Genomic DNA, 67,693 nt, shown 5'->3' on the forward strand with positions numbered 1-67,693 from the left:
TAAAACAGTGCTCTGGCTGTGTCGGTGAAGCGGAAGAAGAACAAGGCGGCGGCACAAGCCTAGAAGCGTAGGGGGAAGGCACGGACAAGGAAGGGGAAACGGAATGTATGTCAGTTGTAGAGTTGTTTGGTGGAAGGTGAAGGTAAAGTCTTTGAGCTATGTCAAAGAGGAACGGAGCGAGTTGGAGGAAGAGTTTTGAATCTTTGAGCTTGAAATGTCAAAGTATTCGTAGCAATGAAGGATGAGCGTATGGTTAGGAGAATTTTTTTTTAGTGAAAGCAGGAGACAGATTTGAGCTTTTTTGTCAATTTAAGAACGGAGATGAGGAGAAGTTTTTTTTCATGAGCGTACAGTGTGTTAGGTTTTGTTTGGGGGTTTGTTGTGTATAGAGGTTGGTTGGTTTTAAATTGGCTGGGCTTTTGGGGTCGCAAAGTTGACTTGTGGAGTGATAAGTTTTGTTTAGGGAGGAGTTATTGAGTTGGGCTATTTTTAACAGAAGTTGGGTGAGTTAGGTTAGGCTAGGTTAGGTAAGGGAGGAGTGGTTGGTTGTGTTTGGAGGGGTGTTTGGTTTGATTTCGGCTGAGGTTGTTGGGTATGGTTACGGGGAGTAAAGGTTTTGATATGGGGGTGGTTGTTTGTTGGGTTTTTGTTAATGGGTGGTTGTGTTGTGTATAGGGAAGGGCATTAGGTAGCTGTATCTGGCTGTTACTAATATAGGGGAGGTGGGTAGGGTGGGTTTGGTCTGTTTAGTATGGAGGGATTCCTGTTTCTGAATCTGCGTGGGAGTATGATGTTGTCGAAGTATTCCTGCCATTGAGGGTAAGAAGTGAGGAGTGATTCTATTTGTTTGTCTCCTAGTTGTCTCCAGTAGATGTTGAGTGGAGGGATGGAGCTGAGTTCATGTAGGTGTTCATTTGGGGTGAAGGATGACCAGTGTGTGTTATGGATGAATCTTAGTGCTTTGGTTTGTATGACTTGAAGTTTCTTGGCGTTTGTTGGTGTTGCTAGCTGGAGTGTGTTAGGTGCGTATGTCAGTAGTGGGCGTATGAGGGCTTTGAATAGATGTGTTTTAGTTTTGATTGATGCGGTTGTGAATCTGTGTATATTTTCGAGTGATTTGTTTGCGATTGCCGACTTCATCTTGATGTGGTGTGTCATGGTGACGGTGTTGATGGCAGTGTGTGGGCCTTCACAGTTGCTGCATTTTGTCTCCGTGGCCGTGCATTTTCGGTAGGAGTGGCCTTTGTTGGCACACTTTGAGCATGTTTGTGTGTTTTTGCACTGGTTGGTGTTGTGTTTGAATTGGTAACAGTTGTAGCATTGGTGAACCTTGATGAAGTGTTGGAATTCTAAGTCACGTGAGGGGATGATGTTGCTAATTTTTATGCCAAGTGATTTTAGTGCAATGGCATCTGTTTGTGTTGCTGTGGTGATTTTGAGCATGGGTAGGGTTCCCATCCGAGTTGCCGATGTTATTTGGTTATTGTTGTGTGAGATTAGTTCAGCGAGGAGATTAGGGTTTTCCATGATAGGAGGGATGATTTTCCGGCATATCAGGGTGCATTTTGCAGGGTACTCATTCGAGCTGAGGACCGTGAAGCCATTATCTTGAGTTTTTTACTTACTTCTGGGGAGTGGAATCTATCTGCATCTTCATCAGTCTGAAGTAAAATTTTATTATGCTGTCATCGATGAAGGATCTAATCTGAAAAATTAGGGTCAGCTAGAAGATCAGTGAGGCCAGGTCTGAGGGTTGCTGCCGGGTGCGGTCCACTTAAATTTTTACGGAGGGCATGTTCACTAAGTCCTAAGTGGAGATTTATGGAGATCTCCCCTAACAGATGTCCCTGAATTCCTGCACCCCTCACTTAGGGGAGACTTTGCAGAGGTCCCCAGGTGACTCGGCAGGCTGTGTTGACCCTCTATCCTTCACACTAGCACGCTCTAAGCGGGGTGTGGGGACAGAGGGCGCTTCTAGACGAATACTCCCCTGTAGGTTTTTGCAGCTTTGTGTGGTGTGGCCTGTCATGTGAACGTATCAGTAGCGAGTGTCGTGTCGTGTCTGTTCCGCTCTTTAATTCGAAGGGACGCGTCATAAAACAGATGGCGGTGACAAATCTTAAAATCATAAATAACTTCTCGTAACGTTTGGTGTAATATTTAGTAATAATAATTTATCTTCATTCTACACTTTCTCAAAAGTTTCAGGATTCCGCATAATTTATCTTTTAACTTTATTTTCCAGCAATATGCATCTGTATTATTTGTAAAGTTCTATAAGTGAATTCTTTATCAGGACGCTGGGGACTTCCTCTGATTGGTTACATCCCGCTGACAAGGAAGAGCATGCACGATCAGCTGTTCGACTTACACAATAAGTACGGCGGCATCTATGTGTGAGTATAGTAAAATATTTTGACGCAGTATAAATATAGCCACCAGTGTTAAATTGTTTAACCTCCGAAATGGTGGCATAGCCAAAAGCGGCTGGGGAGTAAAACACTTTATGCCTTATGCGCTTTACATAAAATTGTGCGATACCACCAGATAATTACATAAAAACAATTACATATAGTAAATAGATTATTGATTCGCAACTTTAAATATCTAGGGATAATTTTTTCAGTATCAAATTGATTATTTTGAATGTAGATTTTCATTGATTCCCAAAATATATACAATACGGTAAATTTTTTTAAATTATTCTTGAAAAATAAATTTAATTTTTATTAAGTTAGGTTAGGTTAGGTCTTTTCAATTTCATGTGCCGTGTCCACCAAAAATATAAATAAAACTATGTTTTTTAATGTAGATTTGTCTGCTTGGTTCAATAAATATAATACAAGGTTGCCAAGCCCAACCTAACTTAACCTAATAATATATAATTAAAAAAATAATATCTAAACAAAAAAAATGTGGGAAGGGGGTCAAAAGGAAATTATACATTTAAAAACATATTTCTATTTTTGGGGAAAAGGTACATTAAACCGAAAACACCCAACTATTTAAAATGAAAAAAAAATATGGCAGCCAGTTAACCAGTGCACTTTATTGTATTTTTTAACAGATTAACATTTTTGTAGTGATATAGATTATAGAGAACATAACGGTATTTCCAAGTTGGTAGCTGAGTTAAGAAAGTGACACTACTTTTCAACATTTTATATTGTGCTTGCAAGTTTATTGATGACCAACTTTTTTGTTTTTTTGTTTTCAGTACAGTAATGTACAGCTTTAATCTTACACAACTACCAATGTTTTGCTAAACAAATAAAACTGTAGGGTTTAAGATTAGGCTCCAACAGTGAAAAAGTTTGAAGTCAGGCTACATTATTCCAAGTTGTAATAATATTAATAATACTAATACAAGTCTCCCTCACTACATAAACATTCGCTCTGCAAACATTCACTTATACAAATATTATATTCTTACACCACTTTCTCATTATTCAAAACTCATTATAATCTGCCTCAGTGCCAGTTATCTCCAGCCAGCGATTGCCGCACCGCTTGCTTCAGATGTATGAACTTGAGTCTGTTACTTCGAACCTTTAGATTCATTTGTGTCAGTTTCATGTCTTGGTTGGTACTGAGACAGTTTCAAACATCTGAAGCAGGCAGTGCAGCAATAGCTGGCTGGGAGAGTTAACGAACTTTTGGGTGAGACTGTACTTTACAATGTACTAGATTTATATTTCATTAACTTCTTAATGTGGTAGGTGCTAAATTACAGTAGTAGGTATTAGGTAGCTACTAAGCAGGGAGGTACTGACGCCGGGGAAGATATTGGAAGCATAATGTTGTCTATGGTAGACCCTGTTACACATGGCATCACAAAAATTATGACTAAGTCTCAGATTGTTGATCTGACTTTCTGCATCATTTACACACAATTACAGGGTCTCAATTGTTTCACTTACTATTGACAACACAACATACATATATTGTTTCTCACTTTTAATCTTTTTTTTCATTTTTATTTCTTTATGGTTCTTTATTATTATTATTATTATTATTATTATTATTATTATTATTATTATTATTATTATTATTATTATTATTATTATTATTATTATTATTATTATTATTATTATTATTATTATTATTATTATTATTATTAATATTAATATTATTATTATTATTATTATTATTATTATTATTATTATTATTATTATTATTATTATTATTATTATTATTGTTATTATTATTATTAATATTATTACACTTTCGCCCCCCAGGCCATGATGTGGGTCAGTGACCTGTGCCCGGGTGGGCTAATCCCCGTAAAAAAAAATATTAAATTACAATAGTTAATTACTAATTTACAGTTGTTAGCTAGCTTCTTGTTGTTTGTGAAATTATTTTGTTCTTTTTGGTATACATTGATGGGTTTTCTTTTACTTAGTTACTAAACTACAATAGGTAGGTACTAATTTACAATAGTTAGGTAGGTTTTTTGTTGCTTGTAAACCTATTACATTTTGTCTAGGTGTAATATTGAGGTTTTCATGTCATTGGGGAACCAAATACTATCTTTCTCTTTGTTATTTTATTTGATATACGTATAGTCACAAATAATATTCAAGAAATCTAGCCCATTCGTATAGAGAGGAATGCCTGCATTTTCTAGTAAAATTGTGAGGTATACAGGTATGCAGGTATGCAGTTCGAGATGCATATAGGGTCCTTTGTTGAGGCTAAGCAATTTCCAGTGGCGGATCTAGACATTTACAAAACAAAAACACACCTAATGGCTATTAGTACTAACTACAATAATTTAGTAATTAAGTACAAGATAACCTCCACTGTATACCTAAACAATTAAATCAGTTCATAAACAATAAAATACCTACTTAGCTACTGTAACTACTGTAAATAACTTGAGACCTAATTACTATAATTTAGCACCTAGCACATTAAGAAATTAATGAAAATATAAATTTGGTAGATTACCTTAATGGACCATGGCTCTTGTATAGGGAGAAAGAGGTGTAAGAAAAGAATATTTGTATAAGCGAATATTCGTTCGTGTAGCCAGGGATACCTGTGACTGGAAAATATAAATTTTGAGACAAAAGTGCTATAATGTGTTTCTTATTTTCTACATCCTTATATAGAAATCAATATAAAAGTTCTGTTGATGTATTCTATAAATTTTTTGCCATTTGGTTTTTCATGAAACGCCACAAAATTGCTAAGACAAAGGTAAGGTTTGCTTAGGTAAAGTTAGGTTAGGTTAGTGTAGTTCAGGTTTCGTTAAGCTTGAATTGGTTCTTGCATTGCCTGTTTTTACCTTACAATTTGGGTTGGGTTGGGTTGGTAAGGATTTCATAAATTCGCCCAAGAAATGAGTTTGAAATCCATTCAAAACACATCTAATTATACAGGGAAAGCATAATTTCTTCGGAAAAGTCATGGGTGGTCCTAAATGAATAATTATCCAAAACTTCAAAATTCCAGCTTACATTTTCGAGAATACAACGGTACCCTGCTGATCTTATGTATTCTAATGATACTCTGATGCTATCTAACAATTCTGAAAAGTGGAACGTTATCAGTACTAAATGCATTAAATAAAGAAAGAGCTCATAAAAACTATCATAATGAACAGTCAACAGTCAACATTGAAAAAAACAACATCAGGTGTACGATAGAAAATCTTGATTTAGCCGAATTCGTCGTCTTCCACCCTTTATTCCATATCTGGTAATTAAATATTTTGTGTACTCCCAGCTGCTTAGCGGCGTTACTTTGGGTGATGAACCAGAGCCGTAGAGTTCGGTCAACTAGGTCAATCGGTGACATGTGGTCGCCCTGTTGTTACTCAGCTGATGAGAAAGTTTGCCCACATTCTGTAGATGATGATGATGATGATGATGATGATGATGAAGAAGATGGTGATGAAAATGATGTTTATTTAGTATAATTGTTGTACACGTTTACAGTTGAATAATAATATTTATAAACTATGTGAGAGACAACTCAAGAAGACTTCCTACCCACTGAGTATTAACCTGGCGTCCGGTTGACCAAGCTCTATCTACGGATCTGCGATGATCGCGTTCGCCCATTGGATTGTGCTTCCCTTATATAGTGTCAGAATCTTTGGTATAGTGCACCGCTTTGTCACTGGCGGCGACCTTCAACCTGCCGTATTCTGGCGGGAATAAGTGGAAAACAAATAGGTTATACCTCTTTCAGTTCTTCCACATTGTAGCAGACCACGAAAGTTCTTAAAAGGCGCTTTGACGTTTGTATGTAAATACAAAGGATTTATTTTCATGGCTATTACAGTATATAACACGTGATCGTGGGCCCTTCGTGCCCGGTGGCGAGTCCGGTTGTACAGTTTACCGAGGTTGGTATAATCATGGTTGTGGTTGTTATAGTCATGGCCCTGGTTGTTATAATCATGGTCGTGGTTGGTATAATCATGGTCGTGATTGTTATAATCATGATCGTGGTTGTTATAATCATGGTCGTGGTTGTTATAATCATGGTCGTGGTTGTTATAATCACGGGTCGTGGTTGTTATAATCATGGTCTTGGTTGTTATAATCATGGTCGTGGTTGTTACAATAATTGTTCGTGGTTGTTATAATCAATGACGTAGTTATTATAATCATGGTCGTGGTTGTTAAAATCATGGTCCTGGTTGTTATAATCATGGTCGTGATTGTTATAATCATGGTCGTGGTTGTTGTAATCATGGTCGTTGTTGTTATAATCATGGTTGTGGTTGTTATAATCATGGTCCTGGTTGTTATAATCATAGTCGTGGTTGTTATAATCATGGTCGTGGTTGTTATAATCATGGTCGTGGTTGTTGTAATCATAGTCTTGGTTGTTATAATCATGGTCGTGGTTATTATAATCATGGTTGTGGTTGTTATAATCATGGTCCTGGTTGTTATAATCATAGTCGTGGTTGTTATAATCATGGTCGTGGTTGATATAATCATGGTCGTGGTTGTCATAATCATGATCGTGGTTGTTATAATCATGGTCGTGGTTGTTATAATCATGGTCGTGGTTGTTATATTCATGGTCGTGGTTGTTATAATCATGGTCGTGGTTGTTATAATCACGGGTCGTGGTTGTTATAATCATGGTCTTGGTTGTTATAATCATGGTCGTGGTTGTTATAATAATTGTTCGTGGTTGTTATAATCAAAGACGTAGTTATTATAATCATGGTCGTGGTTGTTAAAACCATGGTCCTGGTTGTTATAATCATGGTCGTGATTGTTACAATAAGGGTCGTACCTGAGACTAACACAGGTAGAATAAACCCCACACCTAATCTTCAGTCTCAATTAACCCAGATAAACCTCACCTAATCAACAGGATTAGAGACCATTAGGATTGTACCACCAATACCGATACATTTCACACTGGATTAATAACAAAACATTTAATAGCTAAAGTCTTATGGATATCTTATCAAGTTGTGAGTCTTACATGTCGATATAATTATGTTTTATTCTTACAAATATTTATAGTTTGTTGTGTATTGTATTGTATGGTATTGTATGGTATTGTACTGTATTGTACTGTACTGTACTCTTTTTTTTGCTTTGTATTGTATTGTATTACATTGTATTGTATTGTATGACAGTGGGCCCTTCATGCCAGGTTCGCGGTCCGGCTGACAGCGTACAGCGATTGAGGGTGCGCCAAGTCCGTAGACTTGCATGGTTAATTAGGGTGCGCCAAGTCTGTAGACTTGCATCGTTTTCCATGGTAAATAAAATTGTTAATTAATGCCTTCCTAAAGAAACCATCGACATGGAACTAAGATTGTTCCACTCCACGATTTTTTTGCGATTTTTCCACCAAGTTTGATGAAAAACGATTGTGCCATTTCGGCTGCCCAAAACAGAGAGGCAGACAGACGCCTAGTCCTATAGTATATTAGGCAAGTGATCGTGGGCCCTTCGTGCCCGGTGGAGAATCCGGTGGTACAGTTTATCTAGGCTTGAAAGTTCAAACGCTCGTGCTTGGCTAGCGCGCAACTGCCGTTAGGCTGACCTCGTACAGTCGACATCGTTTTCCAGGTGGTCGTGGTTGTTACAATCATGGTCGTGGTTTTTATAATCATGATCGTGGTTGTTATAATCATGGTCGTGGTTTTTATAATCATGGTCGCGGTTATGATCATAGTCGTGGTTGTTATAATCATGGTCGTGAGTGTTATAATCATGGTCGTGGTTGTTATAATCATATTTGTGGGTGTAATAATCATGTTCGTGGTTGTTATAATAATGGTCGTGGTTGTTATAATCATGGTCGTGGTTGTTATAATCATAGTCGTGGTTATGATCATAGTCGTGGATGTTATATTCATGGTCGTGCTTGTTATATTTATGGTCGTGCATGTTATAATCATAGTCGTGGTTGTTATAATCATGGTCGTGGTTGTTATAATCATAGTCGCGGTTGTTATAATCATGGTCGTGGTTGTTGTAATCATAGTCAAGATTGTTGTAATCATATTTGTGGTCGTTATAATCATGGCCGTGGTTGTTATAATCATAGACGTGGTTGTTATAATCATGGGTCGGTTGTTATAATCATGGTCGTGGTTGTTATATTCATGGTCGTGGTTGTTATAATCATAGTCGTGGTTGTTATAATCATGGTCGTGGTTGTTATAATCATGGTCGTGTTGTTATATTCATGGTCGTGGTTGTTATAATCATAGTCGTGGTTGTTATAATCATGGGTCGTGGTTGTTATAATCATGGTCGTGGTTGTTATATTCATGGTCGTGGTTGTTATAATCATAGTCGTGGTTGCTATAATCATGGTCGTGGTTATGATCATAGTCGTGGTTGTTATAATCATGGTCGTGGTTGTTATAATCATGATCGTGGTTTTTATAATCATGGTCGTGGTTGTTATAATCATGGTCGTGGTTGTTATAATCATGGTCGTGGTCGTGATACTTACAGTATCTAATATACTATAAGAAGGAATAGAATAAAGGTTAGAATAATTAGTTAAAGAAATATTTGCCATAAGGAGAGGTTATAATCATAAAAAAAAAATTATTATGAATCACTGATGATCATTCCCAGAGAAATTATATTATGAAGAGAAGTGACCTTGATTTTGGTTAGATGAGTCACCATCTGCTTAAGTCATCACCTGTGTTAAGTCATCATAGTCATCATCTACGTTAGTCAGTTTTAGGCCCATCTCACATGACTGACCGACCATCGATGTTCTTTCCGCGCGAGGGTGTTAGTTTTCAATGCATCTTATTATTTTCGCTGGTGGATGTAAGACTTCCTACCCTCACTGACGCAGCTATGGTCAATTTGGTGTTATTCTTGTTTATAAATGCCTTCTAATCTGTCTCAAGTCTATCCGTTCTGTCTATTGCCATCCCAACTGTCTGTTCGTCTTTGTGGTGTTTGAATGTAAGCCCGTCTGTACTCTTTGTGTCGTCAAATCTGTCTGTCTTATCCGTTGTTGGCGTGTGTCTGCCTGTTTGTCTAATGTGAACCAGTCAGTCAGCAGTCTGTCCGTCATGTTAGTTGCCATATTGTCTATTTGTGCATGTATGAATCTGTCTATTTTTGTCAACCTCCTGTCTGTTTCACTGTCTACATTCACCCTGTGTCTATTATAGTCATCTTCTCCATGCATTCCTGTTATTATCTTTTTATCTCTTCTCTTTTTCCATGTACAGACACCCACAGGAATAAGTATACACTGTAGCTGTTGCCCTGACCCTCTCCTGTCCGTCAGTAGGCCCAGGTGGATCTTTTTATATGTTGACTGATCAACTCTCTATTCTCTTGTGTCTTGTGATGATTCTTCCTTTCTTAATTAGTGTTTTAATATGTGTGTCATCTAGGTTTTTGTCTGAGTATGTGTATTTTATCTTGCCTTGGTCTTTGTTCTCCGTGGTCTTTCTGGGTGAAGGTGGTGGTGCCATAGTTCCTGCTTGATTCTTTTTTGGGGTGCTGAACCTGGCGGCTTGTTCTGTTATTGTGGTGGTTTCATCTTCGTTTTCGTCATCCATCGTTTCCTCCTCGCTTGCTGGCTCGGGTTGTTTGTTTGAGATAGTCTGTTATTGAGTCCATGGTTCTTGATTTACAGTGCTCTCTGTTTTGTATATTATGTTGAAAATTTCGGTAGAAGGCATGTTGTTTGGGAATTCCATGTCTGGCAGGTTGTTGGCAGCGAACATGTCACTTGCTGCCGTGGCAAAAGTTCCAGGTCTGGCTATATTCATGATGTGGGCGTGGAATATGGAGGTCATTAGTTTTTTGGAATGATTATTCGTAAATTGAAGCAAAATAGGTTGCTTTGCGGGGGGTGGTGTGGCGACTTTTTCGAGGACCTTTGTCGTTTCTCTGGTTAATTTTGTCACAGCTGAATATGTGCTGTTTTGCTGTCTTCCCATTGTCCTTCTCCTTCTTTTGGGGCAGCGAGTTTCCAATGTTCTGTGATCTCCTTCACAGTTTAGGCATTTGGGGGCATCTTTGTATTTATAATCCCTAAAGGTGTGCCCCTTGTTCCCGCATTCTGAGCAGTGGTTGGTGTCCTTGTTAGGGCAGTCTGTAGCCGTGTGTGAGTATTTGTAACAGTTCCAGCTTGTTGGGAGGGGGAAGAATTCCTCCTGCTCCACCTGGCTGCTACTGACATGGTAGTAGGAGAGACAAAGTCCCTCTTGGATTGCTCTTTGGGCCATGGCTATTTCTGTGAATCTTATCTTGAGCATCAATGGCAGTCTGGGCAGCTTGACCAATTCCTCCTCCTTGGCCCATTGGTTTCTATGTTCTATGTCAAATACCAATTTATGTTCACTTGCTTCCTCGGTGATCGCTTTATCTAGTCGTTTGACTACAATTGACTTCCTTTCTCGGAGTTGTGGAGCGAATGCAACTTCAAATTTTGCAGACTTCAGTTTTCTTGTGCTCTCGCTCGATAGGAGTAAATCTACATTATTCTCAGTCAGGTACAGGGCGATGAAGGAGTCCTTGGTAGTGATGAGGTTAGATATTTTGATGAGTTGGGTTGCAGTGAAGAGTCTTGCTAGTTTTGCTTTCTTTCATCACACACTCCCCCTTCATGGGAGCGATGGTAGCGTATCGGTACCTGGCGTGCCCTCATTTCAGAGAGTACGTGGTGGACAGGCCACCGTTGCGTGGAGTGAGGCTGGAGACTTACCTATTCCAGGAGAGGAGCTTTCACGGGAATTACAACAGCCCCCACCGCTACTTGTTGGTCGAGTGATCGTAGAGGGGTTCACGCAACTCTCTCCCGGAAGCCCCGACAGGGGAGGCTACTTTCCCAGTGTTAATGAATGATCACTTATAGACGTGAGCTAGTGTACCTAATAAGACGGGGAATAAGGATTGCAACCCCTTCCCTAAGGGGACCCGAACGGTCACGGTTACCCAAGAAGGCTCGGAAGAGGGATGGGCACTGCTCCTGCCCCCTTTAGTGTTCACAAACTCCTGTGGGGAGGTGAACAGTTACAGGGGGGGACACAAGGACGAATACACCTTTAGGGTGCAGGTTCCCAGGCCAGAGCGAAAAAGAAGGAAGTACAGAGAAAGAATAGCCACTGGTGTAGGTAACATCAGTGGGATCGCGGTCCAGGTCCGTTGTCGGTAGCCGTTACAGAGCACCCAATCTATCCGCTTTTGATCAGGAGACACCCCTGATCAGTGGGGAGACACAGAAAATGCGTTGGAGCTGAAGCCCACGTGGTCAACCTCACCGCCTCTGACTTCTTCCACACCTATGAGGACTTAATACACGAGGAAGACGAACAACAAGACCCAAACACAAACGAATGGACACTTCAAGAGAGCAAGAAGAGGAGGAGAGTGAGAAGAAAATCGACATCAAGCTAAGAAGACCAAGACATCTCCTCCACACAAGAAACCAAAACACAATCAAGCCGACCAAGCACTGAACATCCATTGCCCAACCCAACACGCACCTGACGCTTGACCTGACGCTAGCCTGGCTTTGTCTTGTCGCCTCCCTGCCGCGTCCAGGCGAGTTGCTGCTGCCTCCATCTTACAATCCCTCACGCAAGCGGTGCTTAGCCACTGCATCTGTTCTCTCCTCCTAAAATTCACTTCAATCCTCCCTTTATTCTTCCCCTGAACCTCCTTCCCCCCTGTCACTAGCATTTTCGATTCGATTCGTCAGGTGACGGTTAGTGAGTCAGCAGTTAGAGACAAAAGCTGGCTGGCTGGTTGGCTTTTGCGGTGAAGGGTCTGGGGAGAGGTCCTATCACGGCGAAGGCTGGATGGCGAGTGTCTAGTGACTGACTTCCCAGGCAGTATTTTTTTTTTAGGATTTGTAGGAATATTACTTACGCGGACCTTAAGCTAAAATGCTGGTCCACCCATTGCTAGGATAAAACACAAGCATCATTTTAGTTAACTGTACATCTCCACCACTAGCGTGGGGGTGGATTCTCGGTACGAAACTGTAGGGTTTCTTTAGAGTGGTTGGTGGTTAGCATTTTGGCAACCTTCTCTACTGTGATAGTGGGTTGTACAGTATGTTTCTCCTAGCTAATTGTGTTCCAAGACACTCTATGAGGTAGTGCTGCAGTGAGTTTTCTGGTCCGCTATCGCAGGTCTTGCACAGGCGCTGCTCTGCTGGTACTTGTACAATGATTTCCCATATGCATGGGTATCCCAGTCTCAGTCGGTAGAAGATGGCTTCTTCCTTTCTTGTCATATCCTTCATGAGTGGTGGTCTCTCATAATTCGTGACCAGATAGTACCACCTGGCCGATCGTGATACTGGTGTTAATTTTCTATGTTTGTCTATTTTCCACTGGACAGTTCGTGTTATTGTGGTCTGCTCCTAACGCAGCCTTGGCAACAGCATCAGCTCGTTCATTCCCTATTCTAACGATATGACTGGGCACCCAGTTTATGATAACTTGCCGATCTTTTAGTTTTAACCCTTGCAGTAGGCCAACAACGGATGTTATGAGATGAATGTTGTCTCTCGGGTCTCTGCATTGTAGTGCTTCAATAGCACATCGTGAGTCAGTGTGTATTAAAACACCTTGTTGACTGTTTATGGAAGCGTGTCTTTGGGCTCTAAATATGGCAGCTAGCTCAACTTGCAAAGTAGAGCATCCATCTGAGGTTCTCCAAAGAGACGTGTTACCTCCTTCAATGGTGAAGGCTGCTCCTGCCTTCGTACTGGTGGGCTCTATGGAACCGTCTGTGTAATACACCGTACTATTGCGTTGTGTTAGAGCCTTCATGTTTCTCTCTGCTACCTGTCGGAGCTCATGTATGTTACAGTCAGCCTTTCTTGTCCCAGTTTGTAGAATGTTGAAGACTGCTGGCTGGGACTCCCACGGTGCTGGGGTGCTGTTATTTGGACTCATTATATCAGGTCCTTTACTGAGGATTGTGTCTATCAATTCCGGTCGATTTACAGCGTCAGCTGCGCACAATAGCCATGTTTTCTTGTTAAAGACATCTCTGTTAAGGTTCAGTGCTGGTAAGAGTCCATTCTTGATGTCACTTTCCTGCGCCCTGGTCAATCAGTTTTGTTGCAACGCACGCTGTTAATCATTCCGTCCTGGTTTGGAGAGATGTTATACCTGTCTCCATGTGTAAGTTTTAAATTTTTGTCCACATAGGTGCCTTGACAATAACTCTCATAGCGTTATTCTGGGCAACCTCCAATTTCTCGAACTGCCACTCAGACAGTGTGGCATAGTCTGTTAATAATCGAATGGCGTAAATATATAGCGATCTTAGGACTACAAGTCCCGCACCCACCTTGGGTCCTGTCATGGCTCTCATCATGTTGACTCTTGCTCATTCAGTCTCTTAGATAGTTTATCTCATTGTCAAATTTGAGGCCTTTGTCAGTCAAGATGCCCAGGTAATTGTATACATTGACCCATTGTAGGGCAATACCTTGTATTTGCAGTTGTGTCACCGGCTCATTGTGTCCAATCCTCATGGCTTTCGATTTGGGGATTGATATCTTGAGCCCGAGACTCATACATTCTTTACTGATGAGGTCTAGTGCTCTTTAGACTTTGCTGATGTGGTTTCTGCCTTTTACTATCAGTGCTAAGTCATCTGCATAGCAAAGCAGTTTGGTACCCACTTGAAAGTGGATCCGACACATGTTTTCCATGAGGAAGTTCTAGTCGTAATGTATATGGGACTAAACATATATTGTATTGGGTAAGAGTAGCGAAACCCAATTGTCTGCTTCTTCTTTTGTTGAAAAACTATTGTTTATATAATACCTGAGTGTAAATCAACCATAACTTCCACTATTTATGAGTGTGAAGGGAGAGGACGGCGGTTATGTAAATAGACCGTTTAATCACATCCTTTCGATGTGAGATTATCAGTGAGACTTCTATGAGTAGTGACCCATCGAAGGAGAAAGGAATAGGCACGTGGTCCTCCCTCAAGGGAAGATGGAACCATCCACGATGGCTCTGAAATAACCTCTTCCTCTAGTCAAGGATATCAAACTACTGCCCGCTTTGGGTGGCCAGGGAGCCAGCTACTAAATGCCTTAAATCAGCATAATATGACGCGGCTTCCTGTGGGCACACCCTATCACGTGCACTGAACATGTCACCTCATAGCTAGTGGAAAGTTACAGGGGAAGAATCAGTATATAAATCAAATGTAATTAACCCATTTATATAAGTCTTTTGTTTATGAAACAGGGGCCATTACATCGCTCGGTCACCTACCCTCCGAGATCCGCAAGGACTACACTAAACTCGCAGATAAACATCCTATACATAAGCCTAACCATGTTTCAAACATATGTGTAAACACTAAGCTAGGGACTATGGAACCATAGGTTCATCAACTACTGGGGTCCTAGACTTAAGTGTCTTACGGGCTAGTATCCATGTACAATGGCAAAATTGGATGATTCCGACGTAAAACACAAACATTAGTGCCAATATCAACACAATAGTGGAATCGTTAACTTGAGTAAGCAAATCAGGGAATAATATGGCAGAAATAATCTTCGCCTACTTCATGTTTGAGAACGCACCTTCTTTGCAATGTACAACTTTTGCTACTGTCACGCTAGATGAATGAGTGTGTGGTGCATAAGACTCTTTCTACGAAACATTCATGTTTGCAGAGAGCAATGGTACTGAGTTGTGAAGGGTTCTACACGGCATGGCTGAAAATTTACAGTTTGTGATATTTTACTGTAGAACTATCATATTTTTATTTTGAAAAGATGTGTCTGTGACATCAATAAAATATGTAGTTTGAAAATTATAAACATTATTATCCTCCCTGGGATCAAAAGAAAATGTCCACATTTTCCATGTCTAAGGTTTGAACAATTATTTAGATACGAACCAAAGAAATAACCTTGTCTATCCATTTACAGGAAATTGATAAAAATTATAGTTAAAATAATTAAAGTATCAATAACTGAACAGGTAAGAAATAAATACTGGAAATTATATTATGTCAGTATACATTAACATAAGTAAGACACTTAGAACAATGACATAGCCTACCCTATGTCCTATCAATGTGAAGGCATGCCGTTGATTATATATATGTGTGTATAAAGTATGTGAATCTTTAAATACCTAATACAGGGGTTGGGCGTCTGCGTATAAAATGGGATCCGTCCAGCTGGTCGCAGGTGGTGGGTGGGTGGGTACGTCAGTTTCTCCCACTGGGACAGCTGTAGGCGGGTGTGGTGTGGATGAGTGTTGCCACCCTCTCAAGGTCGGTCAGTGTGCGCTTCTCTTGAGTGTCGTAGCCTAGCAACGCTCTGCAATGACGAACGCCGGGTGAATCCACTTCATGACAGGGGAGTACCTGCACAGTATGTCCAAGTGCTGACGATGAAGAATCAGGTCCTCTGCTCGCTGATACGATGTCGCCGCTTCTGTGTGCCCAAACATTCTGAATCCCTGTATATATGAGGGACTCTCTGGGGCACCGGAAGTACTGCATTAATGATCACGAAGCCACAAAAGTCGTCCAGACACTTGTGAAAGGTATTTTGTTAGTAAACCCTGAAAGTTTTTGGGTATGTCTGCAACACTGCAAGCGGCGGACACAGGTTAAGAATGCTGACAAGACGCCTTCCTGACCGCCACCACCCGTCGCTAAACAGGGGTATCACTAACTAGCCGTATGGCAATAAGTCAACAATAACTTAGTATCGGTTATTGGAATAATTCTGTACACCTCTATGGGAGAGAGAATGAGAAACACTCAACTACAATCGTCTCACTATGGGATATATCAATACACTCGCATATTTCATGTATGACGTCACTGTTTTTTGTTTTTCTTGTTTCGCAAAATACTGACGCCTTGGTACGTAGACCGGAATGTTGTATTCGTACTCACACTAGCTGTCACCTATGTTCTAGTTGTAATGTATATGGGAGTAAACATATATTATATTGGGTAAGAGTAGCGAAACCCAATTGTCTGTTTCTTCTTTTATTGAAAAACTATTGTTTATATAATACCTGAGTGTAAATCAACCGTAACTTCCACTATTTATGAGTGTGCAGGTAGAGGACGGTGCCTATGTAAAGAGACCGTTTAATCACGTCCTTTCGATGTAAGATTATGAGTGAGACTTCTATGAGTAGTGACCCATCGAAGGAGAACGGAATACGCACGTGGTCCTCCCTCGAGGGAAGACGGAACCATCCACGATGGCTCTCAAATAACGTCTTCCTCTAGCCAAGGATATCAAACTACAACCTGCTTTGGGTGGCCAGGGAGCCGGCTACTAAATGCCTTAATTCAGCATAATATGATGCGGCTTCCCGGAGGCACACCCTATCACGTGCACTGAACATGTCACCTCATAGCTAGTGGAAAGTTACAGGGGATAAATCAGTATATAAATCAAATGTAATTAACTCATTTATATAATTCTTCTGTTTATGAAACAGGGGCCATTACAAGGATGTTGAAGAGAGTTAGACTAAAAACTCCTCCTTGTGGGGTGCCATTTTCCAGTCTTTGGTGATCTAAAACTTGTCCTTGACAGGAAACTCTTGCTGTTCTGTTTTGGAGATAGTCGGCAATTAAAGCCAATAGGCATCCCTTGATGCCTTTCCAGGCCAAAGTGGTTACAATGGCCTGTGCATTTAACAGCTCAAATGCTTTCTCTTTAGATCAAGGAATAATACGATTGCCTTCTTTTGACCAATTGATCCCAGGACAGTGGCCAAACTGTGTGCAGTGCTGACACCTTTGGTGAATCCAAAGATATTGTGGTGAAGTGGTCCATTTTTCCAGAGGAGTCGTGTATAGACCATCCTTTCGGCGGTTTTGCCGATGCATGCTGTTAGTGATATTAGTCTGAAATTCTGGGGATCATTGGGTTTGGGAATGGGAACAATGTTTGCCCTTTTGCTAGCTCACGGGAGTTTGCCTGCTGACCATGATGCGTTGATAGCTGTTAGGAGAGCAAGTTCACCAGCAAGTCCTGCATTGCTGAACGATGAATAGGTTATACCATCACTGGCAGTGGCGGTGACTTTGCTTGTTTTCCTGGCCCTTCTGATTTCTTCTATAGTAAACAGACAGGCTGTAGTGTCAGTTTGTTCAATTGCATGTCTGACTACTACTTCTCTCTCCACTTGTACTTGCTGTAGATGAAATCTAATTTCAAGAGGTAGTTAAGCTGATGGCGAGTGTTCTGCAAAGTGCTCTGCCAAGTGACTTGTTTCCTGTAGTGGCTGGGGGTGGGCTGGAGCTATGGGCAGTTTTCCTATTGCTATCTAGAGTTTTTTCCAGAGTTCACTGAGGTTGGTGTGTGCATTACAAGTTGCACACCACTCGAGACATTTGTCCTCCCTAATTTTCTGAGTAATTTGACGAGCATGTTGGACAGCAGCTCTCAAGAATTTCACTCCCTCAGGGGAAGGGCACTGTCGGAGATGTCTTCCAAATGTATTGATTCTGTGATTCTGTTCTCTGACCTCGTCATTGTAGAACCAGTAGTCTTTGTGGTGTCTATTTGAAGGTTTTATTTTTGGTATTGCTTCCTCTGCTGCGTGTTGTATGGCATCAGTAAGGTCCTGGTTTAGTTGGTCAATATCTTCTGCTGGTTCATAGTTCGAATACAATTTTTGGAGTTCATCATGTATAATTTCCAATTTGCTTTCTTGGAATTCCATCTGGGTGGCGGACGTGGGGGAGGAGGGAGTACCTCCATTCACAAAGTAGTTGTTGTTGCAAAGTGGACACTGGTCATTTCATCATCCACCTCCCACTGAGCTACTGAAACGAGCTCAGTGGAGATGAATGTGAGGTCCAATCTTCCTCCCAGTATGTGTGTTAGTTCCCCCAGTATTAATGAGCGTTATTTCTGGAACATCTGTCAGCAGTTCCACTAGGTGGTGACCATCCTGGTTCATTGTTGTGGTCGGATTGATGGTTGGTTGTTGGGCATTGAAGTCCCCAGCAATTAGCACAAGTTCCTGTGTTGCTTGTGTCAGTAGTTCACCGGCATCTAGTCTTTTGGGTGGAGATTTATAGATGTTTAGTACAAGACTGTCGTTTGCCAGGTGTATCCGAACAGCTTGTGCCTCTACTCCATATCCAGAGTGAACTAGTTCTACTTCTGAACTGGGGATGGTCACCCTGATGAGAATCATGCTGCCAAGGGAGTTGGGCCCCTTTGGTATCCAGGCAAGCGGAAATGTCATCTTTTGTTTGCTTACGGTCTGTGCTTCTTGTTCTGTTCCTCGTGATCTGTTGGAAGGGGCTTGAGGTTTCACGGTTTTGAGTGATCTCTCGGATGGCAAGTTCTTCTTCTTGTCTGATATCTGACTGAAGATTGTCTGTTCCACGTGTAATTGTGGAGTTTTGGGGGTCTGGTCTTCCTGCATCTTTTCTGTGAGCTGTGTCATAACTGCATTTATTATATTTTCGGTGCTGGCATCTTGTTTCTTTATTATAGTAGAGACAGTCACTATCATAATGGTGATCATCTGCTTTATTTGTTCTTCTGTAAATACCACTTGTAGTTTGGCAGACTGGGGTGTGTTCAGTTGGGTGGTCGCGTGAAGAGGTTGTACTGTCCCAGGCAATATGGTGTTCTCCACCTGTACTGGAGTGTTCTGTGCTTTTACTGCTATACAGTTCTGGAACTGCTGTTGTGGAGTCCACTGATTTGTCATGGTTTCCTGCATGGACTGATTTTGTCCCGGTGTCTTAAATCTTGTCCTGTAGCCTGGTGGGGGAAGTGCAGGGAAGGAATCGTCTGACAGTTGTGGCGGGGTGGGTGTTGAATTGGTTGTTTTCTGTTGTTGTTGACCCCACACGAATGTGTTCTGTGGTGCTTCTGTTATGTTTTGTGGTTGAATTTTTGCCATTGCAACTTTCATCCGCTCTCTCCTCTCTGGGCATGATGTGCTCCAAGCGTGATGTTTCTTTCCACAATTTGGGTACTTCACTGTCGTGGTGGTTTCTTCCTTGTGTTTTTAAATTCACATTTCTGTCTTGTGGCTTAGACTGCAGATGCCACATCTCACTTCTTTGTGGTACCTGGATTGGTGATGTCCGAATTTTTGGCATTTGTAGGATTGTAGTGGTTCTGGGACAAAAGGTCGCAACTTGTAAATCCCACAGTTGCCTAGGTCTACCTCCTCTGGGACTGTCCCTTTGATGTCCACTAGCATTTGCCTTGTATGTGATTTGTCCTGACTCGTAACACAACGCTCTGCCTTGGTCACTTTTGGATGTTTTATGATGACTTCTTCATGTAGTTCCAGAGGATATCGTAGTAGGACCATTCTGGTTGTTTTCTCCTCGGGGATTTATGGTATTATCTAGCCCGTCTTCCTGTTGAGGTTGGTGATCTCGTTGTGGATCTTGCCTGTGTTGTGGCCTTGGGGGGAAAGTATCAGGTCTCCCACTAGATTGGGCTTCACACTGAACTTGAAGTTCTTGTATTCTAGTTCCAGTGCTACCACTAACTCGTATGCATGGTTGAATTCGGTTTCTTTGGGAATCTTGTACTTCATCACAGTCGGAATTGCGAAGGTGGGTGGTTCTTCCTCGGGATGGATTGCTGGGGACTTATTGTCTATGTCGGAGATGTTGTTTTCCTTCTGAGGCCTCTTGTGGCATTTTCCTTCCATCGGTTACGTCTCTCTCGCTCGTGTTTATATCAATAAATTGACAATGAAGGGTCACTACACCTAACTAGTTCCTTAGGACCAGTGCGGTAGCCAGTCCCCCTTCCCCCTCCAGCGTTGGTCGTAGGTTGGTGGCTCTGGTTTTGCTACAGGACCCCCCAAAAAGGGGGAACCTACTCACCCTACCAGCTAAACTCACCGGCCCAGCTGACACCCCTCTAGGGGGCCCGTTTGTGGCCTGTCCTACCAACAGTTCCCGTAGGGTTCGTTAATCCTGGGGGAATCGGTGAGGGCACTAAAAAATGTGAGCATAAAACACAGAAACAAGGAAGTCATTTCAAAAGAGACGAAATATCCACGTCAAAGTGAGAGTGGCGTGTGTGGCGACAGTAATTATAGCCAGGCGCCGACGCGAGCTAGTGGAAGCACGTGGGTCGGGAGTAACTGCGACATGCGTCTTCTCATCTCACTGCTCAGCTGACTTTCACTTCCTAGGCTTAGCTTGTTTCGGGATTACTGGCCACTTTGCCTTTCGGCTATTTCGGCCGAAGCTGGTTTTTTTTGCTGAATCGTTTTCTTTCGAGTTCCTTCTTTTTTCTTTTGCTCTACAATTTCCATTCTTCTTCTTGGTCTTGTTCTGGTATATTCTCGTTAAAGTCTGAAAACGCTGATCTTCTTAACGTTTCTGAATCTGGCCTGTATGTCTTTTCTTCGGTCTTGTTTGATTCTGGCTTCTTTTCTGTGGTCTTCTTGGGGCGTCTTGATTTTTTCTTTTCTGTGGTCTTGTTGGGGTCTTGATTCTTCTATTCTTCGGTCTTTACTACAAGGAGAGCCTCCTTGTAGCTCAGTTTTTTCTTGCTTCGCAGCTTAGCCACCCTACACTTTTCCCTCCACCTGGGACATTCCCGGTCGGAGGAAGAGTGAGGGCCACCACAAGCTGCGCATTTCTCGGCGGTCGCCGAGCAGTTGGTGTGCTGGTGTCCGTGTGTCCCGCAACTGCAACAGACTTCCCGAGCTCGACACTTCCCTGCCAGATGGTCATACCTCTGGCATTTATAGCACTTTGTTGGTCTTCTTTCCGACGGTTTTACTGGGATGTTCTCTCATCCCAGCAATTCGGTGCTTGGTAGATTCTTTGGGTAACCAACCAGTGCAGTTACGCTAGTCAGCTTCCGTACTATTGAGAGCTGGTCTCGGATCAGCTCGGTCAGTTCTTCTTTTTCAAAGTGTTCTATCTTGGTGTGGGAGATGACTCCCAACACCAAGTTATCCTCTGTGTGCGCTTTCACTAGTATCTTGATCCCGTTAATTTTTGTTATGTTGGCTATTTGCTGGGCCTGTTCCCATTCCGCGAAGGTGACGATTAGGCCACCACTCACTGGTCTGCGGACGACCCTTGTCACCCCCCCTGATTCTTAAGGAGTCAAAAAGCTTCCGTAGGACAAGGAGGTTTAGCTGCTTGCGCGAAGGGCATGTGACTGGATACAGTTCTTACGACCTTCGCCTGGTCACAGGTCAGCCTCATCGCCAGGTTCACGTAGTACCTCGGGAGCATAGAAGATCTTGCCTCGCCGAGGTGCAGTTCTGAGTCTCCTTCCTAGGTAGCTCGTGGGTATTTCTTCCTAGGCAGCTCGTGGGTGTCTATATATGTCTCGTCTGACGCCTAGAGCATTCTAGTGACATCCAGGTGTTGCACGTCGGAACGAGATAGATATGCCCGGTAGAGTTCTAGAATGATCTAAACTTGCCAAAATAACTGCTGCTTGGGACAGAAAATATTGAAAACACCTAGCTCACAAAAATTATAATACCAAATTATGCCTCAGCATAACAATATGATGTGTAGAAATCACAATATGAAATGTTCGATTTTGTGCTAATTTTTTTTTAGGTAACTGGTGAATCTATATATTTTGAAATGTAAAATACTGGATCATCTGTACGACTTCAGCAGAGAGAATAGTGGCACTGATAATTTACCAGTTTTACTGTGAGGAGCGAAATGTTAAACCAAATATCTTGTTTTCCTTTGGGTAAATATATTATGCATTTCCTGAGCAACACCTATTATGTGGTGGTAACATCACAAAGTAAGAGAATTGAATTGAATTAATATTAAGTCTAACATTTTTAGTCATACGCAAGACGCACCAGTGTCTTTTGAGTCAACGAGGTGGCATTTACCCAGATTAGAAGCCAGGATACGGGAGGAAAATATGTTTAGTATATGAATATTACGACAATGTAGAAACAAATATTTTTTGTCTCGTGTCCCATAAATACTTTACAGAACATCATTTTTTTGCAGATGGAGATTCGGGACGCAGGTAATTGTGATTCTCCACGACTTCCAGCTGAACAAAGACGCTTTTACCAGTCAGGACTTCGTCGACAGACCTTCCTGGAAATTTTTTCAGTATGGGGAAGAAACTGCCAACGGTAAGTCAATCGGTTCCATTCGATCTCCGAGTCTTCTGGGTTGACGGAGAAGCCGTGGTTGTTCTAGACCCAGTTGGAAAATGAAATTTAACTGGAGAGGAAAACTGTGTGCTGCCTTTAAGTGAAGAAAGAAACTGTGCTGCTAACTTTAAGTAGAGAAGGAAACTGTGCTGTTGCCTTTAACTGGAGAGGCAAACTGTGCTGCTGCCATGAAGTGGAGAGCGAAATTTAGATGGTTTATATTCGGGTAATAGAAATGAGAAACGGGAAATATTAATTGACTTTTGTGAGGGAACAAGATGATAATTGTATATACATGGTTTTAACAACACCCTAGGCATATCTATACATGGGTTTCACCACAAGACAATGTAAACATTTAGTCAGGACTTAAATAGATTACATTTTAATTCGGGAACGACTCAGAAATTCAATAAGCCAAGCCAATACCTATCCAACGGCAGACTGTGGGTCATATCACGCCTTTGTAATGAATTTAGTGAGGCCACAGTTTCAAAAATTGAAAAAAAAAACTACGGATAAAAACAAAAGGGAGTTAGGCAAACTAAAATCCTGGGCAGGGATAGAATATGTTATTGAAACCGAAAATATATATTTTTCGCTAGATGATGAATTTTATAAGCAAGGACCATCACAACAATTTAATAATTATAAAAAAATAATGTTAGAGACTGGGGAAAAAGTTATAGGACATAGGGGAAAAGAAGCTAAAAGTGAGTGGATGACAAATTAAATTTTAAAGAAAATAGATAAAGGTAGACAAATAAAGATGATAAGAGGAAGTGAGGCTTACAAAGAACTTAACAAAGAAATTAAAAAAAAAATAATGTAGATAGACTCGGCAATACTATATAGAAAAGAAATGCAAGAGATCGAAGAGGATGACAGAAGGCTTAACCATTTGGAATTTTACAGAAAGATTAAACATATGAACCCCCCAAAAACAAAAGACAAATGAGCAGAGTATGTAGAAGAACTATACAATGATAAGGATAGAGTAGAGGTAAGAAAAGAAAAGTAAATAAAGATCGAACTACCATTTCTGGAATCAGAATTTAAGGCAGCTGTGAGCAAAATTAAAATTGATAAAACTTAAGGGGTTGATCAGCTTCCAGCAGAATTGAAAAAAAAAACCAAATGGGCAAGAATGAAATAAAACGTTTGACTAAAATATGTAATTTTATATACCAAAGAGGAGACCTTTCCAGTGATTTAAAAAAAAGATCAATATTTGTATTGTTACCTATAAAGCCAGGAGCCTTAGAGTTCACCCAGTTTAGAATAAGCTTAATAAGTCATGGCTACAAAGTTATATTGAAGGTAATTTTAAATAGATTTTTTTTAATAGAAAGTGAGTTATATGAAGAGCAAAACAGATTTGGAAAGGAAAAAAGAACTAGAAAAACTATATTTGGTTTGAGAATTTTGAGTGAAGGGGCTTAGTGATCCACGATTTTTTTGTATCTGCTTTGTTGATTTTGAAATAGCTTTTGATAAAGCAAATAACAATAGTCATTAATGAAGGATTTTAGAATTTTAAAGAATCTTTACTGGTATCAGGAAGCTGCAGTGTTAGTAAATAATGAACTAACAAATTGGTTCACAGTTAAACAGGGAGTAAGGCAAGGCTGTGTTCTATCTCCGATATTGTATAATGCATATTTAGAAATCTTAATGAGAGAAGTCATAAGTGAAAAGGTATTACAAAAACTGGTTAATAGATGAGTGGGAAAAGTTGAAAAATATGAGTTAAGAGTTAATGTTGTAAAGATGAAAGTAATGGTTGTTTCCAAATTGGAAATAAATAAAACAAATAAAAATTATGATAAGCAACAGGGAACTTAAGAAGTGAAAAATTTTGTGTATTTGGAAAGTGACATTAGCTTTTTACTCTTATTTTTTTGCCCCTTAGGCACCGTTGTGGGTCGATGACCTGTGCCAGGGTGGGTTAATCCCCGTAAAAAAAAAAAAAATCTGTGCTTGTTGATATACAGAAAAAATCAAAACATGAATGGGGCAGGCAAAAACAACAATTAATAATTCCGAAAACTTAATGAAAAGGGACATAACATTAATTTGAGAAAAAGGCTGCTGAAAGGCTTCATGTGGCAAGGACTGATGTATGGATCAGAAGCGTGGACACTTTCAGCAGACACCAGCAAAAGGTTGGAGGTCTTTGTAATGTGGTGTCATAGGCGAATGCTAAGAATGGGCTACACTGACAGCAAAACAAATAAAGACTCTTTGAGATACTTTAAATGTACAGAAAACTGAAAATTATATACTTTGGTTACATAATTAGGGATGGGGGATACTAACAGAAATATTAATTAGCAAAGTTGAGGGTAGGAGGGCCAGGGGAAGTCCGAGGCTGGGATGGATGATTGAAATAAAAAACAGGGTCCTTACAGAGATACAAAACCTTGGAGGATTGGAAAAAAACAGCCCGAGAACGTATAGAGTGGTGGACTGTGGTTACCAACCCTCAGATATGAGGACGGTACTCTGGTTGATTGAATGACATTTCATCTTCCTTCTTTATTGTAAGAAATTAAAATTTCATTATCATTCCTTTCGAGTAATTTATAGGCTACAGGATTTGTAACACATCTCAATACACCTACAATATTATTTATATTCTTGATTTAAATATTTCAATTTTTACACAAGGTTAAAATCAAACTATCCAAAGCAATTTATAATTTCTCAGGACAAATATACTACCTTGCTTTCAGCTATAAATATATACATATTTTTAATTTTTATTGGGGTAAATGTTGAGTTTTTATTTCATTATTTAGCTGAACTTAATTTTTTTTCCTGGGACGACTTTTCATAGTTTCAAACAGTCAATATAAATTTTGAAATTTTGTCTTTCTGAATATGATTTACGTCTACCTATGGCCTTACAATAACACTAGTTGCTACAGTCACCATGTGAATGGTTAGCCTATGTCACCTTAGTCACCATCACTCGTGGAACACATTATCTTGTTGCACTATTGTAGTATCTTGCGATATTTAATGGGAGAATGACAAGCACATGTTCGGTCTGGCTGGGCGTTTATTCTCTGTTCTTGGTTACAAGGTGCCTAACACATTTCGTGTTTACACAAGCCTAAACACTTTCTGACTTTGGTAAGAAGTAACATAATATATAATATATATATTCAATAAAGGCAGCATATAAACATACATATATATATATATATATATATATATATATATATATATATATATATATATATATATATATATATATATATATATATATATATATATATATTCACTATTTCACTCCCTTTCAAAAGAGAGCATGGCTGCTACAAATCCTAAATAAACAAAACGTACAGAATTACATATGGCAGGGAAGAAGGGAATAGAACACAACAAATATAACTTCCTAACTAAACAGTTTTGAAAGGCCTGTTCACAATTCAGATAATTAGAGGTCTAATTTAATTACAGGTCTCCTAACTCTGTTTGATCTTCTAGGACTATTCCCTCCATCAAGTTTTAAAGGGGTTTCACTTGCACTCTGTGCATTATCAGTGACAGACATATCATCACTACAATCAGTTGACACAGTGAGTGGATGCTGGGAAACATCATCTTTGACATCATCATGATGATCATCATCTGAAACTGTGTCAAGTTTATCATCATGTCCTGGTGCTACATTCATCTCGTCATGTGCCTGAATGATGTGATCCATATGAACATATCTCAAAGAGTTACCACATTTCACTAAATATGTCATAGATCCACATACCTTGTCAATGACACCAGTTATCCACTTTGCATGTACAGTACCATAACCTTTAGCCATGTTCCTAACTCTCACCCTATCATTTACCTTGAACACTCTTTCCCTGGAACTCTTATCATGATACATCTTTTGTTGAGCTTGTTTTCTCTCTACAACTTCAAACAGACTTGGCTTAACTAAACTTAATCTTGTTCTCAACTGTCTCTTCACCATTAACTCTGCAGGAGTACATCCTGTCACACTATGTGGCGTGGTTCTGTATCTGAGTAAGAAATTTGCTAGTCTGTGTTTCATTGATTTTCCTACAGTTCCTTGAATTACCAGCTTGGAAAGTGCTTCCTTTACAATTCTAACTGATCTCTCAGCTGCACCATTAGAGGCAGGATGATAGGGTGGGGTCAGTACATGCTTTACACCGTTGAATCTCATGAAGTTTTTAAACTCTGATGATTGGAATGGAGGACCATTGTCAGAAACTACCTCTTCTGGTATTCTATGTTCGGCAAATATTAATCTTAATTCATCAATGGTGCTACCAGCATTAGTACTGTACATGTGCTTAACATCAATCCACTTTGAATGACTATCAATTAATACAAGAAATTTGTCTGTTCCCTTATCACAGAAGTCAATGTGTACTCTTTGGAAGGGACGGGTAGGCCATTTCCAGGTTTTCAAAGGTGTGCTGGGTGGCATACTCCTAACATTCTGACAAACAGAGCACTAACGTACTATCATTTCTATTTCACCATCCAGTTTAGGCCACAAACTTCTGGCCAGTGCTTTCATGGCACATATACCTGGATGTTCAAAATGCAGTTCATTCAAAATTTGCCCTCTAAAACACTGTGGAATTAACACTCTCATACCCCACAACACACATCCCTGTTCTACTGATAATTGACATCTCCTTAAATGATACGGTTGAAAGTCTAAGGATGGACAAATCTCTGGCCATCCATTTAGTGTATACTCCAGGACTCTTCCTAATACAACATCTTTCCTAGTTTCATGAGCAATCATTCCGGAGGTGACTGGAAAATCTTCTGCTATCATGGTTACAGCATAAACCTTAGGCTCTACTCCATCATTTGATCCACTACATGGCAACCTTGACAAAGTATCTGCATTGGAATGATCATCTGAAAGTCTGTACTGTATCTCATAGTCATATGCCGACAATATCACAGCCCATCTCTGCATTCTTGCTGCAGCAAGTGTAGGAACAGGTGATTTAGGACCCAAAATTGCCAAGAGAGGCTTGTTATCAGTTATTAAAACAAAATTCCTCCCATATACAGTAGATACTGGTGAAATTTCTTTACTCCAAATATGATAGACAAAGCCTCTTTCTCTATTTGTGCAAAATTTTTCTCTCTTTGGGTAAGAGTTCTCGAGGCATATGCAATGGGTCTTTCTTCACCGTTATCCATTATCTGACTTATGACAGCACCTAATCCATAGCCCGATGCATCACAAGCAAGCTTTAGTGTTCTACTGGTATCATAGTGGACCAAAACATCAGTACTAGACAGAGCAGCTTTACAATCTTCAAATGACTTCTGAGTTGCACTGTTCCATTTCCATGATATCCCTTTCTTTAATAGTTCATGCAGAGGGGCTAAAACTGATGAAAGTCCACTCAAGAACCTTGAATAATACTGTATCATACCTAGGAAAGCTTTCAATTCACTGACATTTTTTGGAGCAGGTAAATTTACTATGGCTCCTACTTTATCTTCTACAGGTCTCAGCCCTTCTGCATTCACTTTGTAGCCAAGATAAGTTACTTCTTTAGCTAGGAATGAACATTTGCTCTTGTTGAGCCTGACATTGTGTGCCAACAATCTTTCGAATACTGTGGCTAGGGTTTTGACATGATTTTGGATGTCACTGTCAGGAATCATCCTGAACATGACACTGTCAACAATAAGGACATCATCCTGAAAACATAACACATTGGGAAGACCCACAAGAATTTTGTCCATGATGCACAGAAATAACTTTGGTGCACTTTTAACACCACAAGGCAACCTTTTGAACTTATACAATCCTTTATGAGTGTTGATGGTAAGGTACTGTTGACTTTCAGCATCAACAGAGACATGAGCATATGCTTGGGACAAGTCTAACTTAGTGAAAATGGTTCCACCTGTTAGTGAAGCAAACAAATCTTGAGATGTGGGTAAGGGATATTGCTCATCCTCAACAGCTTGATTAATGGTAACTTTATAATCACCACATAGTCTAACAGGTTTATTAGCTTTAGGTACAATTACTATTGGAGCAGCCCAATTGCTCTTGGCGGTTTTCACAATAATGCCCTCACTCACAAGTCTGTCTAATTCCTTCTCAACCTCACCTTTCAATGCATAAGGAACAGGTCTGGACTTAGCATATATGGGTGTAACATCTTTGTCAATGGTGATATGAGCTTCATAACCCTTTATACCATCCTGTCCCTTTACAAATAAAATCTTGTATTTTTCAAGCAATTTCTCAAGACCTGGAATACTGTTACACATTCTAACACTAAATATCTCCTTCCAGTCCATCTCAAGTTCACACAACCAGTTCTTACCTAACAAAGTTGGTCTATTCACATAACTAGCTATAATTAATGGCAACTTTAAATTCTGATTTTTGTACTTTACCTCACACTCTAATTTACCTTCTGTGTTCAAAATCTCTCCAGTATAAGTTCTCAACTTGACACCTGAGTCTTCTAAAGGCACATGCGCAAATAGTTTGTCATACATATCTTTACTCATTATGAAGAAATCAGCTGCAGTATCCATTTCCATGGTTACAGGTGTGTCATTAATACACAAGTCCACATTATACCTATGTTTAACTTTCTCTTCACGACTGGTGTAAATAGTAAACACATGGGCACTCTCATCATTATCAGATCCAAAATTACTAACACTCTCATGAATACTGTTTTTCATTTCCTTCTCTTCATCTTCAACGGCATATACTCTACCTTTATCACTTCGACAGGCAGGAGCAATATGTCCAATACGTCGACAATTGTAACATTTTGAATTCTTGAACTTACACTGAAAGCTTTCATGTTTCCCTCGGCACCTCTTACATTTTAAATCAGCATGTGTTCCTTGTTTTGTGGTATAATTATTCCTTTTAGCTACAGTTACTTTACACACTGAGCCACTACTGCCAACTGTTTCACTACCAGCATTGGCAACAAATTCTTTGGTGTTTTTCTCGGCCAATTCCATGCTTGTAGCTATCTGACATGCACTTTCAAAAGTTAAGTTAGTGGTGTTCATTAACTTATTCTGTATTTTTTCATAATTCAGGCCTATTACAAACCTGTCTCTTAGAGCTCGATTCAAGAACTGTCCAAAGTTACAGTGAATGAATAACTTCTTCAAATTACTTACTTACTGATTCATCTTTACCTCTATCTCTGGTGCCAAATCTCTAACTTTCAGCGATCTCAAGTGGAGCAGGGTCAAAATGTTGCTTCAGAATCTTGGTAATCTGAATCAGTGAGGAGTCCTTGGGTTTGTTTGGAGTAAGCAGATTGACCAGAGTAGAATAAACATTAGCTCCTACCTCTGTCAAAAAGATTGCTTTTATTTTCTCTTGAAGGGCTTTCTTCTTCTGAGCATCACCACCGTCGTCCATTAATTCATTTGCCAGAAAGAAGAAGTCCATTCTCTCACAATATGATGTGAAATCTTCCTTGTCTGCATCATACTCCCCCAGTCGTCCGATGTATCCACTGACGCCAGCCATGGTTGCTCTCTTCACTTAAATTCTCCAGGTTCAGAATAACCTTCCCTTCAGTGGTCACTATCCTCTCTTCAAGGACTTCACCAACACTTTGTGAATCCCATCCTCATCGCCAGTGTAGTATCTTGCGTTATTTAATGGGAGAATGACAAGCACGTGGTCGGTCTGGCTGGGCGTTTATTCTCTGTTCTTAGTTACAACGTGCCTAACACATTTCGTGTTTACACAAGCCTAAACACTTTCTGACTTTGGTAAGAAGTAACATAAGATATAATATATTTATTCAATAAAGGCAGCATATAAACATACATATATATAACAACTATCACTAGCAAGGGAGTTTTCATATCTTCACGTCTTTCCTTTGAAAAGTTGTTGTATGCTGTCGAGATTAATAAGACTATGAATTATACTGAACGTCCCCCAGGGTAAAACAACGAAACATAAAAACTCTAACCACGAATTTTCAATAGAGCAAATAAAGTTTTTATTCTGGATAATTACTCATATTTTTTCACATTACATGTACTCTTTCCAAAATAAATTTGAAGTTTCTGCAACCCCATTTTCTGTGTTGGTGACGCTTACAGGTGTGATAGCAAGTAACGGGTCTCTGTGGCGTAATAACCGGCGCTTCGCTCTGCGTCAACTGCGAGACCTGGGAATGGGTAAGTCCAAGCTGGTGGCAGCCGTGCAGCGGTCGGGCACACAGCTGGTGCAGCAGCTCAAGAAACAAGCTGGAAGACCTGCACCGATGCCTCACGCCCTTCATGTCGCTGTTGTTAACGTCATCTGGCAGATGGTCGGCGGTGAGTAATCGCTGGGTATGTTCATGTGAATATCTCTTTACACGTCCCACTAAACTTAAAATTTTCATGTCTTTGGGAAGTTTTTATTTGTGAAAAATGATATGCCTTGTGAGTCTTGGAATGACAATTTACAATATACTGTTGGTAGGGGTTGGGTTTGTAAAACTAGTACCCAGATGAAATGATATATATATATATATATATATATATATATATATATATATATATATATATATATATATATATATATACAGTATATATATATATATATATATATATATATATATATATATATATATATATATATATATATATATATATATATATATATATATATATATATATATATATATATATATATATATATCACAGTGATGTGCTTGCATATATATATATATATATATATATATATATATATATATATATATATATATATATATATATATATATATATATATATATATATATATATATATATATATATATATATATATATATAAGATTATTGATGTCTGAAACCGAACAAAATAATCATCAAATGGCATAATGGCCTGATATCATCAGAGCCCAATCAGCATGCGCATACATAAGACCCAAAATTATATGAGAACGAGGAGCCACTCATGACTTGACAGGGGGAAGGTTTACCAACTAGGTGTTTATTCTTTACTCTTGAATTCATAAGTCACGGGTGCTTCCTCCACAATACCTTAACCGTGCACACTGGCACTGGCCCAGAATACACCACATGCATAACACCAAATAAATTCTTTAGCACCCCCACAACCGAGTGTAAGATCAACCATGAAGGTCGTCGACCTCACACCAGGACTTGGTTAAGCAGCCCACATACACCCATAGTTGAAGAGAATGGAAGGCACTTAGTAGACTCAGCACAGCTACTCAGAAGTAATTAGTTACTCTCCTGACTCCCGTGACTTGTCTTGAGAGTGAGAGTGACAGAGGTAATCCTGTCCGTGTGTCAGCTCACCATACAATCAGGTGTACTCGACCCCAGTCAGAAAGAGAATAATTTTCTTTCACACTATCCAGTTTTATCACCACACATTGCAACACCTCACCACGCCAGGATTTGAACCCACGTTCTTATAATTGTGACCGGGGAACGCTACCTCTGGGCCACCAGGACACTAAAAGCAGTTCTAGACTCTGTTATATTTCACATAAAGCCTGTTCAACGAGCTTATGGCGCCGTGAACCTCAAATGGGGACCACCCGTGCCTCTTAGGTGATCAGAGCAACGTTTTACCAAATCCGGCTTCGAAACACGAAGATCTATATATATTTCGTGTAATAAAAGCACCTTGGTTTTATTGGGCTAATGGCATATATATATATATATATATATATATATATATATATATATATATATATATATATATATATATATATATATATATATATTTATATATATATATATATATATATATATATATATATATTTATATATATATATATATATATATATATATATATATATATATATATATATATATATATATATTATATATATAAAGCAAGCCGGACACCACATGCAATCAGCACCTCAGCCCGCCAGGATTCAGACCCACGTCCACAAACCCTTGACTGTGACACCAGAACCTTGCTACCTGCTAGACCACCAGGATACCGAAAGCAGTTCTAGACTCTGTTATATTTCACAAAGCCTGTTCAACGTAAAAGGCACGGGTGGTCCCCCATTTGAGGTTCACGCCATAAAAGCTCGTTGAACAGGCTTTAGTGTGAAATATAACAGAGTCTGGGACTGCTTTTTTAGTGTCTGATTTTTTTATTGTCTTTTGTAGCCCGTGTCTTTTTGTTTGAATATGTGTTGGTGGGTGTCAGTTTTACTTGGTATATGTGCGTGTTGTATGTAATGGAAAGGTTTGTGATATGTCTCTCATGTTGTATGTTTTAATTTTTGTTTTATTCATATTTATTTGCTTTGGGGCATGGTTACATACATATTATAAATATAAAAAGAGTTCATGCGTGTGTCATTCACAACATGCCGATAAGACGGGTCTCCTTGAGGAAGATTATTACAGCGTCACTTATGGTGACATCATCTTGCAATATATTGGGTACAGTCAGCACGAAGCCTCGCTCGGCAGCTAGCATCACCAGCTGCCGGCGTTCTGGTTCGTACTGGCTGCACTCCGTCAGAATGTGTCGGATAGAAAGAATTTTGTTGCACGTGGCACAGATAGGTGGAAAGGAGTTGTCTAAATAGGCTTTTAGGTGGGTCAAATGGGTACAGTTCAACCTTAGTCTGGCGAGAACCACCTCTTCCCTCCTATTCTTTCTGTATGCTGAAAGCCAGTTTCCTATGTTAGTCTTCCAGTTGTTGTGAAGATCTAACCTCGTCCAATCAAGTTGCCACTTCCCTGTTGTATATGTCTTCCCCAAGGAGAGACACGACTGACGCTCCCAGGGTACATTGGTTGTCTCCCTGAGACCCAGAGTCGCTTTTGCTAGTTTGTCTGCCTGTTCATTGCCCCGAATGTTGCAATGCCCAGGCACCCATATCAGCACAATATTCTTGGCACACTCGTGTAGTTTATTAATAATGTTGCCCTGTATCTCATTGCTGGTAGTGTCACCACCTTGAATTGCTTTAAGAGCTGACATAGAATCTGAAATGATAGCAACATCATTGACATCGCTTGTTATTGCAATGTCAATGGCTCTACTTATTGCAAACATCTCTGCAGTGAATATGGTTGTACGCCGCGGCAGGCGGGAGCTCCACTCCCCGTCTCTGCTCCAGATACCGGCTCCAACGTTGTCGTCAGTTCTGGACCCGTCTGTGTACACGTGAGTATACGCACTATATCCTTCTAGAAATTGATAGAAAAGTTGTTTAAGGAGCTCGGGATGTAGGTCATTCTTCCCTCCTGGAAGCCACGATGTTTCCACCTGGAAGTTGGGGCTCTCCCATGTCGGACACAACGGTGGAACATATCTATCAACGTCTTCGAAGTGGATACCAGCACCCTGGCACAAGGTCTGGAGGCGGACAACCGAGGACGGGGACCTACGCAGCTGCAGGAAACGGGATTCAGCAACAGCACACCAACCTGGGTGGCCTGTACCGCGCCTCCTAGCCGCACTCAACCCGTACCTTAGCGTCAACATGTCCCTCCTGATGTGGAGTGGAGGGACATGGGCCTCCACCTCTAGTTTTTCTATACGTGTACACCTGTAAGCACCCAGACATAGACGAAGGCATCGGTACTGTATTCTGGTCAGCTTTGCGAGTGTGGTGTCGCATGCAGAAGCATACAACTGGCATCCATAATCAAGTTTCGATCTGATCAGGGTCTTATACACCACTAATAAAGATTTCCTATCGGCTCCCCATGTAGTACCTGATAAAACTTTCAGGATGTTTGTGACTTTAAGATATCTACTTTCAAGCTCGTTAATGTGGTTTTTCTACGTTAATTTCCGGTCAAAATGAACACCGATGAATTTTACTGAAGTTTGAAATTTAATAGGAGTATCATTTAATTTTAATACTGGATTATTAATGTTACGTTTCTTAGTGAAGACTACTCCTACTGTCTTCTCAACTGAAAACCTAAATCCCCATTGTATTGCCCACTCTTCAGCGGCTTTTAGGCCGGCTTGCACCCTTTGTGCAGATAGTCTCTCGACCCGAGAGGAGCGCCAGATTGCGCAATCGTCAGCAAACAAGGAGAATTTGAGGTCACTTAAGCTGGGTGCTGGCGATAGGAAATCATTAATCATTATGAGAAATAATATTGGGCCCAAAACGCTGCCTTGTGGAACTCCGTTTTCTAGGACAAATGTGTCTGACTTTAAGTTATCTTTTAATTTGACGGAAAAAGTTCTGTCTTGCAAAAAATTTCTAATGAAAATTGGCAAATTACCTCTCGGACCCAAGGCGTGGAGCTTCATCATGAGGCCAGTCCGCCATATCATGTCGAAAGCTTTTTCTATGTCTAGGAATACTGCAATTAGTGTTTCTTTACTGCAAAGAGCCTTTGAGATGTTAGTTTCAAGACTTATTAAATGGTCTAGTGTGGTTCTAGTGCGGAAACCACACTGTCGATCACTCAATAAGTTGTTACTTTCCAAAAAATACATTAGCCTACGTTTTATCATACATTCCATGACCTTACACAGACAGTTTGTGAGCGAAATCGGACGGAATGAGTTGGTTAGTAGGGCATTTGTCCCTCTTTGGGATCGGTACGACATGGGCAAAGTGCCATGAGTTTGGAAACGTTCTGGACGTCCAGATCTCATTGAACACTTCTAGCAATTTGTCCAGGTTTCCCTGGTTAAGGTGCCTAATCATCTCGTATCGTATACCGTCAGGTCCAGGATTAGAGCCCTTGCCCTTTTTTAAAGCAAAAGAAAGTTCCTCTGGGGAAAATGCTCGATTGTAGTCTTGTTCGACCCCGTTCTCGAAGTCGAGATGCACGAGCTCGGCACGATCACTGAACACGCCGAAGCGTGGATCATGATTGGTGGAGCTACTGGCATCTGCGAACTTCTGGCCTAGGGTGTTGGCAATGGCCTGGGGTTCGTCGAGAAGCCTCCCTCCACTACTCACCTGTGGGATAAAAGTCCTTCCTCTGTTTGATCTGACCCGGTTTATAGCCGACCATACCTCAGAGGAAGGGGTATCCTTGTTAATAGTGGAGACGAATGCCCGCCAAGACTCTCTCTTGCACTCCCCGAGAACCTTCGTAGCCTTAGCTCTAGCTTTTTTATATTCTATGAGGTTTTCAATTGATGGAGCTCTGTTGAATTTACGGCATCGCCTATTGCGTTTCGGTCTGCAGTAGGGCTTGACTGGCACAGTTACTCGCGCCAGTTGAGCCTCCTTGGGTAAGGTTGTATGGTGTCCGATGAGGGCAGTGGTGTCGGGCAGCTTCTTCACAACTTGGAGTTGCCCCTTGAGGAGCTCACTCAGCTCTGCTTGGTCCACGCGGGCAATTTCGGCGTGGGAGATTACTCCCAGCTTCAGGTTGTCCCACTTGTAGGCAATCATTTTAAATGGAATGCCGTTGATGTCTGGGATCTCCGCGAGCTGTACGGGCATACCCTTCTCGGCGAAGGTGATCTTGATGTCACCATGGAGCTTCAGTCGTTCCACCTTGGTGACCCCCACGATCTCATTAGTTTCAAAGAACTTCTTGAGAACTAGGTTTAATTTCTTGGGTCAGGTCGGCGTATCCTGACGTATCCGCGCCACGTTATCAAACTCGTAACCGTTCATGGTGAGAGAGGGTCAGAGAGTGTGAAACCCCGCCCAAAAAAGGAAAGTGAGCTGTGTCACATTTATATATATATAATTGCTGTTTAACAGCGTTTCAGGGAGTGGTTTGGTTGAGAATTCAAGTTTGGTATCTCCGGGAATCAGTGCATGTGCACAGGGACCCGGAAAGATGTGGCGTTTTTTGAACGGTGGAATAATGTAACGGTAAACCCTTACGGGTCGGTTGCTGTTCCCGTTGGTTGGTCCGTCTCCCCCGGTGTCCAGTCGGCGTCTTGTTAGTCTTCTATGTTTGTCTATTTTCCACTGGGCAGCTCGGGTTATTGTGGTCTTCTTTATCTACTGACTGGGCGGGATGTTCATCTCAATGTTTCGCTGTCCTAACGCAGTCTTGGCAGCAGCATCAGCTCGTTCATTCCCTGGGATTCCGATATGACTGGGCACCCAGTTAATGATAACTTGCCGATCTTGTAGTTTTATCCCTTGCAGTAGGCCAACAACGGATGTTATGAGATGAATGTTGTCTCTAAGGTCTCTGCATTGTAGTTCTTCAATATTTCAGTTCCAGTCGATTTACAGCGTCAGATGCGCACAATAGTCATGTTTTCTTGTTAAAGACATCTCTGTTAAGGTTCAGTGCTCGTAAGAGTCCATTCTTGATGTCAGTTTCCCAAGCCCTGGTAATCAGTTTTGTTGCCAAGCACGCTGTTAATCGTTCCGTCCTGGTTAGCAGAGATGTGAGACCAGTCTCCATAGGTAAGTTATAACTTTTGTCCACATAGGTGCCTTGACAATAACTCTCATAGCGTTATTCTGGGCAACCTCCAATTTCTCCCACTGACACTCAGACAGTGTGTAAGAGCAAGGCTGGCATTACGGTACGGTACGGTATGGTTGATATTTAGTCAGAATGTACGGTACGGAATTACGGTACGATATTTTCCTTGAAGTACGGTACGGTACGATTTAGGTACGGAAGAATGATCAAAATTCCGTACCGTACCGTACCACAGGCTTAAGAACATGATCATGCAATTATTAACCCCTTGAGGATTGTGACGCATTTTGACAGTTTATTCTGGCTATCATTAGACACTTTTATGCAGCTTAGGAAGGATTTATGGGAATAAACAGTATAGACTAGCTGAATTAGCCATCTGTCTATTGTCTTTCATATACCCTTCCTAAATTGAATAGAATCGTCTAATAATAGTCAGAAAAGAGAAAAGAAACGTGTCATCGATCTTCAAAGGGTTAATGCGTTGGCGGCTTCAGTGAGTGCACTTACGTGATCAGTACCGTCCGCCAGGCGCCAGCTAGTAGTCTGGTACTGTCAGTACTGATCTCGTTGCATCACGCGAACTATTCACCTATAACTTGAGAGTTGAGAGTAGTGTCTCCAGCTCTCCACACTCCAGTCACCCTTTCATCCCAATGACCACATCCGCTACAGGTCCCTTCGCAACCGAGTCATCCGCGAAATACGCACTGCAAAGAAGTCCCACTACCCAACCAAATTACAACACCTGAAGCAGACCAACATCAGTCAACTCTGTGGACTAAACAATAAGACACACCCCCTCCCTTTCCTTAGCCATCTCACTTATGTTGACGCAGCTGAGCAATCAAATAACCATTTCGCTACTATATGCCAGACGCTCCCCCGGCTTGACACAACCACTCTCCCTGCTTACCTACCAGCCTCCCTTCCCACTGACATAGTAGAAGAATTTGAAGTAGCAAAACGCCTGGACAAACTAAAATTAAAACGCTCTACCACCCCCATTGACTTACCAATGAAACTCTTCAAGGAGTTCTCCCCGGAGCTTGCTAAACCCCTTTGCTCCACCATCAATGATTCTCTCAGTCAAGCCGGATGTCCAGCTGACTGGATGACCTCTTGTGTATCACCAGTGCCCAAGTCAACCAGCCCACAATCCTTAAATCAGCTGCGACCTATTGCAATCACCCCAATAACCAGCCTAATCTGTGAAAGTTTTGTGTTCGACTGGGCTTATGCTGATATTGCAGGAGTCGTAGACCCGCAGCAATTTGGCAATATGAAAACTTCCTCCACCACTCACTGTCTTGTCAGCTTTCTCGATTACATATACCGCCATCTCGAGAAACGAAAAACGTCTGTAGCTGTCGCCTTCATTGATTTCACTAAAGCATTCGACCTAGTCGACCACAATATAATCAACAAAGCTATTGACCTCGGGCTTCGGTGAAGTCTTATACCATGGCTTACAGACTTCCTCAGTGACCGACGCCAAGCTGTACGCTTCCGAGGGGCTGTCTCCACCTTTCAGTCACTCACCTGTGGCGTCCCCCAAGGCACCAAGATGGGACCACTCTGCTTCCTTATGCTCATCAATGATGCCCTAAGAGAAACCCCTGCTCGCTGGAAATATGTCGACGACTCCACCATTGGGATCAGCGTCAACAATTCTGCTCCCGACTATACGGCCCTTCAGGATTTATTGAACAGTCTCCAAAACTGGGCCACCAACAACCATGTCACCATCAACCATACCAAGACCATGGTTATGCACATCAACCTCTCCTCCGACATTGTCACACCTCCTTCCATTAATTTAGGTCCGAACACACTCCAGGTTGTAGATTCCACGAAGCTCTTCGGCGTCACCATAGACAACAAACTAAATTGGAAACCACATGTCAGTGAAGTTGTCAAATCCTCCAGTTTCCGTCTCCACCTCCTCCGCCTACTCAAGTCCCTCGGAGTTCCTGCACCCGAGATCCTCAGTGTTTACACAACATTCATACTTCCCAAGCTCACCTATGCCTCCCCTACCTGGTCTTCCTCCCTAAATACCACACAACGTAAACACCTAGAAAAAGTGCAAAAGAGGGCATGCAAGATTATTCTCTCCCCTTCCTACTCCACATATCAAGAAGCGCTCAACACACTGACCCTTTCGACTCTCACTGACCATCACCACGACCTCATCTGCAATTTTGGTAAGAAGCTTCTACACCATCCTCGACACCGGCTCCTACTACCATCTGAGATCCCTAGCCCGAGAATTGCTCTTCGACACCACAACCGCATCCAGCCCATACGTGCACGAACTGATCGCTATAAGAACAGCCCAGTCCCAACCATTGTAAAAATTATCAATAACTTGTAATAAACCAGTGTATTCACTCCCAGTAAATACTACTTCTTGCACTGTCAGTATGTTGACATGCACTGTAGTTTGAGCTTTTCCCCATCTAGTTATTATATATCTTATTTGTATCACTTATATTACTTGTATATTATTTGTAATTCGAAACCCATTCCCCAAATATGTAACTGTATATTTTCAGCCTTCTGGCTGCCAAGCTCTTTCAATAAACCGTTAATTATTATTATTATTATTATAATTATTATTATTATTATTATCGTTGTCGCCGTCCTGAGCAGTCATCCGAGGCAGGCAGGGACACTTTATTTAATATTGCACTTTATTGGTAAGATGACACATGTTTTTGCTTCATTGTATATTAGGTCGACTAAGAAATAAAATTCCGTAATAAGGCAACAATATTATGTGGACAAATTTACATCTATAGTCACTTCGTAAATGATCCTTTTCAAATCCACACATGTACTCTTATAAATTGGTGACCATAAGAGAATAATTTTGCTGATGGTACGATAAAAGTACGGAATTATGGTACGGTATTTTTTCCGTACTGTACGGTACGGAAAAATAATTGGGGGTACGGTACGAAATTATGGTACGGTATTTTAGCCAGGTACGGAGTACGGAAAAATATTCCCTACCGTACCGTACTTCCAGCCTTGGTTAAGAGCCGGTGTCGCATAGTTTGTTAATGATCGAATGGCGTGTATATACAGCGTTCTTAGGACTATATGTCCCGCACCCACCTTGGGTCTTGTCATGTTTTCTCATCATGTTGACTGTCACCGGCTCATTGTGTCCAATCCTCATGGCTTTCGATTTTGGGATTGGTGTCTTAAGCCCGAGACTCATACATTTTTCACTGATGAGGTCTAGTGCTCTTTGGAATTTGCTGATCTGTTTCTGCCTTTTACTATCAGTGCTAAGTAGTCAGCATTGAATAGCAGTTTGGTACCCTCTTGAAAGAGGAGCCGACGTAAGTTTTCCATGAGGATGTTGAAGAGAGTTGGACGAAGAACTCCTCTTTGTGGTGTGCTATTTTCCAGTCTTTGGTGATCTGAGACTTGTCCTTGACAGATAACTCTTGCTGTTCTGTTTTAGAGATAGTCAGCAATCCAAGCCAGTAGGCATCCCTTGACGCCCTTCCGGGCCAGAGTGGTTACAATGGCTTGTGCATTTACCAGCTCAAATGCTTTCTTTAGATCAAGGAATACTACGATTGCCTTATCTTGACCAACCGATACCAGGAGAGTGGCCAAACTGTGTGCAGTGCTGACACCTTTGGTGAATCCAAAGATATTGTGGTGAAGTGGTCCAGTTTTCCGGAGGAGTCATGTATAGACCATCCTTTCGGCGGTTTTGCCGATGCATGCTGTTAGTGATATTAGTCTGAAATTCTGGGGATCATTGGGTTTGGGAATGGGAACAATGTTTGCCCTTTTCCAAGCTGACGGGAGTTTGCCTGCTGACCATGATGCGTTGATAACTGTTAGGAGAGCAAGTTCACCAGCAAGTCCTGCATTGCTGAGCAATGAATAGGTTATACCATCACTGCCAGGGGTGGTGTCTTTGCTTGTTTTCCTGGCCCTTCTGATTTCTTCTATTGTAAACAAACAGTCTGTAATGTCAGTTTGATCAATTGCATGTCTGACTACTACTTCTTTCTCCAGTCGTACGTCGCTCTGTCAAGCGATTTGCTTCCTGTAGTGGCTGGGGGTGGGCTGGAACTCTGGGCAGTTTTCCTGTTGCTATCGTGAGTTTTCTCCAGAGTTTAGTCAGGCTGGCGTGTGCATTAAAGGTTGTACACCACTCGAGCCATTTGTCTTCCCTAATTTACTGAGTAATTTAACGAGCATGTTGTACAGCAGCTCTCAAGAGTTTCACCCCCTCAGGGGAAGGGTACTGTCGGAGATGTCTTCTGAAAGTGTTGAGTCTGTGATTCTGTTCTCTGACCTCGTTATTGTAGAACAAGTAGTCTTTCTGGTTACTATTTGTAGGGTTTGTTTTTGGTATTGCTTCTTCTGCTGCGCGTTGTATGGCATCAGTAAGGTCCTGGTTTAGTTGGTCAATATCTTCTGCTGGTTCATAGTTCGAATACCATTTTTGGAGTTCATCATGTATAATTTCAAATTTGCTTTCTTGGAATTCCACCTGGGTGGCGGACGTGGGTGAGGAGGGAGTTGCTCCTTCCTCAAAGTAGTTGTCGTTGCAATGTGGTCTCTGGTCAGTTCATCATCTACCTCCCACTGAGCTACTGGAACGAGCAAAGTGGATATGAATGTAAGGTCCAATGTTCTTCCCAGTATGTGTGTTGGTTCCTCAGTATTAATGAGATATTTCTGGACCATCTGTCAGCAGTTCCACTAGGTGGTGACCTTCCTGGTTCATTGTTGTGGTCGGATTGATCGTTGGATGATGGGCATTGAAGGCAATGAGCACAAATTCCTGTGTTGCTTGTGTCAGTGGTTCACCGGCTTCTAGTCGTTTGGGTGGCGATTTATGGATGTTGTATACTACAAGACTGTCGTTTGCCAGGTGTATCCGAACAGCTTGTGCCTCTACTCCATCTCTACAGTGAACTGGTTCTACATCTGAATTGGGGATGGTCGCCCTGACGAGAATCATGCTGCCATGAGAGTTGCGCCCTTTTGGTACTAAGTACTGTTGGTATTCATTCAAGCGAAATTGTTTGTCTTTTGACATCAGGGTTTCTTGCAGAATGAACACATCAATATTTTTAGCTATGGCTGCTGCTTGTACAGTATGCCGTTTGTTGGACAGGCCTTTACTTTGCACTGTGTTATCTTGAGATGACAAGGAGGTGGGGCTATTCTATCATTATCGCCTCGTCGCTGGTGCTGTAGTTGGTCTCGGCGTTCATGGTTGAGTCGCTCTCTTCCTCGTCCGTTAGGAGTGGTGGCTGTTTCTTGGTCACCTGCTCTGAGGGAGGAGCAGGAGGTGGAATTTCGCTTGTTTTGGGAGGTATCTCGGGAGTTTTTTCTTCTCTCTTCAGGGTGCTGTCGCTATTGTCTGTGATCGTGTGTTTGCTGACGATCTGTTCTTGTTGTTCTGTTCCTCGTGATTTGTTGCAAGGGGCTTGAGGTTTCACGGTTTTGACTGATCTCTCTGATGGCAAGTTCTTCTTCTTGGCTGATAACTGACTCAAGGGCGTCGTCTGTTCCACTTGTAGTTGTGGAGTTTTGGGGGTCTGGTCTTCCTCCATCTTTTCGGTGCTGGTATCTTGTTTATTATAGCAAAGACAGTCACTATCACAATGGTCATCATCTGTTTTATTTGTTCTTCTGTGAATGCCGCTTGTAGATTGGCAGGCTGGGTGTATTCAGTTGGGTGGTCGCGTGAAGAGGTTGTACTGTCCCAGGCAATATGGTGTTCTCCACCAGTACTGGAGTGTTCTGTGCTTTTACTGCTATACAGCTCTGGAGCTGCGGTTGTGGAGTCCACTGATTTGTCAAGGTTTCCTGCATGGACTGATTTTGTCCCGGTGTCTTCAATTTTGTCCTGTAGCCTGGTGGGGGAAGTGCAGGGAAGGAATCCTCTGACAGTTGAGGCGGGGTGGGTGTTGGGTTAACTGTTTTCTGTCGCTGTTGACCCCACACGAGTGTGCTCTGAGGTGCTTCTGTTGTGTTTTGCGGTTGAATTTTTGCCGTTGCAAATTTCATCCACTCTCTCCTCTCTAGACATGATATGCTCCAAGCGTAATGTTTCTTTCCACAATTTGGGCACTTCGCTGTCTTGGTGGTTCCTTCCTTGTGATTTTTAATACACATTTCTGTCTTGTGGTTTAGGCTGCAGATGCCACATCTCACTTTTTTGTGGCACCTGGATTGGTGATGTCCGAATTTCTGACATTTGTAGGATTGTAGTGGTTCTGGGACAAAAGGACGCAACTTGTATTCCCCCAGTTCCCTAGGTCTACCTCCTCTGGGACTGTCCCCTTGATGTCCACTAGCACTTGCCTGGTCTCTGCTTTGTCCTGACTCGTAACACAATGATCTGCCTTGGTCACTTTTGGATGTTTTATGAAAACTTCTACAGGTAGATCCAGAGGATATCGTAGTAGGACCCTTCTGGTTGTTTTCTCTTCGGGGTCTAATTGTATTACCTTGACTGTCTTCCCGTTGAGGTTGCTGACCTCGCTGAGGATCTTGGCTGTGTTGTGGTCTTGGGGGGAAAAGTATCAGGTCTCCAACTAGATTGGGCTTCACACTGAACTTGATGTTTTTGTATTCTAGTTCCAGTGCTACCACTACCTCGAATGCATGGTTGAATTCGGTTTCTTTGGGAATCTTGTGCTTCATCACAGTCGGAATCGCGAAGGTGGGTGGTTCTTCCTCGGGATGGATTGTTGGGGACATATTGTCTATGTCGGAGATGTTGTTTTCCTTCCGAGACCTCTAGTGGCATTTTCCTTCCATCGGTTACGTCTCTCTCGCTCGTGTTTATATCAATAAATTGACAATGAAGGCTCACTACATCTACCTAGTTCCTTGTTGCCCTAGGACCAGTGCGGTAGCCACCCCCCAATGGGGGTCGTAGGTTAGTGCCTCTGGCTTAGCAACAGGACCCCCTAAAAAAGGGGGAGCCTATTTTACCCTATAAGCTAAACTCACCAGCCCAGCTCACACCCCTCTAAGGGGCCCCCTTTGTGGGCTGTCCTAACGACAGTTCCCGTAGGGTTCGTTAATACTGGGAGAATCTGTGCGGGCGCTAAAAAATGTGAGCAAAAAACACAGAAACAAACAAGTCAGTTAGAGACGAGATATCCACATCAAAGTGAATGTGGCGACAGTAAGTCTGGCCTGGCGCCGACGTGAGCAAGTGGAAGTACGTGGGTCGGGAGTAACTGCGACATGCGTCTTCTGCAGGGCCGGATTCAGGAGTGGGCAAAGTGGGCAGCTGCCCAGGGGCCTCCACAATCTGGGGGCCTCCACATGTGCGGTAGTAGCTATATTAGGGCTGGTCGACTTGAAACCACATGACTCCAGTCATGTCTCATTTTTGTGTGTGTGTGTGTGTGTGTGTGTGTTGGGAATTGGTACACTATCAATAAATATACAGTTAATTAAAAAATTCTCAATGTTCTAATTTCCTCAACATAACTGCATATGGCTTCAAAATTCTCCAAAGAAGTGTTCAAATTTCAAAATTTTCCCGGGGGGGGCGGGGGGGGCTTACAGCGCCCCCCGGAACTCCCAGATGTTTAGGCTCGCTTCACTCGTCACCCCACCCTCTTGGGTAGTTATAATGAGGGGGGCCTCCACAAAGAGGCTGCCCATGGGCCTCCACAGGTCTAAATCTGGCACTGCCTCCTCCGGAGCCCTGTCTATCCCCACCGACTCATCTCACACCGGAGGCCGTTCCCCCCTCTTCTTACAATAGAACATCCAGGGACTTAGGCCTCGCCGGACAGACCTCGCCCAGTTTGTGCTCTCCCATCAAGTAGATGACGCTCTACTTCAGGAAACCATCACAGACGATGTTACTCCACTCCGCCTCTCTGGCTATACTGTTTACACCCTGCCTCGGTACCGTGGGCAGGCTCGTGGCCCCCTCACCCTTGTGTGTAATACCATTCCATCTGTTCGTCTTCCTTCACCTGACTCACATGGACCCCTGTTTGAATTACTTTCTGTTTCCCTTACTCGTGTAGTCAATGTTCATTTCAAGAGTGATTCTCTGGACCCCCAGGTTCTTCACGACCTCCATGATGAGGTTCCCACTATTGTTCTTGGCGACTTTAATGCCCGCCATCCCACTCTTACTCCAGATCATCCCACTTTATGTACCCTTAACGGATCACATCTTTCACAGTTTCTTAATGGGGATGATGATGCTAGCTTTCTTCGTCTTGACAATCCTACTCGTCTCCCCCATAGTTTCCTTGATGTTGGCTTTCTATTGAACGGTCATACCTCCTTTCATCCTACCTTCTGCACCGAGCCTGCTCTGTATAGTGACCATCTTGCCGTTACTACCCATCTCAGGCTCTCCTTCTCTCCCCCTACATCAGCTCCTTATCGATCCCCTCGCCTTCGTTGCACACAAGATGCTGTTCCTTCCTTTATCCAATACCTTTCTACCTGGGCGGATTCCTTCGTTGTCCCTCAGTCCCTTGACTCTTACAGCGGTGATTTTGTTGATGCCGTGTATGACTCTGACAATCGCGCTGCCCCTCCACGCCCTCCCCGTTACCCTAGAAGTGCCACCAACTACTGGTATCGTATCCCTGCCATGAGACATCTCCGGCAGGTAACCCGTGATCTCCACTCTGCCATACGGAGGTCTCGCTCTCCAGAGGACTGGGAAGACTTCAAAAACTGGTGCTCCTCTGCAACTCAGGAGCGTCGTCGGATTCGTGAGGCGGACTGGCTATCCTTCACGGGGCCTCTATCGTTCCAATCGTCACCCTCTTATGTATGGAATCGGATTAATGCTCTTTAATGGAGGACTGGGCACGAGCTTCCTCCCCTGAGGCACTTCCAGATCCGTTGCAGGAGGCAGTGCAGGCTCGCATCGTTGCGTCTGAGCCTGTTGTTCGTGCTGCTCTTACCTCCCCTGCCCTCACTGATCATCCCATCACACAGCTCGAGCTTGACAGTGCTCGTCGCTCTAGAAAAGACACCTCTCCTGGGGATGATCAGATAACCTACTCCGTCCTCAACGCCTGTACTAATATTCCTAACGGACCCTTGCTCGCTCTCTACAATATGTCTTATGAACATGGGGTTCTCCCATCTAACTGGAAAAATGCCACTATTATCCCCATCCCTAAACCGGGAGATCCTGGGAAATATCGACCCATTAGTCTTACCTCCTGTGTTTGTAAGATGATGGAAAGGATACTCCATCGTCGCGTTCACACCATTGGCGGCTTCCACAACTCCCTCAGTGGTTTCATACAACATCGCAGCACAGCACACTCCATTGCTTCCTTTTATTGCAATCAGACTGCCCGCGTCTCATTCTTCCTTGATATCAAGGGAGTCTTTGATACGGCTCAGCCTGCCCTCATTTTAGCTGAACTTGCGCGGTTATGGGTTAAAGGGAGACTTCTTTGATGGATCGCCTCTTACCTCACAGGACGTCAGGCCCGGGTTCGTGTTGAAGTCTCTATATCTCCTGTTCAAAAAATGAACCTCGGCACCCTTCAAGGTGGAGTGCTGAGTCCCACCTTGTTTAACACACTCATGCACTCCATTGCATCTCTCCCGTGGCCGACAGAAGTTGTCCACTCAGGATATGCCGACGATGTCCTCCTCCAAGCCCCTGACTACCTCAGCATGCAGGAAGCCCTTGATCTGGTCTCCAGATAGTGTGATTCACTTGGTTTCCTTCTTTCAACAGTGTAAACAAAAGCCATGTGGCACGGTCGTGTTGTACCTCCACCCCTTCTCTTATCAGGAACATCCTTGGACTGGATTGAGACAAAATACCTGGGTGTGTATGTAACTCGCACACGTTTTCAGATACCTGAAGTCCGCTATCTTCGAGATATATGCTTTCGGCGTCTCGCTCCCCTCTCTACCATGTGCAGGGGTTCCCTTGGTGCCACCATCCTGTACTTCTCCCCATGTACAAGTCCTTTGTTCCTGTGTCGCCTACGCCGCCCCTGCCCTCGTCAATATTAGTCGGACTGCTGTCAATCGTCTCGAAGTTATCCAGAGGAAAGCTGCTCGTATCATCCTTGGGGCTCCTCAGTGGACACGCTCTACTTCTCTATATAACGAACTTGGTCTTTCCCCCTTACAGGATCGTGTCCAGGAGTTTTACCTAAAAACTGCCGTTTCCATTCTACGGGATCCTCGGGGCAACTATGTCCAAACCAACTTGGTCTGAGATTCATCTGTCCAAACCTTCATCCCTGCCTGATAGCTCCACCATTCAGGATGTTCCAGTCCTTTGTCTCTGTCCACTGTCTTAGGTCCCTCAATTGATATTCTACATTCCATCTCTTTACTGACAGGTTCTCCACTCAGGCTGAACTGATAACCCTCCTTGCTGCCCTTCTCGCTGAGGAAGAAGCCGATTGTCTCTGCCCTTTGCTTGTCTGCTGCGATTACAGGTTTGCTCTCGACGGGATCGCATTTGGATCGGGGGAAAATAAGGACCTCATTCTCCGAATACGAGGGTTAGCATCCACACTTCAGGATGCAGGCCGTCCCGTGACATTCCTATGGATTCCTTGTCATATCGGTATCTTGGGGAATAAGGCAGCAGATGGCCTTGCCAAGACTGGCTGTAACAAGGCCACACCTGACTAAGTTCTTCCTCGAACACTTTTACAGCTTAGGACCCAAATTCGCCGCAAACAGAGAAGCTCGGGAAGCAGCCATCCCCCTGGACTCCCCGCCCACCCGGTACGATGTCCTCCGTAAACTCCCTGACCTCTCGTATGTCTATGGGAAAGGGTCGCGGAAAAGGGACGTGATTCCTGCCCGTATCATCATTGGGTATGACTTTGCTTGGGAGATTGGTGTCCCCGCATCCCCTCAGTAACGCTCTTGTGCATTATGCAGAAGACCCGACAGCCGCACCCTTATCCACTACCTCCTAAGATGTCCCCACACACAACGCTTCCGTGACGCCTACTGGACCACCACTCCACGACCCCCTGATGGAGACACGATGATCCTCCCCATACTGGCCAGATATTATGTAAATAATATTGATGATGTGTTAAAGGAATATCCTTCCTTCCTTATGCTTTAGTAAGCACCTTTATATTATTTACATATACTTGTGACACTTGCCAGATGCTTCTGGTGTTATTGTACAGGGGTACCTAGTGACAGCACTAGGAACCCGCTTATAGTTAAAATTGTATAGCGTAAAATTCTCTATAGGTTCAGCGAAATTTATTTGGTTGAAACAATTTTCAAAGCTGTTTCTGACTCATTCAATAAATCTGTAACACAAACTCATTTCCACCACGATTTTTTTATAGTGGTCTCCCCATTAGGCTTATTCTACGTTTTTCTATTTAAGATGATGTCATTAAGTACTTGAAAAGTCCTCTTCATTAGTCACAATAAGGTCATCAGTGGGATCATCTGCAGTTTCGGAATTCAGACAACTTCGATCATGACAATTACTACACATTATAGAACAGGGTAATCCAGATTTTACACAACCACATCGCTTCCCACACCCTAATTTGCAGCCACACGAAATAAGTTTCAAAATATTTTCAAGGGCTGGTGCCTCAGTTGTGTCGACAGGTGACAGTGAATTGCAATTTTGTTTCCAGCCCCACAACTCAGGCTGAAGTGTTTCTCCTCGCCAAGTCTGAACTTGGTGAAAGGCATGATAAGAAAGTTGCCTAGCAGCTGCAGAAGTGGGCGAAGACTTGATATTAACACAGCATTGTTTGAATGACTGACAGATTTTTCAAAAGAGTGAAACCTGTAATGATTGAGATTTGTTTCAGTTTGTGGGGCTTTGTACAGAGTGAGGATGAAACGCTCCCCAGCGGCTGAAACTTCATCATGAGTCGATTGAGAATTGTTGAAAACTGATAACATTTCTTGCAAAGAGTCGTCTTTGTTCAGGAGATTGATAGTTTTCATTTTTTAAAACCCGTAAAATGAGGTCGTTGTGTCGCAGCCACTTAAAGCATGAACTACCAAAAATGATTATTTACAGTTCTTTAGAATATTTGAGTGCTGTAAATCTCGAGAACAATAAAATCTTGCCTTAATGTTTCCGTGGGCTTTTTTAAAAACATTATGTGACTGTCTTCTGGAGTACGAGCAATAAGCAGTAGCAAGATTTCAGCTGAAGTTCGTTTCAAAAGTCTTTTTTGATGATCGATGCTCTTGTACTATTTTTGTTTTAATAACCATCAAATATTACAGATACATCTTCACCATAATGTTTTCTAATAAACTGGACATAAGCAGCATGAACGTCCGCAACTGTGCCTTGTTTTGGCCAAACCACAGGGTGGATTAAAATACCTCCATCAATGATATATTTGCATCCTGATAATTCAACTACTTGTTCTTCTACAGTGTTGAAAATGTCATACAAAGACGATTTCTTCGTCTTTCTCATCAAACCTGTTTCGTCAAATATGAAGAGTGGGAATGAAGTCATCTCATGACTGAAACAGTTTTCCAAGTCTTGCGTCAGTTTTACAATGCTTGTTATTCTTTGAAATAACTGAATGGTGTCAACCTCTATGATGTCATCAGCGACGCTGACATTTGTATTCGTGTAAGAAATTAGCTTCACTCTTTTGGTGCTCTTTACTTTCATATCTCCAAGTGTCTTTGCCTTTAATGGCTTCATTCATCAATTTCTTGCCAACATCTAGAGCTTTCTAGCAGTTTATGTTTTAAGTTGCAACCAGACCACTGGACAACGAAACGAGGTCTTCTGTATTGATGAATGGAGAATACTGCTGAAGCCATACAACAAACTTCTGAAGATCTTCTTCCTTCTTAATCCTCGAGTCTCTCAATTCGATATGCTGGTTTGAATCCCATAAAACTCTTCCACATTCTCGTATACGTGGTGAGCTACTGGCAAACCAAAGATTCATTTATTCAGGACACTCTCTGTGAAGCCTCTTCCGTGAGTGATACCTCTAATACTCTTCATATTTTTCATTAAAGTCTGCTCGATAGTCATATCAGACCATACACCACTCCATACATGTCTGAACGTCGAATTGTAAAGTAACCCTCTGATGTGAATTTATGACACTCCTCGGCTGTCATCTTGAGATGAAGAGAATCCATATCTTGGAGGTAGAGCTGGCAGGACTTGGCATAAAGAAAATGTCCACTTGCACGAAAAATAGGAAGAATAACTCTAATGCAGTCTAAATGAAGCTTCCAATTTCCCAAGTGCTCTGCCTGGAAGAAATGCAAAGCAACAGTCATAAGATCAAAATATTGTACCCATAATTGTGCTGTCGTTCCTTTTTTCTTCAGTGCTGTTGTGTAATTTACTAGCTGCATTTGAAGCTTTTTAATTACATCATCATTGTCTACTGAGTCAAATTTTGGAGGCAGTTCTTTAAAATTAGTGGGAATTTGTTGAACATATTGTTTTCCAGTGTTGTCTACAGTGACTTCTTGGAACATGATCTTTGCCAAAGCGCAGTACTGTAAGTTAACAAATGTGCTCGAATGGCTCGTGCATAGGAGTGGCCAGAAAACATGTGAGGTCCAGATGAAGAAGCAAATATTGTGGACCATCGTTCTGAAAGTCCGCTGTGTTGTACTCTGATGGAGGTAGATGAAAATAAGGTAATCCAAGAACCTTTGACTTTTCGTATTGCAGAGTACCCATCATGGCCTCCATAAAACCTTGCCATGGTGGAAGGGATGGTGTCTGCAAAATTTTTCTGAACATCCAAAGAACATCCTGGGTCGAGGGTATTGTGATATTCTTACAAACTTTATCATCTTACACATTTTGCAGTTTCAGTTCATCCAACCTAGCATATCGTTTTTCTCGAAAAGTTTGTATCTCCATTTATCCAATTCTTGCTAGCTCTTTTGAAGAAGGGATGGTTCGTAATTTCGTGGTAAACACTTCGTTGGTTTTGCTTAAGGGGACCTCCTTTGACTCCCTATCCAAAAAAGGAAATTAATTGCTTTTTAAATGTTTGATAATCATCCGTTTCTTCGTCAATGGCTGAAGCATAGATGCCTCTAGCTGCCCAACTACGTCATTGGTGACATCATTATTTCTCACTACATCTTCGCATTTACACAAAAATGCTAAACTAGTATAATTACGATCCTCGGCAGTAAACTCTTGTACCTTAATATTATTTGGAAGTAGCTTTACCGTTTGACAGACCAATGTAGTCTGTTTACTGTGTAAATCCTCAAACTGAGAATCAATGATATTTTCACAGCTTGCTAAAGAGTCGGTAGGTGTTAACTGTAATCTGCTAATTTGTGGTAATTCTTCCTCACTATCAGTTGCCACTAGTTCCTGTGAATTATTAGATGACTGGCTATCAGAGTCTGAGTCACTAATTTCCTGTTTGGTACCCAAAAATTTTGGAAGAGGGTCCATGTATAGGACAGGACTATTTATCACTTCATTCACGGTATAAAGACTCACTACGTTACCCACTCACAGAGTAATGCAAAAATATTTATCTCATATACTATAGCGCTAGGCGTATGTGTGTGTGTGTGTGCCTGTGTGTCTGCTCTGGGCAGCCGAAACTGCACAATCGTTTTTCATCAAACTTGGTGGAAAAATCGCAAAAAATTCGTACAGTGGAACAAACCTGGTCCCATATCGATGGTTTCTTTAGTAAGCCATTGCATAACCATTTTATTTACGCTGGAAAACGATGCAAGTTTACTGACTTGGCGCACCCAGCCCACGATTGCAGCTTGCAGTTATCGTACGGCTCCCTCCTCCTACCCCCACTTTTTCGTAGCCTACTTTTTTTTTATTGTTGTTTGGATTAGTAAAGGAAGGAAGATGAGTAAATAGAAGAATAAATAAAGAAGGGGAAACAGAAAATAGTTTGAGATAACAGGTGGGGGGGAGCTGAGTTTTATCATGCGTCTGGATGCGCCGTTACCAGATGACCTTACAGCGACAGTGTATACTCATTCCTGTGGGTGGAAAAGGAGAAGAGATAAAAAGATAACAACAGGAATGCATGGAGAAGATGACTTCAATAGCCACAGGGTGAATATAGACAGTGAAACAGACAGGAGGTTGACAAAAATAGACAGATTCATACATGCACAAATAAACAATATGGCAACTAACATGGCAGACAGACAGCTGACTGACTGGTTCACATTAGCAAAGACGGGCTTACAGTTGTTGTGTTGTTGTTGAGATTGTCGGACCGTATTCCGACAAGGGCCTCTGCCTATAGGCGGCCCGTTTGGTGGTTCCGGCTGGAGCTCCAGGAGCAGCCAGACCGGATTCGGATTAGAGGTGTTCCCACCTGCAGATTGGAAGGATACTGCAGGTTGCAAGTGTGAGCGGACCCCCGATCAGTGGACGCTTACTACCAACCCCCACTCTTGGACGTGGTCAGTTTCGGAGTGGCGCTCCCCCCGAACTGGGGTCCGCACTTGCTGGGAGAGGATGCTTTCTAAGCTATCTGGGTGGTGGGTATCGTGTGATGACCCGGAGTAGGTGGTGAATGTGGTCTGTATGGGCCTTTCGGGTTAGAGTGGCCGCTGGTGTTGTGTGTGTTTCATGGGAGATTTGAGTTCTGTTTCGGAGGCTTTGTGTGACCTCGCAGTCGAGGAGATAGTGTTCAAGTGGGTTGGCTGCTGGCTCCTGACAGTAGGTGCAATCCATGACGTCATTTCCGATCATCTGCCAGGAGCACTTGTACCCTAGTCGTAGTCGATGAAGGCTGACTTGGGTTTGTCTTGGAGTTTTCTTGTCAGCGAAAGGTGGTTCCCCTTTTGTGGCCGCCAGGTACCATTTGGCTGATTGGGAACCAGCGTTGAGTGCATGAAGGAAGCTCTTTTTGATGTGGAGCTTGCTAGTCTTTCTGAGGTGATTCTTGATCTGTTGCACACTTGCTGGAACTTGGATGTGTACGCTACTAGAACGTGTAGCTGCCTTGGCTGCTTCGTCTGCCACGTCGTTTCCTCCGATCCCTACATGACTGGGAATCCAGTGTAAGACGACTGGTCGGTTTTGGCTTTGGAATTCCTGTAGCTGTGCGAGGATCGAGGTGATGATGTGGACGTTGTCTCTTGGTTGACTGTGTTGCAGCGCCTGCATGGCCGATTTCGAGTCCGTGTGAATTATGATGGACTTGTTGTGTTGTGTTGCAGCGTGTTGTAGGGCCTTTGAGATTGCTACCAGTTCTGTTTGTAGGGTGGAGCAGTCATTGGAAAGTCTCCATTGGAGGGTCTGACCTTGGGTGTAGAAGGCCGCTCCGGATCTATGATGTTTTGGGTCCACCGAGCCGTCTGTGAAGTATGATGCTGCATCAGCCGGTGTCTCGGTGGCTATGGCTTGGAGAGTTATTTTTTTGAGGTCCTCCTTCTGGAGGTTGGCTTTACTATCGCCTAGGTCGGTAAATTTGAGTGTGGCTGGTGGAGGGCTCCATGGTGAAGGAACAGCGTAACCATTGTGGAACATCGTGTGTGTCTTGATTTGTTATTGACAAAGTGTTTTCTGCTTGCAGGTATGGATGACCTCCTTGCCTCATTGGAACCAGGTGGCCTGCACTCTGTGGTCGGTGGAGGGAGGCACTAGTTCGAATCTTAGCAGCTTCTATGAAGCATCTGCTCTACAGAATTTTGGCGAGGAGACCGGCTGTCACCTGCTTGACTCGTACTGCCAGGGGTAGTAGTTCGGTTTCCATTGCAGATTGCAAATTCTAGTCCCCCTTAGGTGCTCGAGCATGGTCCTGAGAGCATTGTTTTGGATGACTTCTAAGCTTAGCTATTTGGTCTTCTCTCAAGTCAATAGTGTTGGAGCACTGTAATCTGGCTTTGATCTGATGGCGGCCGTGTAGTAGGCTTCCCAGAGCACATGAAGGTTTACTCTTTGGTTTGCTGGTAGGCGACCTCATTATATTATGTCTGCTCTTACGTCTGCACACAGGATACTCGAGTTGCGGCTTGAAGGTGATTTCTGGTCAAACCAGATTCCAAGACACTACAAGTGGGCGTTGGTCCAGCATTTCTGGCGTGTTTTGCTTGTAGAGCATCTTGTCTGGTATGTCTGTGCAGATGACCGCCAACACAAACTTGGCTGGATTTATCTTGAGTCCAGAGTCTGTTGCCTCCTCTTCCTATAAGTTGGGTGGTGCGTATTTGCGTATTCAGATAGTCTGTTCGATCATCTTACTATAAGCTGTAAGTCGTCTGCACATAACATAGGAGCTTGGCTGTTTGTCTGAAAGGAAGTTTGACTAGATTTCCATCAGGACCCAGCGAACAGCATTGGACTGAGGATGCCTCCTTATGAAGGTTCCGTTTTCATGGACCCTGTAGCTTGAGGTTGCTCCCTGAAGAAAGCAACTACTCATTGCTTCTCTCTATTAGCCAGGAGTAGTTCTGGATCCACCCCAGCAACCTTCCTTTGACGCCTTTTTATGACCTTGTAGTTGTAATGGCAATGGTTGCTAATTGAAATTCCTTCTCAGGTCGAGAAGACCTGAGAGCTAGTTTGTTGTCACCAGCGCAATTATCTCGGCGATGTTTGTTGCCTGTGCCAGTGTTCTCGGTGTAAGCAAGATGTGAGGGTATGGGGCTGCCTGCCTCCCACTTGGGTCAGTTGGGGCATTCTTTCTCACGTCTTGGCTATACGGCTAGAGAGGGAGATGGGCCTCAGATTGTCTGGTTCTCTGGGCTTTGGAATGGGCTGTACATCTGCCTTCTTCTATTCCGGTGGGAGTCTTTGTACTTTATCCACACACGAAGCATTGATAGCGCAGCAGAGGCCTCGTGTCCAGCTGTGCAGCATGAGAAAGCATGAGTTGGTTATCCTGTCAGCCCCTCAGGGGCTGTGTCGCCTTCGTTTAGCGACTTCTGGAGTTCTTGCTGGTTTGAATGGTCTGTCAGTGTCATCGCCACTTTCTTGCAGGCCTCTTCGATCATCTGGAGTCTGACCTGTCGCAGACGCCGCTGTATCCTCCGCCTTCTGTCTCAGGAGGTTTTCCATTTGCTGCTCGGTCAGAGACAGTTTTGCAAGTCTCTCAGCACCCTCTTCTGGGTTGGGATGGGTTGGTGGTGGTGGTGTTGCCTTCCCAGATGCCCTTTGGATCTGGGCCCACATCTTGCCAGGGAGGTGTGCTCGTTCAGTTCAGACACCATGAAACCCAACTACGTTTTATTCCTTCCTTCCTCTTCCTGGTGCCGTAACTGACTTGCAGGAATGTCTGTTTTGTTGCCATGGGATGTCTCTGTAGTTTCTTCGGGCATGTTCCTCTGTGGTTGGGTTCTTTCACCTGGGACGATAGTACCAGTAATCATTGTACTGTCTTGATGTAGGTTTTACTTTTGGGATAGCCTCTTACCCTTGGTGAAATGCCTCTAAACCAATTGGTGGTGGAGGTTGTCTCATCTACGGAGTGCTGCGCCGGCCGGCTGTGATTTTCGCGCCACTTAGCCAGGTGTTCTTAAAGGTCCCCAGTCTGCCTTTTGGGTGTGTATCTCCATCTCGAAGTGCAAGAGGTGGAGTGGGAGTTGTTCACCTTCAGCGTTGTTAGAAGGGTGGCGAAGTGGTCGCTGGTCAGCGTGAAGTTATATCGCAGGAGGCCAGAAGGCTGTGGTGCACTGGAGACGAAGGTTAGATCTAGCCTTCCTCCCCTAATTGTGGGTGGGCTCTCCGGTGTTCAGGAGGCGAATCCGGGTGTAACTTATCTTGAAAAGGTGGTGTACGCCAAATTGTAGGCAAGTCTTCATTTAACAGGGCTTGCCGAGAGCTTAGGAAGGGATGATGTGCGTTGAAATCCCCTCCTATGAGTGTGGCGTAGTCAGCCGGAAACAAATATTGATTAACCTCCAGTAGGCCCCTTGAGTTCTTTAGCAGATGTTGCCGAACAGTTGCATTCCCGTTCTTGGAGAGGTTGGCACGGCAGCCTGTGTCTCGATGTTTTCCCCATAGAAGTGCTGTGACATCAGCGGAAGACGTGCTTGACCGGCCAAGATCATACATCCTTGACGCCATAGTAGAAATACCTCCTGTTGTGTCTTGTAACCGCTGAATTTGAAACAGTGGTGTTCTTGTGAAGTGTTTCTTGTAGCATTATGATGTCAGAAGCTTGGCCTTGGCTGCTGCTTCTTGTGGAAGGTGTTTCTTGTTTTTGATGCCCTGGGCATTCCATGTTAGGATGTTCAAGTGCTGATGTTTTCCACCACTTTCTGTTTCATCAGGGACTGGTGGTACTCGATGGAATGTCCGGTTCGATTCAACTGGATCAGGTTCATATCTTCGTGTTCTATGGTTTTTTGCCTTTCTGGGCCCGTGGTTTCGGTTTCCAGGGGAGTTGGAAAACGTCCAGTTTCTTTCTGGGGAGCTGTCGGTATCTTAGGTTCTAAATTGGCCTTCTTCGGTATGCAAGTGTACCTCAGCTGTCCTCGATACTTGAGGACCGGCGTGGCTTCACCTCTACTAAATTGGCTGGAGCTATGGCGACTTGCTTTGAGACGCTCCCATGAAGTGTTGGAGCTGTGTGGGTTTGGATCTTGTGGCCCGATGGCGTCAGCTAAGGCCCCCTCCGCGAAAGGTTAATAATTATGGCTGGAGTCTGATACGTGTATCATTCCTTCTAGTGCCTTGGTGTGTGCTTCTTGGCCTTCCTTCTCGTGGTTGTCGTTGTCTGCTGCTTGGGTGGCTGAGGTGTAGCCGTAGTGGGGAACCAGGAAACTGAGCTGCACTTTGGTGTTGACAGCGCAAGGAGAGGTTGTACATTGTTTTGTGCTGGGTTCTGACAGAAATTACTTAGTGGGGCTGTAGTGTGTAGGCGGTGGGGCCAGTCTTGCTTTCTTTGGTCGGTTTGCCCTGGACCCTCTTTGTTCTCTCCGGAGCATCCAAGTTCAGGCATTAGTGTTTCACCCACTTGGTTTAGCACTTGGGGCAATTTTCCCCATTTTTCAACTTGGTGAGGCAGGGTTTGTCTTGTGCTTCTGTGCAGACACGCAGATTACCTTGCGTGCACCTTGTCTGATGGTGCCCATGTTTTCTGGCATCTGAAGCACCGCAGAGGCTCTGGGACAAAGGGCCTCCTTAGTAGATCCCCAGGTTTCAGGAGGTCTATGAGCGTGCTGGGGGTGAGCCGTAGTGCGTTATGAGCGCCCATTTTCGTAGCCGTCTTGTCAGACGGGGAAAGCATCTCTCAGCACCTTAAGATCTTCAGGGGTAGTTCTCCAGGGGTTCGAGAGGTAGTTCCTTTGGGTACCGGAGGACTGCAAACTTCATCAGTTCTGGGCGAGGTCCAGCTTTGTTGATACAGCGGTGGTAGTGTTTTGCAGGTAAGTGTGTCGAGGTGGTGGCGGAGTCCTTGTGGGGTGAATAATCATCTCTCCCCTTTAGGTTGGGCTGCGCAGAACTTGGCCGGTGGATTTAAGCTTTTCCATCTCTGTGACGGCGGCATATATTGTTTTTGCGTCCGTTTGCGTGATCCGAATTTTGGCAGTGTCGTTGGAGGTAAGGCTGGGTGGTGATGATAGGTGCCTTTTGGGCTGTGGCCAGCATTCGTTTTCCCGAAAAAGCACGTCGGCGTTTCTTGTTTTCTACTATTCGTCCAAATTGTCCTCAGTGGCAGTAACGATGGTGGTGGAGTTGTTGGAGGTGGTGGCAGTGTTCCCTACTTTTGGAGCTTCATTGGTAATAGCTGGTACTTTCTCTATTGCAAAAACCTGTCTCGTAGTTCAGGTCGTCAGGTTGGCTTTTCTGTTCAGGCAGGGGTCCTATGATTCAGGAGGCGTACGCGCTCCACCAACAGTTTTTTTTTTTTTTTTTTTTTAGATCTCTATTCGGTTGAATGAAATAGCAAGAGATTCAACTCCCCCACTGGCTGATGGTCGTAGAGAGTGGTTCCTGAGCTGAGCTAGATAGATTCATGGATGATAAGTGGTAACTCTCGACAGGAGCTGCCATGCAGAGCCAACCGGCCTATTACAGACTCCTTATTTTCTTGTTCTGTATTTCTTATGTGGGGAGTCAGGAGGGGATGAGGGGGTGTGCTGGGTTCGTGTCCAAGTTATTTTCTGTTTCCTTTGGGTAGTGCCGAATAGATTTACTTTGATTTATAGATTTAGTTGGATGTATTGTATAATTCTTTTGCTGTCAGGTGTGTAGGGTGAAAGAAATTGGTGTTCTTCCTCTCTTTGTGGTCTGGGGTCTTGACCACTACTTCTGTGGAGAGATGGGCCTCCATTTTATTCTTGGGAGTCTGAGGTGTTAGGGAGGATTAGGTTTGGTTTGGGTGTTTGTGGTCAGGAGTTCATCGTAGTCGTGTGGGAGAAGTCAGGTGTAAACCCAGGTCAGGTGGAGGGGGCCAGGAGGTTTGGGACTGAATTACTCTGGGGTGAGGTAATGGTGGTTAAGGTGGGGCTCAGTCAGGTGTGGGCACTTGGCAGAAGTGGAGGGCGGAGGAGATTGCAGTGGATTTCTCTGGGGGTGGAGGCATATTTGGTCTGGGGGTTTGAGATGGTGAAGGGTCGGTCGGAGATGGGGGCAGTGGAAAGATAGGGGTCAGGACCGGTTCTGAAGGAATCAGGAATGTATATGGTAGGAGGCCGTTCGCCTTTAAACCATCAGTGCCAGTTCCAGAAAAAAGTGACCTATTTCCGTTGGCAGGGTGTGTGCCAAAAGTATAAGTGGTGATTTTTACGTCAGTGTCAGGGGAGGGTGAGAGCTGATCCAGTTATTGGTGTAAAATTTGGGTGGGGAGGTCGTGGGTGTGAAAGATTGAGTGGTGGGGGTGGGGCATTTTTCCGGGTGTTGTGCTATTGTCGAGTCTGATTTTGCACTTGTTGCTGATGGCAGCGTGAGGGCCTTTACAGTTGCAGCATTTTGTTACAGTGGCAGTGCAGTTTCGGTAGGAGTGGCCTTGATTGGCACACTTTGAGCAAGTTTGTGTGTTACTGCAACGGTTGGTGTTGTGTCCGAATTTTTAGCAATTAAAACATTGGTGAACTTGTATGTAGTGTTGGAACTCAATGTCTCTTGAGGGGATGATGTCGTTGCCGATTTTTATTCCGTTAGATTTTAATTTGATGGCGTCAGTTTGTGTAGCTGTAGTAATTTTTAACATGGGGAGAGTTCCCATCCGGGCTGCTGATGTCATTTGGTTGGTGTTGTGCGAGTTGAGTTCATTCAGTAGGTTAGGGTTGTCAAGAATAGAAGGGATGACTTTCCTGCATATGAGGGTGAATTTTGCACGGTACTCAGGTGAACTGAGGACCGTTAAGCCATTGTCTTTCAATTTTTTGTTCACTGCTGGGGAGTGGAACTGATCGGCATCTTCGTCAGTCTGTACAAATATTTTGATGATATCGTCATTGGTGAAGGAACGGATTTGGAAGATCAAGGTCAGCTGAAAAATGAGTGAGGCGAGGTCTGAGCATAGTTGGATGGTACGGTCCACTTTAATTTTTATTGAAGGCATGTTTACTGTTTAATTTTGGAGATTTATGGAGATCTCCCCTAACAATGTCCCTGATTCCTGCGCCCCTCACGTAGGGGAGACCCTGCACTATCACAGAGGTCCCCAGGTGAATCGGCAGGCTGTGCTGACCCTCCACCCTTCACACTAACACGCACTAGCGAGGTGTGGGGACAGAGGGCGTTTCCAGACGAATACTCCCCTGTACGTCAACTGACAGGGGAATAGGTCCTTTCACGGCACGGAAGAGAAGAGTTAGAGTGGTAGAAAAAGGTCTGAAAACTCACTGATGACTCTCTCTTCACACCAAGCCCCTCAGCAGCATTCGGGGTTCCTAAGGGAGGTCCGATACTGTAGGAGAGGCTCAATGTGTCGATCGAATCAACAGATTTGTCAGTTGTGGAGAATTGAAGTCAGGTGCTTGTGTTTTCCAGGGTAAGTGGGAAGGTGGGAGAGGTGCAAGGACTAGCCAATCAGCTGTGTCTGTTCGTTCTCCGTCGTCCCCGTCGCTCTGTGTATCTGCTAACTGTGGTGTGTCCTGACTGACTGACTGACTGAGGAAGAGAAAATACAACTACACCTATTTAAAGCACTTGTCCGCCCCCATCTTGAATACCCGCCAATACCATTAAACACGATCAGTCTTACCAACCAATTAAAACTTCAGGCAACACAGAACAAAGCCATCCGCAAAGCCTCCAAACAACGTCCCCTATACACAACCAAAATTAAAGAGCTTCACGAAAAATACAATATTTTACCACTGAACATAAGAACATACAGCCAAGCACAGGCAGTATGGCACAAACTAGAAGTAATGGAAGACGAAATATATAATCGACTAAAAACAGAGGACACCAGAAGATCACACAGGTAGTGGCCAAAAAGCCTTCTCCATAACCCTCAAGAGCCAGAACTAGTGTACACTAAATAGTACACAAAAGATGAGAGTATTCTACTAGTTACACAAGGACCTAGCAGACCTCTCCAACTTACACAATTATATACCACAGCATAAATAACTTCTTGACGCCAATAAGATAAAAGTTTTCTACTAGTTACACAAGGACCTAGTAGACCTCTCCAACTAACACAATAACAAACAACCCCTTGCTAGCTAGCTTAGCCTCATTCCCCCCTGTTCCCTTGAGCTCGGGTGACCTCTTAGTGCAGCCTTCATCACAGCCAATCAAATCGTCTCTGCTAGGTGGATAGCCCACCTGCTCTTATTCTCTACTACTTTACTTCCCGTTTCATAACTTTCCTTCTACCTTACCTCTTCTCTCCCTTACCATGGGAAGCCATTGCCATTTTATCTCCATTATCATCATCAGCCAGGTTATTGCCCTAATGAGAGGAAAGGATCCAGACAAAATTTCATTGCGGGAGCAGGGTACAGGAAGGTGGCACTCTATGTGGAGGAACCAATAATGTGTCTCAAGTGTTGCAGATAGGGACACAAGGCCTGGAGCTGTCAACTGCACCCACGTTGTAGATTCTGTGGGAAGAGGCACGAATCTAGCAACTGTAAGGACTAGGTCAAAGCAGGAGAGAAAGTGGAGCCTTGTTGTTGTAATTGTGGTAAAACTCACAATGCTAGTTCAATTGCATGTGAGATGAGGCCGCGTCTGAGAAATGACCAATAAAGGAAATATTCAGAAAACACTGAAGAATTACGCTGTGACAAGACAGCAGGAGAACACACAGACAGTGGAGAGAGTGATCTCTAGGAATGCCTGGCATGAAGATTCAAGAAGGATAACTACAATGCTTGTGGCTGGAAGAGTTGTTGATGCCAGGAACAACCAGAATAATAAACAAGTAGCAAGTGAGAGTAGTGGTGCAGCCCTCCAGGTTAGTGATAAAACTGTGCAAGAAATTCTGAGAGAAGAGGTGCGTAAGATGTTTCAGCTCTTGCAAAATTTTGGACAGACAATAGAAGTGATAGAGAAAAGACTTGATTCAGTGGCAAATAAAGAAATGGAAAACAAAGCTGTGAATTATGTAGAAATAAAGGGAAAGAGGAAAGTGAAGAGTTTTGAAAAAAATCGGTGATTAGAATAAGTATTAAAGGGAAGTAGAGGAAAATAAAACATTGTGTAGTGCACGGAGAAACAACTGAAATTTTTAAAAAGGTGTTGGTAAAGTGTAAAAATGCTGATAAAGAAAAGCTTTTGAGGAAATGGAACGCGCATGTGTGCCGTAGTGTCAACAAAGTTTGTAGGAGACTGCTCCTTAAAAGTCGAATTTTTGACGAATTCAGCGAGTCTACTATTCCCAGCCTGTGCAGACAACTATAGTAAGACCTAGTTATCAGCACAGTGGCATCTATTTTTTTTTCCTCTTGGACTTTGTCATTTTTGGGGGATAAAACATCTGGTCCTACCACCCGGTCCCTCTGGTCGAAGTTTTTCAAGTTTGCGCATGCGCAATGTGAAGTGTGACGTAGCAGTGACGTCTTTACCACTCCACCTGACTGTAGTGTTGCCAACGTGCCTGATGCAAGCCGTTAAACGCTCCCGTTCGTTGGAGACGGCGGCAGCTGGTGACAGTGATGCTGATGACTTTCATCTTGAAGACAAGTCTAAGAAACAGAAACCTCAGAAGTCAGGGTCTCCAGCAGGGGCTACGGCTCCCTCTCGTACCCCGTCTGGGGCTGTAGAGGGTGGACTCCTTCTGTCATCGGGGTCCCCAAGTGAGCTTACATGTGGTTCAATGACCGACTCCCCGCCAACACTGGACATAGGGAATTCCCCTTGTCTCCCTGCCCCGTCGCGCCTTCGTCGTCTCGCTTTTCCTCAGGACATGCCTCTGAGCACACGGACGACCTGCTCCTTCCGTCACTGCTCTCCACTTCAGGACTCAACACTTCGCCTCCGCCGAGGTCCTACAGCCGTAATAGTCACCACACAAATGGACGAGACGGTACGCCTGCTCACTCAAGTGGGCTTTCCTGCTCCCCAGGGAGAGGTGATGCTGAAGTTCACCACCATCACCCAAGAAACTCGTCGTACCAAGGATATGGTTCGCCACGTACCCTGGGAGATCCCTATCGACGATCTTCGCCCTCTTCTTCCACAACTACTTGACATGGAGCGCCGCATCAACCCGGTCTCCAAATGTCCATCCAACGAACTCATCAGCTGGTGGGTAGGCCTCCTCCCTCCGAAGGTGAATGTAGGACCTATTCACAACTGTCCTCTATACCGATTTATCGGAACCCCGTAAATCTGTGGTCGTTGCCAACCGTGGAAACACCTAACCTGGGAGTGCACGAGGATGGTCGCCTGCGGTTTCTGTGCAGGTCCTCACGACACAGTGGAATGCAAATCGAAAATCCAGAACAAAATCCCAGTTATTCCACGGTGTGTCAATTGCCATGGCAGTCACCACGCCTAGAATGCCAACTGCCCACAGCGTGCTGGCACTCGCCAGGGGAAAACTTACCTTGTTCCACCGCCCTCGTCTCTGACGAAGCCCCTGTCAACCAAACTTCACTCCTATCCACCACCGCCTCTTCCATCCACCAAGGATTTCCCATTGATCTCCTCTCCTCTACCATGCCCCCCCCCCCTATCACCCATACCACCCATCCTTTCTCCCCTCCCTCCATCTCCCTACCGTTCTTGGAACAAGGTCGTTGCCGGCCCTGCCACACAGTCACCACCACCTCCTGCTCACCTGGACCCCAGCTGTCCTTCACCAGCACCACCACCTCTTGCTCACCTGAGCCCTCACCTTTACTCCCGTCACCACCACCTCCTGTCCACCCGGACACCCTGCTGTCTCTCACCACCACCACCACCACCTCTTGCTCACCTGAACCCTCACCGTCCCTCTCCGTCGCAACCATCACCACCTGTCCAGTCGGGCCCTCGGCAATCTTCGCTGCCACCTCCAGCTCCTGCACCAAGTTGGTTCTATGGAAATAATCACTCTCCGTCTGGATCGCCACTCCAAGCAAATCAACCTTCTCTCTGTCCAACTCGACTCTTTTGTGAAAACAATTGCGACATTGCAGAGGCAACAACAACTCATTCTGGACACCCTGACCCAACAGGGGCGCACTTTGCAAGCCTCGGTGACTGGCCTCCTTCCTTCTCCCGAGATGGAGGATCCATCCCTCGCTCTCCCACATTAATGGGTGGAATCACACAAACTCACAGAGTTTGAGGTTTCCCTGATGAACCTGAATCATTCCACGAACTCATCCACGCTGGTCCCAGCCACCTCAGCATGTGTGAGGTAGCCCTGTCCCCACTATCTCTGAAATCAGGGTGAAAATGAGAGTCCACGACCTGTGGACTCCACAGCGAGTAGTAGTAGTAGTGGGGACAGTGGCCTTCCTATACACATCCAGTACCTTCTCAGTCACCTTGTTGGTGGCATCCATATAATCAAAAGCATTTGTTCTTCTCCTTAACCTCTCGTTTTCTGCTTCATAAGCCAGGGCACTTCCAACTTCCTTGTTCAGAGGCAACTTGTTAGATGGCAGAGGCATCCGAACCCCGAACACCTTAGCGTTACCCTGGCGCAGCTGAGTGTTGCTAATCTTAGGACGACCCATCTTGGTGGCGGCCCTTTGAACTAACTGCAAAACAACACAGAATATACAACTTTCAGCACTTCAATATCACCACCTATTGAACAATATTTTATTCAAAAGTACGGACTGAGATTTTGTCCTTAACTGTCCAAGTCAAGCTACTTGGGCTGAATTCGTTGATCAGTCCTGGGACGAATATTACCAACAGCGTGAATAGATTCCGTGGAATAAATTCAGGGCATTCCCGTCCAGGGAGCCTCAACAAACTCTGTAAATATTGCCATTGGCCTGCCATTGGCACATATACGGAGTTTGGTAATGTTCCATGAGCGGGAATGTCCTGAATTCATTCCACGGAATCTATCCACGCCGTTGGTAATATTGGGCCCTGGTTTTCGAAATATACGTATGTGGTGACTTGCAGCAAAAATATCGGCATAATTTGTAGCGCATTGAGTTGTAAAACAATAGCATATTATGAACCAGTGTACACAGTAGTCGAATAATCCAATTCAATAACTTGATTTTAACAAGTTGTGCCACATTGCCAGTCCCTTTATTATTTACAGTTTTTTCGCGTTTTTCATGCCAAACCCAAAAGTATCCACAAACCTTCTAATGCAATGATGTAAAAAACTCAAACATATTCGGAATTAGCGTGGCCGATAGACAAATAATCCAACCCAAGCAATTAGATTTTGAAAACTTTTGCCAAACTGTCACTCCCTACTCTCCAATATCCTCAACAGAATTTGGTACCTCCTCTGGAGCCCTGTCTATCCCCACCGACTCATCTCACACCGGAGGCCGTTCCCTCCTCTTCTTACAATGGAACATCCAAGGACTTAGACCTCGCCGGACAGACCTCGCCCAGTTTGTGCTCTCCCATCAAGTAGATGTTGCTCTGCTTCAGGAAACCATCACCGACGATGTTACTCCACTCCGCCTCTCTGGCTATACTGTTTACACCCTGCCTCGGTACCGTGGGCAGGCTCGTGGCCTCCTCACCCTTGCGCGTAACACCATTCCATCTGTTCGTCTCCCTTCACCTGACTCACATGGACCCCCGTCTGAATTACTTTCTGTCTCCCTTACTCTTGGTGACCGGACCCTTCGTGTAGTCAATGTACATTAGCTGCGCTTTTTTTGTCTTACAGTACGGAAAGCTTCATCCACTTCACTTTTGTAATTAAGACAATTTTGTAATTAAGAAGATTTGTAACCAGGTGAGAAGGTTGGGTCACCTTACCCTGTGACCTGACTAATAATAATAATAATAATAATTAACGGCTTATTGAAAAAGTTCTGCAGCCCGAAGGCTGAAAATATACATTGGGCATAAATGACTTATTACATACATTGGTGGTTTAACAAAAGCCTTCATTAGAGAAAGGTGAAGGAACATACAGTGAACATACAGATTAATGTAGGTGTTGAACAGCAAACACGTAGTGTAGTAACTCCCTCCCAGATGGTGTTAGGAGGGACCTCACGTGGTGTAGTAGTTCCCTCACAGATGGTGTTATGAGGGGCCCCACGTGGTGTAGTAATTCCCTCACAGATGGTGTTATGAGGGGCCTCACGTGGCGTAGTAATTCCCTCACAGATGGTGTTATGCGGGGCCTCACGTGGTGTAGTAATTCCCTCACAGATGGTGGCAGTGAGGGGCCTCATGTGGTGTAGCAATTCTCACAGATGGTGTGTTATGAGGGCCTCACGGTAGGGGAATTCTCCCACAGATGGTAAAGCAGAGGGGTCACGTGGTGTAGCACTTCACAGATGGTGTTATGAGGGCCCCACGTAGTAGTAATTCCCCAAGAGATGGTGCGTTATGGAGGGCTCTACGTGGTGTGTGTAATTCCTCACAGATGGTGTTATGAGGGCCTCACTGCAGTGTAGTACTTTCACAGACGGGTAAGTCGCGGAGGAGGTGTGGTCCCAGGCCTTCCTATTGTTACGAACCCCACCACCCAGCACTACGAACCACGCCATCTATTGTCCTGATCTACCTACCCAGCACCACGAGCAACGCCATCTAGGGACGAGACACGAGTATGACTCGTCTTAGTTAACACTCCGGGGTTTCCCTTCTCCATATCCTGGTTGTTGCGTCACTTCCTCCAAGTCTTCTTTGTGAGCTCCAATTCGAGGAGAGAGCACTTGGCTCTGGGAAGTGACCACAGGATCATCTATCCTCTAAACCTGCGGTGCAGTGACTACCTACCGTCTTCTACAATACTCAGCCTTACTCGTCAGCCATCTCAGCTCCTCACTTAAGTATTTGTATCTTGTATTGCCTCCCCCACGTCCACTTGCTTCACGATTGTTTTATGTTGTATTAATATGTATATACTGTTAATGTTTAAGTTAAGTTTGGTTAAGGGTAATTTATAGGAAGCTGATTCTTTTGTTAAGGAATTCATGGTACTTCATTATACACAACGAAAGCTCTCATCCTTTGTCTACCCTTTTATAGTCCGATTGTCTTTGTTTTTTTTTTTGTTACCTGTTGGGATCTGGGTAGACGTATAACTATATTCTAAATCCCCAACTCGTAACAAATGGCGACCGTGACAGGACTCGACCTTAAGTACCATATTCCTTCCTCCCTTGTTACTCGTTGTTAATTATTCCTCCCAGTCACTTCTGTTTACAATTGCTTTACGGTGGTTTAAAGTTTCCTTCATATGTGTGCATATATTGGTATTATCATACAGTAAGAGTGACAGACGTAGGATATTAGGTTCCAAGTGTCATAAGGCTTACCTGTTATTACACTTGGCAGTCGTGTAGTAAGTCTTATCGAGTGTAGGGAAGAATCTGGATCTGTTTAATGCCGTACCCTCACTCCAGAGTAGGCTGTTCCATAGTCACTAGGTTAGGGTGAAGTGATATCTTGGGACGCCCCGCTCTACCACGACCCCATAATTATAAAGCCTCAATTATTGTTCTTCTCATTATCTCATTCAGGGTCAATCATACCATTTATCAGGGTTGTTAATCCGGATCTTTATATAAATGCCGTAATACGCCCTTCCTCTTTCAAGTATATCAGGGTTGTTAATCCGGATCTTTATATTAATGCCGTAATGCGCCCTTCCTCTTTCAAGTATATCAGGGTTGTTAATCCAGATCTTTTTATTAATGCCGTAATACTCCCTACCTCATTCAAGTCTCTTATCCTTATCTAAGGATCTTCTCAGAAGAACAATAATCATAAGTGTAATTTCCCTAGGTATAACTTGGTTAGTTTCTGGGACTTTCTGGTTATCCACTGCCGTGATATTTTCTAGGGTTATCCACTTATCTTATCTTTTGACCATTAGTTAATTTATCCTATTTTTCTTAACAATGGCCACCTCAGGTTTTGATCTCCAGGATTTTATTGAAAATCCTTCCTTAGCTAAATTACGTGTTAATATCCTGAAGAAAGAATGGAAAGAAATAGCCAACTATTACAATATCCCATTTCACAGCAACTGACTAAGGAAATGTTAAAAAATCATGTGATTGAAGTGTTGGTTCAACAAGAAGTTTTAAAAGAATCAGCTGTTGACAGATTAACGCCCATGTCCAAGAAACTTCAACCACTATCCACCACCCCTCCTCACTCAGAAGTTGCTTCAGGTCTGGCTAGCCCTCAAGAAAAAACACAAAGAGGACGCCTTAGAACTAGAAGATTCCA

General features: G+C 43.3%; 1 protein-coding gene across 1 annotated transcript; it reads left to right on the forward strand.

Moving 5' to 3' along the window:
* Positions 1-1,841: 1,841 nt before the first annotated feature.
* On the forward strand, positions 1,842-30,965 carry LOC121858187 (cytochrome P450 2L1-like; the record flags this gene model as incomplete). The annotated part of the gene is made up of 4 exons (XM_042354402.1): positions 1,842-1,953; positions 2,297-2,396; positions 22,446-22,576; positions 30,719-30,965. Coding segments are annotated over 4 exons (570 nt in total), but the record flags the coding sequence as incomplete, so codon positions are not given.
* Positions 30,966-67,693: the final 36,728 nt, after the last annotated feature.

This window comes from Homarus americanus, unplaced genomic scaffold (genome assembly GCF_018991925.1).
Source record: "Homarus americanus isolate GMGI-L3 unplaced genomic scaffold, GMGI_Hamer_2.0 scaffold48824, whole genome shotgun sequence".
NCBI lineage: Eukaryota > Metazoa > Arthropoda > Malacostraca > Decapoda > Nephropidae > Homarus > Homarus americanus.